The sequence below is a fragment of the Mixophyes fleayi genome, chromosome 11 (assembly GCF_038048845.1).
Source record: "Mixophyes fleayi isolate aMixFle1 chromosome 11, aMixFle1.hap1, whole genome shotgun sequence".
In the NCBI taxonomy this organism is placed as follows: Eukaryota; Metazoa; Chordata; class Amphibia; order Anura; family Limnodynastidae; genus Mixophyes; species Mixophyes fleayi.
The window spans coordinates 14,665,832-14,737,920 of NC_134412.1; positions in this window are offsets into that span (position 1 = coordinate 14,665,832).

The following is a 72,089-nucleotide window of genomic DNA, read 5'->3' on the forward strand; positions in this document are numbered from 1 at the left end:
GTTTGCGGTAGGAAGGCACTGCGTTCAGTGGCTGATTAGTGGGCGCACAGGTAGTTGGTCACAGGTCACTGTCTCCTTAGAGGCACCAGTAACTCCTTTTTTGGTCCTTCGGTGAGGAGGGTCCCTGTCCGGCTCGGTGAGGGAGGGCAGAGTAAGTTTGAAAGGGGCAGTCACTCTGACGCCAACTCAGCGCAAGTTGTGATGGGATTTGTACCCTTTGGTTTGTGGACTTACGGCGGTTTGCGCCAGTCCCCATGTGAACTAGTGTTATCAGCCTGAGAGCTGTTTCGCAGTGCCCTTTCTCCGCCACCATAGGTTTAGTTTAATACAATATCATAATAAAAGTTCTGGCACTTTTAATAACTTATACATGTCTCCGTGTGTTTATTTGCATGCAAATGTTTAGAGTTTAAGGTTGATGTGAAGTTTATGGGAACATACATGGTGAGCCCTTTAACCTTGCTTGGAATCCTTGCCATCCTAAACATCTCCCATGTTTATATTACCTTGCACAGGATAGATCAGGATAGACCTTCACATGTTTTAAGATTATATCTATGTAAGTGGAGTTGTTTTATTTCCCTCCAGCGTCCGCCTTATCATGTATCGTTTGCGCATCTCAGACATCAGCGACATGTACAGCTGTGGCTACAAAGTGTCCTCTCCTGACTGATGTCTGTATATCTGTATTAATCAATCAATACACAGGTAAGACCATTCCACACCTAGTGATAGAAAACCATACTCATACCTGCATATATAACAAGTGGCTAAACAGGCCAAATAGTTGTTACCACTGCAACTATATACAATGCATAGACATAGGTTTATTTACTAGATCTTAATGTTCTAAATGCATAATATGACATTGATAACAAATATCATTATTTGTTGGCATAATATTCACAGTTCCATAGTGTGCAAGCACATTAAAAGTGTGTCCGTAGCTTGATTTTTGCATATCGTAGACTTACGCCTATAGGGGTATATTTACTAAACTGCGGGTTTGAAAAAGTGGAGATGTTGCCTATAGCAACCAATCAGATTCTAGCTGTCATTTTGTAGAATGTACTAAATAAATGACAGCTAGAATCTGATTGGTTGCTATGGGCAACATCTCCACTTTTTCAAACCCGCAGTTTAGTAAATATACCCCTTAATGTTGGATTGGGGGAGGTGCAAGTGTAAACTATGTACATAAGTACATAAGTAGGTGGGTCTTTTAAGAGGCATATCTTTTGCAGGTACTGGGAGGCTGGTGCAAATACACACAATGCTGACCATCAGCAGCACTATCTAACTGCTTCTGATTGGCTGATTGCATATTGACCTCTTCCAGCTGATAGTCATTAGCGTCATGGCTATATATCAAGTTGTGGCCATCTATTTGCATTACTTATCTGTCATTTCCATTCGGAACTACTGAAGGAAAGGGGTAAACAATTAATGGTGTTGGTTTTTTATTATATTTTAAGATGAAAAATGCGACTTTCGCATTTATTAATAACAGCCTCTATTCTCTCTTGTTTCTATGCCACGGTGTTACATTATTATATTGTGCGCAAATAGGGTAAGGAGACTTTCGCATTTGTTACTAACACTATCAAGCCTCACCTCTACGCTATCATCTGGCATAAAGTATATACACTTGTATGCCCGACATATTCCTAGTGCAAATATTACTGTTTTTAAGCTGGAGACATATTGAGATACATCCGACTCAACATAAACATGTAAGCATGCTAATTTTTACATACGGCTGCGTCCAACTCTAAATGAGCCCCACTGTATAAAATAATGTGAATATTAGACACATGAAGAGTTCAATGTTTTTGGATGTTGAATCAGTGAAGTCATATGCTTAAATGTTGCTTGTATGTTAAGGTGGCAACACATGGAGCGATTCTATCCTTGGCCAGACCACATCTATCAGACCAGACAGACAGAACAATAGTGGTCATTTGTGGTCACCTTCCAATGGCATTTCCCAACATGCCCAATAATAAGCCAATCAATTTCAATTCGATTATTATCAGACCTCGAGGTTTTCTTGGTACACATAGGACATAATATACGACCAATTGTCACATATCATATTCATAATTCGCAATGTGTGTGTTAATAATACTCATGAGACAATGGGAAGGGTCATGAGTAAGAGTGAATAATTTTCCATATAAAATGGGTGGCATCACATGAAAATGGATTGAGTATTCAGATAACGTTTAGAAAACTTATCTTCCAGTTACTCAGTAGCAGATTGATCTCTGATTAAACCACTAATCAGTTGTAGCCAAAGTTCTTCTACTGGAGTCTAAAACAGTGGTGGAAGTGGGGGTGTATATATGGTACACCATACCGCCACTTCTCCTACTGCCTTCATTGTAACACTATCAAACTCCATTCGTTTACATTCCCATTACATTTTTCAAACCGCCACGTCTAAATTTCCACTTCAACCACTGATCTAAAATGAAATGCTACATAGTTAGCACATTTGCTTTTGAGAAAAAAAAACCCACTATGATATATATTGTCTCCTTACTTTAGACAGTGGATATCCTACAACGTTTCTGTTTAAAAGAGTGTGCGGGTCGATTAGCGAATGCATCTCCGGGATCTCAATGACGGATTTGTTTTTCCAAACGGTTGTGGCTACTTCCTGTTGTTCAATAAGCAAATGCACCCCTGCAGCTCCAGTCTGTAAGTAGCTAAATTAAATTGTTATCTTTAATCTAGTTCATTTTATGTGATCTGAATGCCGAAGACCTATTCACCTCCTGTGCTGCTGTCTGACACCTTCACCACACTACAAGCCCACGTTAAAATATTCCTCATCTGTCCAGTGCCTATCTGTGCTCTTCACTGTAATTAAAGAAGGAATTTCATGACAAGTACAGACCACAAATTGCTTATTTACCACATCAATATATCAGGAAGTGGTAAAGAGAGAAAAAGAAAAAAAAGATAGTTGTGAGAGGGACACCTACCTATGTTATCATAGATAATTGAATGCGATAAGTTCTGTCATTTGAGGATAGAGAAAGACGGGAAATTGTATATTGAATACCCTGGCAGTGAGTCAAGAAAGAAACACTCAGACACTCATAAAAAGTAACTTTTATTAGACATCATGAAAAACTAAAAGCTAAATATGATTAAAATACGTGCGTTGACTAGTGGAAGCAGAATTGATGATCTCCTAAATAATTTATCTAGATAATTGATTGAGTTAAAAGATGAAAGGGGGTTTGCTAAAGCAGTTAAAAGATGGGAAGGGGAGATTAGAGTCACAAGTATGATGATGATATGAAGGCAATAATAATTATGAGCAGTAAAGGAGGAAATATTTTTTATTATTATTATTAATTTTTATTTATAGGGCGCCACAAAGTGTCCGTAGTGCCGTACAGGGACAAACAAGTACAATACAAGGTGGGACAGCCTGGTACAATAAACAATAAGCACAGTAACTCTGTCAGCTCAAAGCACAACTAGAGAGAGGGGGAGGGAAGACCAGCAAGCGCTGGAGCCCAAGAGGGAGGGCACGGATGACGGGGAGACCCCCAGAGGGGTGGGGGAAAGGTAGCTGGAGAGCAGAGTTAGAAGTGAAGGAAACAGGAGGAGAGATGGCCCTGCTCAAGGGAGCGTACAATCTAAGGGGAGGGGTAGACAGACAGAGAGACACAGGGATGAGAGGGAGAGAAGGGGGAACGGGGGCAGAGTCAGGGGAGGGGGAAATATATTTGCATCCTCCTTTAAGTAATGTATAAGGACTTCCTAAAGATGGTGAGGGACTTTACTTATCTTGGAACATAAGTTCTGAGTGAACTGTTAAGGTCTCCCTAACTTCAATAACTGGGTTAAGAACTTTAGGCAAAAGTAGCACCATAAAAATGTGCAGCTACCCATAGTAACAAATCAAGCATTTGCTTTTATTGTTTAATAAATGTTGCATCTGTACTCTGTTAGTAAATAGCCCCATCTGATTTCCATTCATGGTATGACCAACATTGCAGAATACCATTGATTACCCATTGCAACTAAGTAGATTATACATTTAAATATAAAAAAAACTATCCAATTACCCATCCTGAATATCTAGAATTATTGATTAGATATGTGGTGGCCGAGTACTTGATGGGATTCGGCCCTCAATCTCGGGGTGTCGGAGTTTATTAATAATGCGGTAAAGATAATTTTGGTAAGCAACCGCACCACTGACCCCTTCAACTCAATGGCAATGACAAAACACTCATTTGATCAACATAGAGCACAATAGCACTTAACATATAAAAATAATAAATCAATTTTCAGGTAAATCACTTAATATTAATATTCCACTAAAACATTTGGTAACGTTACCATATTTTACACTCAGTCCTGGGTTGAACTGTGCACAGGAATTTAGCAGAAGTGCTGCACGTGTTTGGGGCCCATAAATTACTTTTTCACGCCAAATAAGCTGATGATCTTTAGTATTACACAGTCTCTTGTGTGTATTCACAGACCTCTCTATTCTCTCTCCTCTCACACTGTTCTCAGTACATAGCTCAGTCTGTTTAGTGTGATGTCACAGATCTCTATACTGCTTATTTGTTTTCAGTACTTTCCTTTTTACTCACACCTCTCTTTGGCTCACTTCTTATCTTCTTCTCTTCTTACACTTACTTCACTTTTAATCTGCTTATATATCACTTTGTCTGATTTTCATTCTGTCCCTATTTTTCTCTCTCAGTCTATGTAGACACAGGGATCTCTCTCCCTCAGAAGTCTAGAACTTTCCTCTTCCCACTGCCTTCTGGGAGTTCAGTTATTACCAAAGTTAGTGGACTTGTTGCTATGCCACACACTCCTCCTTCCTGTTACCCCCGGCAACCACCAACCACTCCCAACTGTCACTTCTCCCTCAGGAAAATATATATATTTTTTTTTAAATCTTTATAAACACTTTTAACAATTAACAAATAGAATTAACAAATTAAAAACATATAGATACACCCCAGGGTACTCAGATTTTGGGGCACCACAGATACTCTCTAGATGTGGGTATCTAACATTGTCTGAAAACATCAACAACCTCCCATTCTGCTGGTTTAGAGGACAGGTGCTATATTGGGGATGTAAAGAAGGATTGTGATAGCCATGGCACTTCATTTTAATGGCAATGCTTTTTTGTTCCCACACATCAAACTTACAGGATAGGAAGATTTTTGCTAATTTATGGTAATGCTAGGCACATGCCACTAGATTGCATTTAACAAAATGTCAATACAGTCTAACATTTCCTTTAATTGTAGACAAGTAGGTCTACTACCTTTTCTAGGACAAATATATTGTTCTTCCTATCTCTGTTATGTTTTTACTCTATTAATAACATTGGTACAATTGGCGGTGAAATATCAAACAAGCGACAACTGCAATATTGTCCACACATCACTCATACATGTTTTGCTCAATAGATTTATTTTGTCTGTAAATTGTTTTTTTCATCTTCTTGACCTTCTTCAGTACCTTCAATAAACACTGTACCAAATGGACTACTCTGTCCCACCTGCTTCCAGTCTAATACTTTCGACTGCCCAATGGTATACAACAGAAAATGTACCGGGATTGAGACAATGTGCATCCAATATGTGGAGTCCGACATTTGTAAGTGCAAATAAGTGCAATGTAATAATGAAAGTATATATGTATTTATCTATCCATTCCTTAATACATTCATTTATATATTCCAAATTTAATTCATTGGGGAATATTCAATTAGCTGCCAATGTGCCGTTTTTGTAAATATTTTATTCTCAAAAACGTATTTATATTTTTTGCCTTTGCGTGATGCAGTCGCTCACATTGTATGGGCATTTGGGATGGAGAAACGCTAACCTCCCGACCGTATTTTTTATAATAGAAAAGCAGAGGCCACCATGAAAAATGCTGAAACTATCACTCGTCACCGTACATGAAAATGTGCTAAATTCACTAATTTTAACTTGCATCTCAGAACGTGGTGAAAAGGTTTTTACATTTTAATTTTTTAATCGGCTAAGAATATAATACAGAACATCAAATAAACACCTCCTTAAAAATGTTAGTGCATAAAAGTGTTTTTATATCAAATTAAAGCATCGGTTAGCACTTCTGCTTCTCAGCACTGGGGTCATGAGTTCAATTCCCAACCATGGCCTTATCTGTGAGGAGTTTGTATGTTCTCCCCGTATTTGCATGGGTTCCCTCCGGGTGCTCCGGTTTCCTCCCACACTCCAAAAACATACTGGTAGGTTAATTGGCTGCTAACAAATTGACCCTAATCTGTCTCTCTCTCTCTCTGTGTGTGTGTGTGTGTGTGTGTGTGTGTGTGTGTGTGTGTGTGTATGTTAGGGAATTTAGACTGTAAGCTCCAATGGGACAGGGACTGATGTGAGTGAGTGCGCTGTGGAATTAGTGGCGCTATATAAATAAATGGTGATGATGATGATGATAAAGTAAATGAGTTGTCCTATCTTAACCCCTCAATAATCATAATAATACAGAGTGAGACATGTCTATTATCATTATGACTACAATGTTATTACAGGAGGAGATTTGCATAGGAATGCTTCTGGATTGGGTAATCGCGCTAACAAACATTTGTGACAGACGCATTTTAATAAATCCACGTCTCTTACTTAGATTTCACCCATTCCTGTGGACAAATGGGAACAGGTTCTAGAAACATTGTCTTATTCTGAACCTCTTTGTATACAGAAATAACGAGAGGGTCCAATGGAAGGTACTACCTAACCTACTGAAGAGAATAGACATTAAGGGGCCAACGTATCATTTTCCCCCTTCCAAGACATCCTATATTTTGAGTGAGAGTGTTGATACAACCCATCCTACTGGAGTGGTTGCTGCTCCTCGAACTTCATCCATTTGTAAGATACAGAACCCATGAACCCATTTTACTAGACATATTTGCTCTGAATTCCTCTTACTTCAATGTACCTTCGGGAAATGCAAACAAGATCAGCGCCTTTTTGATGGGCCAATATTGATTGTGAAAGGTACCACATTTCCTAGAAGAATATGAATTGTAGTAAAGTCGGTGTCTGTGATGGTGACCGGCTAATTATTATTATCACAGATTTGTAAGGCGCCACAGTGCTCCGCGGCGCAGTACAGTAGGGAAAACAGGACATACAAAAGACAGGGACATTCAAGGTAGACAAAATAAACGAAGACATGAAAACAAAGGGTATGGAGGACCCTGCTCATTAGAGAGCTTACATTCTAAATGGAAGAGGGCACAGCAGAAACAAGAGGAGCAAATGTGGCTTTGAGTGGAGATTGGGACAGTTATGAGGGTGCATTAGTGTGAATAGTGTTATCGAGGATAAGGTCGCCTCTAAAAAGAGATGGGTTTTCAAAGAGCATCTAAAGATTTGACGGCTGTGGGAAAGTCTGATTGAGCGTGGTAGGGAATTCCATAAGTGGGGAGCAGCACAGGAGAAGTCTTGCAGGCGGGAGTGAGAGGTGGTTACCAGAGACGAAACGAGACGCAGGTCAGAGGTAGATCTAAGAGGGCGGGAGGGAGAGTATTTTGATATCAGATTTCAGATGTACGAGGTAGTGTTGCTGAGGGCTTTGTAGGTAAAGGTGACTAATTTGAATTTAATTCTGGAAGACACAGGGAACAAGTGTAGTGATATGCAAAGTGGTGCAGCAGATGTGGAGCCGTTAGAGAGGAAGATCATTCTTGCAGCAGCATTTAGGATTGATTGAAGTGTGGATATCTGGGTGTCAGGAATGCCAGATAACAGGAGGTTCATCATCATCATCTATTTATTTATATAGCGCCACTAATCCAGCAGCGCTGTACAGAGAGCTCACTCACATCAGTCCCTGCCCCATTGGAGCCTACAGTCTAAATTCCCTAACATACATACAAACAGACAGAGAGAGATTAAGGGCAATTTTATAGCAGCCAATTAACCTACTAGTATGTTTTTGGAGTGTGGGAGGAAATCAGAACACCCAGAGGAAACCCATCTTACAGACTTTTGATAATCCTCAGAATTTGTTATATGTGAATATGAAAAATGAAGTACAAATAAATTATATGCAATAGTAATATTTTGTTACTAACTGAAACATTTAGCCACCCATTGACAAGAGAATTCATCAAGATAAAACATTTATTTAATTGCAGGTCCCTTGATGGTATTTGTACTTACTAATACATGTATGTTGGCTGTACTATTAATTTAGCCACACTGGGTCTGATACTACCATTTAGCATGTGCACTGAACTGCAGGTAACCAGAGCACCCAGAAGAAACCCAGGCAAACACAGGGAGAACATACAAACTCCATACAGATAAGGCCATGGTCGGGAATCGTACTCATGACCCCAGTGCAGTGAGGCAGAGGCGCTAACCACTAAACCACCGTGCTGCCCAGGAGGTTGCAATAGTCAAGACGGGAGATGATGAGAGAATGGATAAGAGTTTTGGATAAGATTAGGTTGGTACTGTCAAACTCCTGGGGGGAAAATATATGGGTTTGACATCTGTAAATTAGCTTACAGCTCGGAGGAACTTAGTGTTTCAAAGGCTTCATTTTCTTGTGGACGGAGAGACCAATGTTAGAGAAGCTGACTAGCTCAATAGATAGATGAACTGTGTTAGATTAGTGCTACGGACACCCTAGGGGAGATTGGATGTTTATGTGAATCTTGTTTGCCATCCTGGTAATAAAACAGAAAGTTGTTATGCCAGAAATACTTTGTGAGCATCAGCTTGGATATGTCAGTATTTACAATACTTAAATATATATTTATTTCTATATTGCAGATGGGAATTATGTGAACATGACAGGTTGTGCCTCCACCTCCTTCTGTAACAGCCAACTTGCATTGTTTTCTACTATTTCTTTCGCGGTCAGAACATACTCAAATGCTACACCTTTATTAAAACCAAGTAAGTATCTTTCATCTCTATTTTGATTCATTGAGCCACTTATCATGACGTGTATGAATGAAAAAAGTTACGGTAAGTAGCTCAATTCAATTTGTACACTCTCATACACAAATGTAGTAGCTGTGCAAAGCAATTGTAGTTGAGCCACAAAGTCAATTTTATAACACAATATTGATTCTATAGAACAAAGTCAATTTATATAGAACTACTGAAAGAAACACACTGGTAGTTACACTTGGAGCCCCTGGGACACAAAGATCAGAGCACATAGCTGTATTTGAATATGGTTTATTACCATATTTGTTTCTCAGATTGGTCTCAAGCAGTAAGCGCATTTACCTAAGGTTACCTAAATTCTCTACACATCAGCATAATAGGTTCAGCGCTAGTTTCGAAACTCACTAGAGGCTGGATACCTCCTCAATTTAGCAGCTCCTGCCAAAACTAGTCACTAGCCCAAGCTGGACATAGAGCACAGATACATACACACCCTAAGCTGTCTTTATTACATGTGACAATTGTTTTGTTTTTTTTGTACATTGCTGGAGTTTGTATGAAAATGCACTACTCTGCTGAAGTCCAACAACAATGAACAAGCGAGTTTTGTTAAAAGTATAAGACTCAAAGGTTTCAGTTTTCCTATTAGCTACCTGTTGCATTCAGATGTGGTTCACAATTTTCCTAATTCAACTCCGCTTAGACTACTATAAATCTATTACCCTGTCCCCCTTCACTCTACCCTTCCCCAATGCCTTTTCCTTTTAACTTGTTTTACTTACTTTTAAAACCACTCAGCTGAATAACATTTTGCTCTTGATTCATTAGTGAACTTATCTTGTGCAAAAGTTAAGATGCTTATTTTAAAAAGAAACAGGGAGATAAGAGTGAAGTAAAGATGGAGTTTCATCTTAACTTAAGACATTATTCACTTACGCAGTCTCCTGGACAAAACCATGTTACAATGCAAGGGGTGCAAACTAGTTTTCTGTTTTGCACATAAGTTAAATACTGATTGTTTTTTCATATAGCACACAAGTATCAACTTTAAATTTCAGTGTACAAATAAGCTTCAAGTATTTGTGTGCTACATGAAAAACAGTCAGTATTTAACTTATGTGCAAAACAGAAAACTAGCTTGCACCCCTTGCATTGTAACATGGTTTTGTCCAGGAAACTGAAATAAGATACCTCTTCATTTAAGATCCTTAATGAATCAGGCCCCAGATTTGAATTTCATGAATTTCAATATCTATTCGACAAAAAGATCAGGTTCATCGAACCAGACAATTTGGAATGAATTTCGAACTGACTGAAATAGTTTGAGCATCTCAACTAATAAGTTTTTGTCTCAGAAAAAAACACGTCTGCTTTGTTTTTCTCCAGGTTATGTCCTTTACTGTCAAAAGGACGTAAACTCGCTGAGTTTATCCCTGCTTTACAATCCTTATTTATGTTTACCCAGCGAGGATGTCTGCGTAGCAGAGACCACTCAGACTACAAATGGTAATTTCTTTTAATTTATTATCAATATCATGGTTCTCAACGTATTGGTCGTAGACCAGAAGTCTCCACCACTTTCCTTAAACATTCTCATAGGTTTGATTACGTAATGACATTTTTAACAGGATCCATAAACATGAACAGTATTTATATAAAATGTTATATGGTCCTCTCCAGGAAAAGGGCCTGGGTGACACAAGTTATTATACATTAGGGTGACTTACAAACATGAGTCCATCAAGTTCTGTTTGATGCAGTCAAAATGTATTGTTGTTATGTTTGCAATGTTTGGGGTTTAAATGTTTGTTTAGTTGTTTTGTTCCATGGGAAATCAGAAGGCAACATTTTTGCTTTATTAAAATAGCGCAGATAGTACAAATGCGTTCCATCTTACACCAGACTTAAAAATCAATTCTGATTGATTGCACTTTAATTTTTAAGAAAGATAATATAGAACTGAGGTAGGGTCAGAGGCACTCACTTTAAATATATATATATATATATTTTTAAGTTTCAGGTAGCGTGATATCCACGGTAAAAGTAAACAGATGCGGGACATCCAGTGAATGTGGTCAAAGCACTGTAATCAGCCAACTGACAAGAAACATTGTCATCAACACCACATGCTGTAATACAAGTGGTTGCAGTCCACCAACAGCCACAGGTATGAATTGTCATAATGTATAACAAGGATCGTAAATAATTATGCGTTAGGACTATTCCAAGTTTCTACATTTTCGGTGCTCTGTGGAAGATTTTATAAAAGAGCTATTATAGGGTTGTTTGAACAGAGCATTGTTCTACTACTCTCTAGAAGGATCAAGACTCTAAGCGACTCCTAGGGCCTGATTCATCAGTGATCTTATCTGCCGTTTTTTGCTTGTCTTAAGCAAATTCACTCTGTGCATGCTGAGATAAGAAGCAAAATCCACTGTGTAAGTGAAGAATTTCTTAAGTTAAGATGAAAATCCATCTTAACTTCACTCTTATCTCCCCGTTTCTTCTTAAAAATAAGCATGTTTTGCACAAGATAAGAATCACTAATGAATCAGGCCCCTAGTTATTACACCAAAAGTGTGACTACGAGATTCTATATTCTATGTACAGTAAACATTTCTAGGGTAATTATATTAAACAGCCATAAGAACAAGGACTACTGGTGAGCAATGACATCATACTATCCTTATCTTGGTGTGTTTCTTTGTAAATACTATCATCTGTGTACAATGTGCTCACCAGACACACGGTGATCTGGTCATTCACTGTTCTATGGCCTTGTATCTTTCCTGGATGTCAATGAGGGGTACACCAATAACAATTAGCGATGAGCAGAAAGAATGCAAATGGGGAGCAGTTTAAAGGTCAGGTAACATGGATTCAACCCAATTTAAAGATAAGCTTTCATTAATTTTTAACCAATTATATGTAAGCGATACGGTTTGCCAACTAATGCAAGGTACTCACCATGTCACATGATAGAAATGCCCCTGTATATTATCATACAAGCTGCTAGCTTGGCTAAGAAGCTCATTCAGTAATAAATGGATAATTCCACCCAAAAAAGAAAATTAGAAGCTTGGATAAGAAGCTCACTCAGTAAAAAAAGGATAATTCCACCCAAAAATGAAACTTAGAACCTCATAAACATGGAGACCCTACAGCTCTTGCAGACCTAGTATTATCTACGGCTGGCAAAGTATTGTCCGTCGATGATACAAGTCTAGTGGGAGCAAGTTGAGCAGCTACGGGGATATGCAATACTTCCACTGCCCACCAGGTTGCACAAACTACAGACTGCAAGTTTTCTGCGAGTAATCTTTTAGGACCGAGTTTTACATGGGAAGTACCCTTAAGAGTAGATAGACTAAGACAATAACAAAACAAGTTTAGGAATGTAAAATGCTAATCAAGCATCGGGCACTTAGGTAAAATATCCATAATAATATTAATCCTGAAAGAAATGTCAGTGTGTTTCCTTGGCATCCCATCCACTTCCCCATGGTGAGAATCGTATAATGGACACACCAGTTAACACTGGTCTTTCTAGGTTACACAATGTTCAAGGCTAGCACACCAGTGAGGTTAGCCGTAACTTTTCAGTGAACCTAGCAGTTTGTAATAACATAACTAAAGAATTGGGTTTTATAATTTCATGTCTCAAAAAGTTGGTATTTAGTAATACTCTGTTATTTTGGATATTAAGGTTAGAGATGGGCGGGTCCGGTTCTCCGAGAACCGAACCCACCCGAACTTTGGGTATCCGAGTACCGAGCTGAGCAGCTCGGTACTCTCCCGGCCGTTCCGAATCCAAATCGAGGCCGAACGTCATCATGACGTCGTCGGATCTCGGGGCTCGGTTCTCGCGATACTTCAACATTATAAATACACGCCTCCACAGCAATCCATCGCCATTTGACAGAGGGAGAGAGCAGGGTGTAGTCACAGGCTGATTCGAGCAGGGACAGAGAATACAATATTGTTCTTGCAATTGCTCTAACCAAAATCGCTAGAGAAGAGAGGAGGATAGAGGTTTATTATTTTTTGTTAATATTTAGCACTCCCCAGCGCTTTTGGGGTGTCCCCCATAATTGTGCATAAATATTTCTGGCTGTCAAAAGTCATATCTGTCAGCAGTATCTACCAAATAATTTTTAGCACTCCTCAGTGCTTTTGGGGTGTCCTCCCTAATTGTGCATTAATATTTCTGGCTGTCAAAAGTCATATCTGTCAGCAGTATCTACTAAATAATTTTTAGCACTCCTCAGTGCTTTTGGGGTGTCCCCCATAATTGTGCATAAATATTTCTGGCTGTCAAAAGTCATATCTGTCAGCAGTATCTACTAAATAATTTTTAGCACTCCTCAGTGCTTTTGGGGTGTCCTCCCTAATTGTGCATTAATATTTCTGGCTGTCAAAAGTCATTTCTGTCAGCAGCATCTACCAACTAATTTTTAGCACTCCTCGGTGCTTTTGGGGTTTCCCCCATAATCGTGCATAAATATTTCTGGCTGTCAAAAGTCATATCTGTCAGCAGTATCTACCAACTAATTTTTAGCACTCCTCAGTGCTTTGCGCTCAGAATGGATTCAAAGCAGTCCACATATGATTAGAATGAGCAACCAGGTTCTGTCACTAGTCCTGATGTTAGTGTTCCCAGTACGTCATCTGGCCAAGGCGATGTCAAACAACAGAGTGTTTCTAAATTAGTGCAAAAAACCAAAAACAAAAATAAATTTACTGTATTGAAGCGAAAAAGAAGTGTAACTGAGCAAAAGTTAAGTGACGGTAAAAAAAAAAATTGCAAGCATGCCATTCTACACACGCAGTGGCAAAGAGAGAATGAGGCCTTCACCTTTGGCTATAAGTGGCAGATCCCAAAAAGTTACCCAGCCTACAATTGGTGCACAACTACTGTTACGCGTCAAAGCCGAGCTGCAAGATAACAGTAAGGCATTAGAGGATAATGTTTGCTCTGATTCACAAATGACCCCGATCCCTGTGGAGAGTCCATCCAACAGTGGTATGTCTAATCGTGAGCATTCTGTTAGTGTACCCATAAAAAAGGGCCCTTTCAGCAGTTCTGCTGATGTGTACCTGAATAGCCCAAGTGTAGCCGCTGATACACAAATTGAGGATGCCACTTTGGAAATAGAAGAGGATGAGGGGGAGATTTGTGGAGGTGACGAGGGCGCTAATAAGGATGTTGATGATTATGATGCAGACAGATACCAAATTGCCTTTCTCAATTTCTATTTCTATTCTAGATTTTATAACGGCTGAATAGTTTTCTATTTTAATCCTAGTGGAGAGGGGATCTGATGCAGACAGATACCAAACTGCCTTTGTCCATTTCTTTGTATATTTGAATTTCTAGTTCTACAGTCTATGCAGGCTGTTTTTTTTTATATTTTACTACAAGTGGATTGGGGGGGGGGGTCCTGATGCAGACAGATACCAAACTGCCTTTGTCCATTTTTTTGTATATTCGAATTTCTAGTTCTACAGTCTATGCAGGCTGCTTTTTTTTCTCTTTTACTACAAGTGGATTGGGGGGGGTCTGATGCAGACAGATACCAAACTGCCTTTGTCCATTTCTTTGTATATTCAAATTTCTAGTTCTACGGTCTATGCAGGCTGTTTTTTTTCTATTTTACTACAAGTGGATGGGGGGGGGGAGCATAGATAGCCACCAAACTACCGTGGTCCATTTAATTTTACTTTCTAGTTCCACAGTCTGTGCAGGCTGCTTTTTTTAATATTCAACTACAAGTGTAGGGTGTAATATACACCCAAAGATGATGGCTACATTGCCAATAATCAAAGATGGAGGAGGTAGACAACCAGGTTTGTCTGTATAATTTGCAGACAAGTGTTCAAATTAAGGGCGGCCTACCACTGATTAAACAGTTTTTTTCATAATTTATTAGCTTTAGAACTACCCCACTTATCTAAGAAACTGGTGGAGCACTAAATTAGGTTATTTTAGGCCAAAAAAATGGTATTTTTTGCAAAAATAGCAAAACAAAACCAAACAAAACCAAAACCAAAACACGCAAGGGCGGTTTTGCAAAACCAAAACCAAAATCAAAGCACAAAGGTAATCCAGATCCAAAACCGAATACAAAACCAAAACACGGGGGTCAGTGACCATCTCTAATTAAGGTATACTGCGTGTGTGCTTGTTTTGTTAACTTTGTTTAGACTTATGAAGGTTGTTTTTATGCAGTGTTGTTTTTTTGTAGAGGGTTACTTTAATTTATATATCTAGGTAAGCCTGGGGCCCAATTTTATAGTGCTGGCTTACCTTAATTTTTAAAAAGCATATATTGAAATATTTAGAAAAGTGTATTTCCATAGAATTGTGGAATGGATATTTGTTATATTGTTAAGTTTGAGAATTTAATTAGTTACATTTAATGTTTGTTTCTTATCATTTTCTTACTTTTTCTCAATAAAAAAAAGTAAATATACCAGATGTTAAAGCAGCAATATTGCATGGAACATGTTTTTCTTGCTTTACTTAAAATAGTAAGTTAAATACCTTTTAAGTACACATCTGATATTCATTTTTCTTAGTTATCCTCACACATATCATTATCTGCTTTTTAAAATCTCTCTTGCTGGCAAACAAACATGGCTGCCAGACATAGACACTGTGAGTCTGCTACACAGACACAGGCACACGGCTCTCAGCATGTTACATAATGCCAGAGGAGGGAAAAGGAAAGTGACACAGTGTAGACAGAGCTCAGAAGGGTGTTTAAAAACTTCTCTGATCAGATTATATGTCATGTGACTGTGGTTGCTATGGGTATCCAGTATCATAAATCATTAATAGCAGCCAATAGTAAATACCATTTTTTTTTGTTATAGCCTGCCACAGTGATTTATGTAAAAAAAAAAAAACACCACCACATGATTTCATCAAGGGCTTTAAACTTCAATATAAATTGCGCTAAATTCTATACCAAAATTAACATTTTTATTCATGTAAAGAAAATATTTAAGTGTATTAAAAACACAATGACGTAAAGTACATTTATTCCATTCTCATTTTGTGTCAGTTTTGGTATTGACATTTGGCAAATCACTTTATTTTTGAACAATTTTCACTTATTTTGTTATGTAGTTGGGGAATTTATAGTCACAATCAATTTTTCAAAAATTTCTTTCAAAAAAACTCATTTATGATAGATAGCTATTTTTGTGTGATCAAATTTGGACACAATTTGTTGAAAATGTTATGGTTTTTTTGTTGGAGTTCTATCTGTTTTTTGTATGTTTGCTTTTTGCTTTTATTTTATTGTTGTTTTTTCTCTCTCATGGTATGAATCACCAAAAGGTACATATTTTACCCAAATTCCTTTAGATCTTGATTCGATTCCAACATCCAAACCATAGGCAACTATTTTTAAAGTTACCCTCTAAAGCGATTGAGCTTCAGAACAACAGATCCACTAAACTGGGCTAAGATTAAACACCTTTAGTAGATTTCCTCAGGGTCAATTGCCATGGCAGTTTTCACTGAGCTATAAACAAGGGCATATTTATCCTTGTGTGCCCAATTCTTGTATTAACATTAATTACTTAAGAGGTAGTTTCTTTATACAGCATAACTAACCTGAGCCAGACCACATGTGTGAATGAAGCAAAAGAGTGAATGAGCATAGCAAAATATTTTATATACTGAGACTTAGCTGCTATTGTATAAATATATTGGTCCTGCTTATACTCCAGTGGTTCCCAAATACCGTCCTCACGCCTCCTAACATTTCAGGTTATGAGGCTATCCTTGCTTGAATACAGATGATTTTGTAAGTGCCTCAATCATTTTGAATGAACCTCCTATGCAAAAGCATGGATATCCTCAATACCTTAAATGTTAGGAGGATGTGAAGACTGGATTTGGATACCAACTTGAAATTTTATTGATAAGAGTCAGAGCTCGAAGGGACCTGATTAACATTCTTTGCATATTTACCCCGTGAAGTATAATCTGTCATCGCAGTGATGACAGATGACTTAACGGAGCAATTAACCATTAAGGTCATGTTGGGAGAGTGCATCTGGTAAGAAGCTGTCTTGGTGATGACTCTGTTCTTTACTACGCACGCGCAAGGGACAATTCCATTAATCAATGCAGGGGAAACCAGGAAGGCTGCCAGAGAGAGCTCCGTGGAACCCTCTCCTGTGATGCTCTCCCCATGAGATTGAATGGCTAATGCCATTTTCAGATGGTATTAGTGATAAATTTGACCAGACCACAGTCCAATTGGGCAGCATGGTGGCCAAGTGGTTAGCACTTCTACCTCACAGTGCTGGGGTCATGAGTTCAATTCCCAACCATGGCCTTATCTGTGTAGAGTTTGTATGTTCTCCCCGTGTTTGCGTGGGTTTCCTCCGGGTGCTCCGATTTCCTCCCACACTCCAAAAACATAGTGGTAGGTCAATTGGCTGCTATCAAAATTATCCATTGTCTGTCTGTGTGTATGTGTGTGTGTATATTAGGGAATTTAGACTGTAAGCTCCAATGGGGCAGGGACTGATGTGAATGAGTTCTCTGTACAGCACTGCAGAATCAGTGGCGCTATATAAATAAATGGTGATGATGATGAAAATTATGGGGACTGCCGTATTATGCGGTGCTTTGCCAAATGCAGGAGATATCTGTGCTATCTCCTGTATTAGGAATTTGTTAAATTGCCACTATACTTAAAAATGTCTAAACCATGCAGAAACAGCCTTTTCCTTAAGGTTTAAGACTTGATAAATAGGGCCCTAAGATTGATAGGCCAACTATATATAGAAGAATGATAGCATTGCATTAATGGTATACATCAATTATACATCATTGTATACTTATTAAGATGTAAATATAAAAAATGGATACATATTATGATTAGTGACCTGTTGTTGGTGGATCTTTGTTTTATATCTTATATAATTGTCTTTTAACATTTAAGTTCCGACAGTAAGCAAAACTATGGGCAATCTGACCTGCAGATCTTGCTATGCAAAAAGCTCGGACACCTGTTTTGCTAATGACACCATGCGCTGCCTTCAAAATCAGAACAAGTGCATCAAATATACCTTCAACGAAAATGGCAAGTATAATGTATACATCTCAGATAGTTCAGATAGGTCTGAGACTATGTGAGTAGTTGAGGATTAATTTTTTTCCATGCATACCAGGTTTTTTCTGTAAGACTATTGCAGCAGAGATCATAAAGGTCACCTGCCCATACCAATATTTTTTGCATTCTTATACCCCAGGATCCAGTTATTTAAATTATCCTATATTAATTTCTTGCAATAAATGTGATCCCAATTTTTACTATAAATACGTGTTTAATTCACTAATTTCATTGCAGGAAGTACAAACGTGATGGAAACACTGCAGGGCTGTGGAACTGAAAGCTCTTGTGCCTATGGGACTAAAGTTCTCAGTCTTCCAACAGATTATGTTGGAATTAACATAACTTGTGTTGATAGTAATATTGTAAATGTTATTGCAGACAACAGTACTTCTGCTGGTAATGTTCCCTCAACCCTTACTCAAACTACCCCTACTGTAAGCAGATTGATGAGCATATTGGGAACGAGTGCTGGAAGTAACCAATCTCAAATCATCTCCACAAGCAGCACAACAACGAGCATTGCAAGCACTCCATGGGTTGTGTCTTCTGGTAATGTCACCAGCACCACAACAAGCAGTGTCCTCAACAGCTCTACAAGCAGTGCCAATACCACCACTAAAAGCAGTGTCACCAACACTACTGCAAGCAGTGCTCCCAGCACAACTACAAGCAGTGTCCCCAGCACCACTACAAGCAGTGTCCCTACCACCACTAAAAGCAGTGTCACCAACACTACTACAAGCACTGTCCCCAGCACCACTGCAAGCACTGTCCCCAGCACCACAACAACTAGTGTCCCCAGCACTTATACAAGCAGTGTTCCCAGCCCCACTACAAGCAGTGTACCTACCACCACTAAAAGCAGTGTCACCAACACTACTGCAAGCAGTGCTCCCAGCGTCACTACAAGCAGTGCCCCCAGCACCACTACAAGCAGTGCCCCCAGCACCACTACAAGCACTGTCCCCAGCACCACAACAACTAGTGTCCCCAGCACTACTACAAGCAGTGCCCCCAGCACCACTACAAGCAGTGCCCCCAGCACCACTACAAGCACTGTCCCCAGCACCACAACAACTAGTGTCCCCAGCACTACTACAAGCAGTGTCCCTACCACCACTAAAAGCAGTGTCACCAACACTACTACAAGCACTGTCCCCAGCACCACTGCAAGCACTGTCCCCAGCACCACTGCAAGCACTGTCCCCAGCACCACAACAACTAGTGTCCCCAGCACCACAACAACTAGTGTCCCCAGCAGTTATACAAGCAGTGTTCCCAGCACCACTACAAGCAGTGTTCCCAGCACCACTACAAGCAGTGTACCTACCACCACTAAAAGCAGTGTCACCAACACTACTGCAAGCAGTGCTCCCAACGTCACTACAAGCAGTGCCCCCAGCACCACTACAAGCAGTTCCTCCAGCATCACTACAAGCAGTGCCCCCAGCACCACTACAAGCAGTGTCCCCAGCACCACAACAACTAGTGTCCCCAGCACCACAACAACTAGTGTCCCCAGCACTTATACAAGCAGTGTTCCCAGCACCACTACAAGCAGTGTTCCCAGCACCACTACAAGCAGTGTACCTACCACCACTAAAAGCAGTGTCACCAACACTACTGCAAGCAGTGCTCCCAACGTCACTACAAGCAGTGCCCCCAGCACCACTACAAGCAGTTCCTCCAGCATCACTACAAGCAGTTCCTCCAGCATCACTACAAGCAGTGCCCCCAGCACCACTACAAGCAGTGTCCCCAGCACCACAACAACTAGTGTCCCCAGCACTACTACAAGCAATGTCCCCAGCACCACTACAAGCAGTGTTCCCAGCACCACTACAAGCAGTGTTCCCAGCACCAGTACAAGCACTGTCCCCAGCACCACTACAAGCACTGTCCCCAGCACCACTACAAACACTGTCCCCAGCACCACAACAACTCGTGTCCCCAGTACTACTACAAGCAGTGTCCCTACCACCACTACAAGCAGTGTCTCCAGCACCACAACAACTAGTGTCCCCAGCACCACAACAACTAGTGTCTCCATCACCACTACAAGCAGTTTCCCCATCACCACTAAAAGCAGTTTCTCCAGCACCACTACAAGCCTTGTCCCCAGCACCACTACAAGCAGTGTCCCCAACACCACTACAAGCAGTGTCTCCAGCACCACAACAAGTAGTGTCCCCAGCACCACTACAAGCAATGTCCCCATCACCACTACAAGCAGTGTCCCTAGCACTACTACAAGCAGTGTCCCCAGCACCACTACAAGCAGTGTCCCCAACAGCACCACTACAAGCAGTTTCCCCAGCACCACTACAAGTAGTGTCCCCAGCACCACTACAAGCAGTGTCTCCAGCACCACTACAAGCAGTGTCCCCAACATCAGCACTACAAGCAGTGTCCCCAGCACTACTACAAGCAGTGTCCCCAGCACCAATACAAGCAGTGTCTCCAGCACCACTACAAGCAGTGTCCCCAACATCAGCACTACAAGCAGTGTCCCCAGCACTACTACAAGCAGTGTCCCCAGCACTACTACAAGCAGTGTCCCCAGCACCACTACAAGCAGTGTCCCCAACACTACCACTGCAAGCAATGTCCCCAGCACCACTACAAGCAGAATTCCCAACACTACCTCTACAAGCAGTGTCCCGAGCACTACTAGAAGCAGTGTCTCCAACACCACCACTGAAAGCAGTGTCCCCAGCACCACTACAAGCAGAGTTCCCAACACAACCACTGCAAGCAGTGTCCCCAGCACCACTACAAGCAGTGTCCCCAGCACCATAACAAGCACCATTCCTAAAGGAACAAGCATTAACACCAAAAACACTGGAAGCATTGCTACAACCAGTACTCCAAGGACAGACTATTACAGCACTAAAAGCAATATTTCAATTGCCTCTACAGTAAGTACACAAAGCACCTCTCAAAGGAAAACTTCTACTGATAGTAGTACCAGCAATGTTAAAATTACTAATATACAAAGTAGCTCTGCAAAGAGCACCACAAGTAAACCAAGTTCCATTAGAAATGATAGTGATCGTGGCAACTACAATTTCACTATTATCTTCCTGTATTTTCTAATTACAGCCTTCACTGGCCTTTATTCATGATTTTCCCCAAAGCTACATTATATGTACAAGATATTTTTACAACAGATGAAATGGGCATCACATAGAGGCAGAGGTGAAACTAGTGAGCTGTGGACCCTTGGGCAGAGAGGTGGGGAGGAGGGAACCGGGGCCCCTGACTCTCTGCATCTTCCAAGCAGTGGACCCCATTATCTCCATGGGCCCCGGTGCACTGAACTTGCCGCACCAATTCTAGTTCCGCCACTGCATAGAGGATCATTTATAGTAAGCAAACACAAAACCGGGAGGCTCTTGTGACTTGTTGTATGTCAAAAGCAAGCCTGAATGTGGACGATTTTATGGCTAGTACAAGGTGGACAACCTGTGGCTCTTCAGTTGTTGTGAAACTATCGATAGCTGGCAGAGTATACTGAGAGTTGAAGTTTCACTACGCATGGAGAGCCACAGGTTGCCCAAGCCAAGTTCATACCCTACCGGTGAGCCGCCTCCGTTCTCTAGATGAAATCACCAAGTCATATCTAAGTATTGTTCCCCTGTGTTTTTATAAACCAACCTTTACTAATACAATTTAAAACATTAAGAAGACTTTTTATTATTCATGTATTTGGGGTACTTATTTTAATATTTTCACTACATAGTCTTCCTGTACATATATCTAGCCACCAATGAGTTTTTGGCAGCTGAAGCCACATACGTCTACCTCGCCATAGTCGTCCTCCCAGAAGTTGTACAACTCCTGACTTTTTCATGGCCACCTGCAAGAGCAGATCTCCAAGATGGTCCAGTAAACGCCTGTTTAGCTACCAGAAATATCAGGCTACGAAACTCACAGCACCGAAAGCAGGAAATGCCTATCTGGTTATACTTATAGTCCATCTTTAGCTATGCTGTCTAGTTGAATCTTGCAGTTCTTCCAGCTGCATATGTAAATTTCCTTGTGCAAGTATACACAAGTTTTATAAAGCTGGTACTTTCACTCCAATGTGTAACAAAGTTGTAGATCTAAAAAAAAATCAGTTGTACAATATATCATATGTCAGTGATAATGCAGCATGACAGCAATATATGTTTATTTGTAATAACATGTCATAAATTGAAAAACTAACATAGGCAATATAATCAAATAAATCAATATGCCAATATTATGCTTTATAATTTTTAGAATTATTATAATTATGCACAGAATGTAGCTTAATTAAATTTAATGTCGCTATTAAAGTGGACCTCCCCAGAAAGCTGTAGTATGTGTCATTTTCTTCATTCATTCCATGAAAAACAATGCTGGCAGCCTTTGATTAATTTTTATAAATTGCTAAAATATCTGATAAATGTTTCTCCACTTTGTGAGCTACTGGGAGGGGTTTACTAGAGAAGGAAGAAACAGAAGGAGAAGATGAATGTAGAGTTTTTTAGTTTCTATAGTGGGTACTTTTTGAAACAGAAGAGGGACAGGTGGAGGTTTATTAAAGCTTTTAAAATCGAAAAATGGAGGTGTTGCCCATTGCAACCAATCAGAGTCTAGCTATCATTTGTCTAGTACATGTTAGTAAACGAGCACCAAGCTTGAATCTGATTGGTTGATATGTTCAACACCTCTCCTATACCTTTTTAGAAGTTTTAATAATTCTACCCCATAGTGAGAATTTTAAAAATAATAAGGTTATTCCTTTACTGTATATAATACAAACATCTTCATTATCCTCTTGTCCGTACACGTTGTTCAATTATAGTAAACTACATACATTGCTCTTCTGTATTACACAGCACTCTGAATAATGAAGATGTTAGAGAAAACGTGTCTGCCTTTATGGACAGGTTTTTGTCCTCAAAATTAGATGAAATAGACTCATTGGGTCTATTTTTCCAATACAAGTCCTTACATAATTTCCATAATTGATTAGATACACTCACCAACAGTATGTATCTAACAATACCCTGCATAAATTGAAGAGCCTTTTTTCTATATGGGCATTGCATCCAGCCCTGTATACATCCCACACCGAATGGATGCATATGCTGCCAACTTATGTCTTTTTCAAATTCCCACCGAGAAAATACATTTTTTAAATGTTTTGTAATTAATTACTATGGGCCTGATTCATTAGTGATCTTATCTTGTGCAAAAGTTAAGATGCTTATTTTTAAGAAGAAACGGGGAGATAAGAGTGAAGTTAAGATGGATTTTCATCTTAACTCAAGAAATTCTTCACTTACGCAGTGGATTTTGCTTCTTGTCTCCCTTTTCTGAGCATGCACAGAGTGGATTTGCTTAAGATAAGCAAAAAACAGCAGATAAGATCACTGATGATTCAGGCCCTATATTATTAATAGGTGACATTAATTGATTTTTTTTTTCTCCTGTACGTTCTTTTTGGACTTTATATTCCACATATATATTGGATGTATCCTGAACTGTATTGTCTGTTAGAGCAGAGCGGACCTAGACCCGTATTCATCTACAGACCTATCTATACATCCTCCATATGCCCAAATTATAATATAAATAAGTTTATTTTGTATGCCTTAATGAATCAGGCCCCATAATGTATTACAGGACAACTTCTCAGTGAACATTTTGTGTTGCATCATTAATCCCTTTAATCTATTTGTCTCTGCTAGTCATCAGCACCCTGCAATTAGGAAGAGACTGACTGGCACATAGCTGGCATTGTTTCATGTATCGGAAGAAATATAATTTGTGCCAGTACATGTCAATAACATCACCTGGGGCCCATTACGTTTCTGGGTAAACAGTTCATGATTCTGCTTTGTTCTATATTGTTGTTGACAAGTAAATAAAAGAGCACTCATTTTACTTACCAATCAATTATATAGACTTAGGTTTTATAATATATTATCCAAACATTTGCACAGTAGAGTTTATGTGAATATAAAGTAGTATTGGTCCGTAAAAAATAATTTCTCCGCTGTTTGTTAATTAGGGAGAGCTCAGCTCTATTGATTATGTATCAAGCTGAGAGTTTTCTGGCGGGTTTGAAAAACCAATCAGATTCTAGTTATCATTTATTTTAGTACATTCTACAAAATGAGAGCTAGAATCTGATTGGTTGCTATAGGCAACATCTCCACTTTTCAAACCCGCCGGAAAACTCTCGGCTTGATACATTTACCCCCAGATGGCTATTTTACAACATGTGCTATAATGTGACCCAACCTTTAGCATTAATCTGTAAACATTTTAACAGAGCCTGTCAATGTGTTTTTCAATGTACCGGTGACATAATAAATATTAGATGCATACATTACAGTGTAGAATAATTTAGAATTAATAATAATGTAGAATTATTTCTGCAAGATTAAATGGAAAAAAGAATTGTGTGTATGTGATATTTAAAGATCGCAATTGTTGTAATTTTTATTACATCTCTAGCCCTGCAAAACATAATAAAGAATTATGCTGGCCAGCATCCTTTGTACATTTTTATTATGTAGAACATGCCAGCATACTACGCAGTACTGTACATTGATGGGATTATGATACAAATAAGGAACTTAAAATGCCATGAAACAGAAGGGAAACAGGGCCCTGATATAAAAATCAGTTTACAATCTAAAGCTGGGTATACACTACAAGTTTCTCACCTGACTATCAATCACACGATAAATGACTGATAGGTATGATATTGATTAGTGTGTACGCTCCAACGATCATGTTTTATCATATCAAACCACATTGTATCGTTTCATTTGATTTTATAACCGGACAAAAAATCTCTATAAATAATGGAACAATACTGGTGGTGAAGTACACTCACGGCCAAAAGTTTTGAGATGACACAAGTGTTGGTTTTCACAAAGTTCGCTGCTTCAGTGTTTTGAGACCTTTTTGTCAGATGTTGCTGTGCTATACTGAAGTAAAATTACAAGCATTTTATAATTGTCAAAGGCTTTTCTTGACAATTACATTAAGTTTATGCAAAGAGTCCATATTTGCAGTGTTGACCCTTCTTTTTGAAGACCTCTGCAATTCTCCCTGGCATGTTGTCAATCAACTTCTGGGCCACATACTGACTGATGGCCGCCCATTCTTGCCTAATCAATGCTTGGAGTTTGTCAGAATTTGTGGGATTTTGTTTGTCAATCCGCCTCTTGAGGATTGACCACAAGTTCTCAATGGTATTAAGGAGTTTCCTAGCGATGGACCCTAAATTTTGATATTTTGATCCCCTAGCCACTTAGTTATCACTTTTGCCGTATGGCAAGGTGCTCCATCATGCTGGAAAATGCATTGTTCGTCACCAAACTGTTCTTGGATGGTTGGGAGAAGTTGCTCTTGGAGGATGTTTTGGTACCATTCTTTATTCATGGCTGTGTTCTTAGGCAAAATTGTGAGTGAGCCCACTCCCTTGGCTGACACACAACCCCACACATGAATGGTCTCAGGATGCTTTACTGTTGGCATGACACAGGACTGATGGTAGCGCTCACCTTTCCTTCTCTGGACAAGCATTTTTCCAGATACCCCAAACAATCTGAAAGGGATTCATCAGAGAAACTGACTTTATCCCAGTCCTCAGCAGTCCAATCCCTGTACCTTTTGCAGAATATCAGTCTGTCCCTGATGTTTTTCCTGGAGAGAAGTGGCTTCTTTGCTGCCCTTCTTGACACCAGGCCATCCTTCAAACGTCTTCGCTTCACAGTGCATGCAGATGCACTTACTCCTGCCTGCTGCCATTCCTGAGCAAGCTCTGCACTGGTGGTGCCCAGATTCTACAGCTAAATCAACTTTAAGAGATGGTCCTGGCACTTGCTGGACATTATTTGGCGACCTGAAGCCTTCTTCACAACTATTGAACCTCTCTCCTTGAAGTTCTTGATGATCCGATAAATGGTTGATTTAGGTGCAATCTTACTAGCAGCAATATTCTTGCATGTGAAGCCCTTTCTGTGCAAAGCAATGATGACTGCACTAGTTTCCTTGCAGTTAACCATGGTTAACAGAGGAAGAACAATGATTTCACCTGTGTTAACGAGAGAATCACTGACCTGATGTCACCTGGTCCTATTGTGGCAGGGCTGAATGTTGTTTTGAGATAAAGTTCATTTTCATGGCAAAGAGGGACTTTGAAATTAATTGCGATTCATCTGATCTCTCTTCATGACATTCTGGAGTATATACAAATTGCCATAATAAAAACTGAGGTATCAGACTTTGTAAAAAATAATATTTGTGTCATTCTCAAAACTTTTGGCCATGACTGTATGTTTGGAATGAGTGGAGACATGAAGACAGCTGGAAACATGAAAGGTCACTGTAGTGATGCCATGACATTGAGTTTATAGTTACAGAATTATAATATATCTGTTATATTGCTTTTCTTAAGAACCACATTAATATGATTGTTATATAGCAATGAGCAGAACGGTGCAACTATGAACTTTATGTATAATATAGCAGGGGAAACTCACAGGACTTACTCATTTGCAAGTATGCAAGCATGCCTTGGTTTTGCCCTGGTGTGCTTAGGTGGTCCACCCCCAGGTGAATATTTACTCTTGGAAGTCCTAGGTGTGAGGAGAGATGGGAAAATCTGAAGAGCCACACTAATAAAAGTGTAATCCAAAAATTCCACCTAATCTCCTATCCCTTTAGAACGGCCCTTGTGTTATACAGAACATCAACATTTTTCTCCTACAATACTGCTAGGTCTAGCCTCATTTAAGGCTTAAAGTAATGAATTAATGAGCGAGAGGGGTTTTATTAACACTTTTGAGTGTGTGGAGATTTGTTTTACATTTGGTTAAAATGTGTCCTCTCAAGTTCTTTATCTCATTATAACAGTTCTACACAGCATTAGTCTGCAAGACTAGGCGAACTGGTGCACTTACTCCGTACTTTACAAGGAATACTCTCTCTACACCCAATTGCTCCAGTCTCGCAGTGCAAACTTCTGTTTCTCCATAAATGCCGCCATATTGGTCTACAAACCTATGCAAATCTAAGGCATGCAACACCCCTACAGAAGATATGGCACTTAATTGAAGAAGCCCTCAGTAACTATACAATAACCAAATAAAATCAAACTTGTTGACCTTTACAACCTCCCCTCTAGGAGATTCTGAAGGAGTGGTCAGGTGGCAAGTGCGAAAGACGGTGGGAAGACGCAATGAAGTCACCGTGGCCACTACCCCTGCTGTGCAATGCCGCAATTCACTGCATCTCACTGGGATAGGGCAGAGCCTATGACTCAAATTGCTTCGATAAGCCCCACCTCCACCAGGATCCGGGAGGACTCCCCGAAATTCGAAAGTCTACCGTGCATTCTGGGAGAGTATGCAAATATGGGTAAAATTGCCATTTTTTGGAATGCTTACAACAGCTTTTACAAGAGAGGGGTTTGCTGATTTTATAGCAGGCAGTGACCTGTCCACTTCTGCAGCTGTGTTAGTGAGGACAGGGCTGCATGTGACAGGGGCAGTGACATGATGTGAGGAGGGGAATGGAGCCAGCAGGAAGCCACAGACAGAGAGTTATATAGTGGAAGGAGCAGGGTCCCCGGTAGCACAGAGTATATCAGGAGATGAGTGATGTGTTAGTGAGGACAGGGCTACATGTGACAGGGGCAGTGACATGATGTGAGGAGGGGAATGGAGGCAGCAGGAAGCCACAGACTGAGAATTATATAGTGGAAGGTGCAGGGTCCTCCAGCAACACAGAGTATATCAAGAGATGAATGATGTATTGGTGAGGACAGGGCTGCATGTGACAGGGGCAGTAACATGATGTGAGGAGGGGAATGGAGGCAGCTGGAAGCCACAGACTGAGAGTTATATAGATGAAGGAGCAGGTTCTCCCAGCAGCTCACTCTCTCTCTCTCGCTGAGAAAATGGGCATTATATGACTTAGTTACTTAATTATAAGTAATTTCTGGGAATGTCAAGGGAAGTTCGGCAAATGCGGGAGCTTTTCCTACTCTTCTGGGAGTCATTGAGGACTCCCCGAAATTCGGGAGCCTCCAGGGAATTCCGGGAGAGTAGGCAAGTAGGTATTAAGGTTGTAAATTAACTCTGGTCATGCAGGGGTTAATGCAACTGAAATTTGTAAGAAAGAGACGCAGAAAGAAACAGATTTCTTTGGTATTCAGTTTTCCCAGCTGAACATACTGTAATGTGATCCTTATCAGTATTTATGTCACTTGATGCATGTACCAAATGTTTTAAATTACAGGCTAGGGTCCTGTGACTCCAAATTAATGATATGTTTCAAAAAACGTCAGTCACAGTCTTCTCATTGGTTGACACAACATTTTGATGAGGAGCTTTTTTTGTAACAAAAAATGTCGTTATTTTTCTTATCTTTACAGATGAACCAGCAATAATAACATTTTTGCCATTATACGAATAATAGAAAATAATATAAACATAAGAAATCCGCATAGTGACATATACATATACTACTGTATTTTGACAGGAATTCTCACAATCTGTCAGAATAGAAATTGATGCTTCTCCCGTGGTTTGATTTTGTGAAGCATCCATAACATTAAACCCATAGTAGAATAAATCCACAAACATTTGATTCTTCGCTCAAACAGAAATTAGTGTTTACAAAGATAGTTTGAGGGTAAAAATAAAAATCGTGTTAATGTAAATTTGTTCAATTTCTTATTTTTTAAAATATTTTTTATACAATTTATTGCTTCAAAGCAACATTTTAATTATTTTTATACAATTTATTATTTCAAAGCAACATTTCATTTACAACATTAATCCATTCCGGGCGTCAAATAATGAAATAACCAAATAATCACCAAGGAGTAAACTTTAAGCAAGATGGTTTGCAAATTAATTTGAAATCCCTGAAATTAAGAGATTCTATGACTTCCAAAGCAATGCAAATTGTATAGCTCATCTCTGTACAGAAATAACTAGCCACAAACTGTTTGAACTTTGTATTCCATGTCCTGGATGTCTCATTGTCATTTAACTATGATTTTATTAACTATGACTAATACCCTGCTGTAAAAAAAATAACAACACATATAAGGGGACTAATTAAAGCATGTAATTTGCTGCAGTCATTGCACTATACTAGACCCTATTTGTCTATTTACCAAACAGGGAATTATATCACTGTGATTTCATAGGAATATTAGTTTTGATGCATGCTTTCTTTTTTGTGAAAAAGTTTAATTTGAAACAAAGGAGACTCAGGGCTAGATTTACTAAACTGCGGGTTTGAAAAAGTGGAGATGTTGCCTATGGCAACCAATCACATTCTAGCTGTCATTTTGTAGAATGTGCTAAATAAATGTCAGCTAGAATCTGATTGGTTGCTATAGGCAACATCTCCAGTTTTTTAAACCCGCAGTTTAGTAAATCTAGCTCCTAGTTTTCTGATTTAAAATACAAATGGCAGCTCCCATTTTGTATTGTCTGGGCTCAGCGGTAATGTACTTACTGTACTGAGAGTTGTCTTGGATTCTTCAAGGAATTCCGTTCTAATCCTCAGACCTCCAGGACTCTCTGGCTTAGGACTTCATGTCTTTCCTGGTGTACTCGCTATGATTTTAGGCACACGTTGGTTTCACCTTACTTTCCATCTTTTGAACTTCTCCCTGTATTTTTAATGACAGGTTTGAGATGATAGGGTACAGTAAATATAGTGCTGGGATCTCACGCCAACAGAGTCTATAAGAATTGTTAAGATACAACATCTGAAAGATTGCAAATACCGTACAATACAGCCAGTGTTCTCAGTCTGTGATATGTGTATCACAAGGGGTACTTGGTCTGTGTAATGTGACTGTGTACAAATCAACTTTCTTTTTATTAGTAAAGAATAAAACATATACACAACTAGTCCATTGGGGTGTTTTTAAAACATTTAAATGCTCAATGAGTGACAGGTACTCAAATTAAGGGGTACTTTGAATATTTTTTTCAAATGGATTACAAAAAGGTTACGAATCCTTGCAATTTAAATTTAGTCATCCATCATAAATTAAGGATTTGCAATTGCACCATCAATGCTTGAATGCACAAAAGCAGAGATTTAATTCAGCATTATTGTATGACCTGTTAGACTTATCTTAAAGTGGGGGGGGGTTATTTTTCCAAAACGCAATTTAAAATGCATGATTTTGTACAATTTTCAAACCCTGCAATTTATCAACATAAGAAAACGCACATCGAGCAACATTTTTTTTGAAAATGGCAGATCGCAAACCACAATGCCAGTTTAGTGACCTGGATGCACATAAATGGAGCAATGCTTCAAGCAGCGGTTTGAAAACTACAGTTCTCATTGTTGAGAATGGTGAAATCATGAGTTTTGAGTATGATGCCTATAAAAAGGTATCTGCAGTTGCTCGCTAAAATGCTGCCAACACATAGCAGAAAAAAAAGTACATTTAGATACCTATCTTATGATATGTACAATTCTAAATGTAGCATACAGATCATCATCATCGCCATTTATTTATATAGCGCCACTAATTCCGCAGCGCTGTACAGAGAACTCATTCACATCAGTCCCTGCCCCATTGAAGCTTACAGTCTAAATTTGCTAACATACACACACACACACAGAGACTAGGGTCAATTTGATAGAAACCAATTAACCTACCATTATGTTTTTGGAGTGTGGGAGGAAACCGGAGCACCCGGAGGAAAACCACGCAAACACGGGGAGAACATACAAACTCCACACAGATAAGGCTATGGTCGGGAATTGAACTCATGACCCCAGTGCTGTGAGGCAGAAGTGCTAACCACTTAGCCACCGTGCTGCCCACAGATGCAGATGCATCCAGAGCACAAATGTGACAGTCATCATCATCAAAATGTCAACTTGCACCATTAATGTGGGACACACAAATACATATTTTAAACATTCATATAAGTCAAAATCCGTGTCATGTGTCCTGGCTCTGTTTCCTGCAGTGTACATGATGCTAAAGAAGAAAACAGGTTATAAAGGGCTGGTTCGAGCTGGCGGATAACTACAAGGGAGTCTATGCAGTATGAAAGCAAATGCCCGCTCAAGAACCAGATCTGCTGGAATTGTGTGTTAAATTTGGTGTGAGAGAGTGAAGAGTAGGGAATCAGTGACAGCTGGTAGTATAGTAATACTAGTATATTAGAATATTAGTATATTAGTAAACTAATATGGAGTGGACAAAAAAGAAAGTATGCTTGCTGTGAGAAAAGCTGAAACCATTCAAATTTGTAACAAATGAAGTTCAGACAGTGCCAGGCAAGTCATACCCATAATCAGATTAGTGGAAAAGCAGCTGGAGGAGATGAAACTTATTGATTCTGCAAAGTATGTTGGCCTTGAAGATCTTTATTCAGTTTGTCAGGACCCAAGGGTTTGTAGCATCTTGAAATTGGATCACTATTTTTTGACAACCATGCTTGATCCTAGGTTAAAGCCATATGTAATGCCTTTCTTTCCAGCACAAATCTTCTCAGATGCAAACAGTTCCTTGTGAGTAAGCTGTCAGCTCAAGTCGCACATGACACGTTCCCTGCTTCAGCTTCTCCTAAAAAGGCTACCACTAGAAAAAAACTTACCTTTCCTAACTGTCACACTGATGATAAGTCAACAAAGCACACCAATATGAAAGGTTGTTATTATACACCTTGTATTGGCAGAATGGTGGAGGATTACTTTAATGATAAAATAAAAATTAGCATCTCAGACAGTCTCTTTGAATTCTGGGAGCAAAAAATGGCAAGATGGAGCCTTTTGTACAAACTAGCTATGGTGTACTTAGGGTGCCCATCCTCCAGTGTGTACTTGGATAAGTGTTTTGGAAAGCCGGGAATATTGTGAGTGATCGTCAGAGGAGACTACTTCACAAAAATGTGGGAAAACTGGTGTACATCCAAATGACCTACAAATTGTATAAGGAAAGCCGTTGTTGCTGCCAATTACCAACAAAATGTGTAACACTAGTTTCCAGTTGGGATGAACTAACATTGTGTGATTATGATCTTGATATGGGGGATGAGGATGATGATGAGTGTGATGTCCTTGTCAGCGTAGAGGAAGATGACCACTGTTAGCCAAATGCCCACTGGTAATTTGCTAAAATCCCTATCAATTCTCCAGTTCATCAACCGATAACCAAAATGTTCTCTTTTGTGGGGGTCCCAAACAAATCAAGCACTTCAACCCAGACACAAAAGTGTCAGTCCCTATCACTGAAGTGCTTGGTTTGTTAAACTATGTACATGTCCTTTTTTAATATATGAGTGGGATGGTAAAGCAAAGGACTATTCCATCTTGTACTATTTAACATTATGACTTGGCCTATCATCATCTGCTAAATGTCTACTGATGCCGCTGTCCATCTAAAGACCTCTTATTCTTTCTGCCTCTTCACTTTACATGATGCATGCTGTCTAATGTTAAAAATATAGTGTAATGGTCTTTTTCTCACCATTTTTCTTCTGGGTGCAGCCCACCTTCATCTATCTCCTTGTCTGAAATGACCATCCTATCAGCCAGTGCTCATATGGATTGTAGCATGCTTTGCATGCAAAACTTGGTTGGTCAGAATATCTTAAAAAATGAGCGGTTAGTGCAGGAGATGCTGTTTGTGGCCCGTAAAATTTCTGGGCATTTTTAGCATTCAGCCACTGCATGTAGATCATTGCAGCAGTTACAAATAAAATGACCTGCCATTCCACCAACTGTAGCAAGAAGGTATATGGTTGACGGCTAGACATTCAATTGGTCGACTCTGAGAAAGTTTACATTAGGTCAACATTTCAAGTGTTGACAGTATTAGTAGGTCAACAATTCACATGGTTGACAGTATTCTTAGGTCGAAATTTGAAATGTAGACAGTATTATATGGTTAGTGTTAGGGTAGGGTTAGGGATAGGGTTATATATATATTATTGTCAAGCTAAAAATACTGACTACATTTCAATTGTCGACCAAATAATAATGATGAAGATGGTTTTATAACCAAAACGTGGGGGTCAGTGCACATCTCTAATTGAAAGTAGTGACTGGTGTATTTTTCATTCCAGCGACCCATTTACATGATTTGCATGTTTTTTTATTGCTTGAGTACATTTTGTGATTAGTAATATGTGAGCTCCCCTTTTGTATTTGTATAAATTATTTGTTGTGAATTACTCTTATATTAAACTTGTTTTACTTGTTTTTTTAAATTTATCCATGGATTTTTATAGTTCTTTGTGCTTCTAACGATAACTCCTGTGCGCTGTTTTATATCTTTCATCTCCAGATGCCTCTGTATATGGGCGTAAATACAATGTTTTGGCACGCAGGTCTAGAGCTTACTTTTTTGATGCCTATGGGGCTGATTCATTAAGGAAAGTAAAGTGAAAAAAAAGGAGTAACTTTGCACCTGGGCAAAACCATGTTGCATTAGAGGGGGAGGTAAATTTAAAATGTGGGGACAGATATATAGTTGGGGTAGTGCATGTCCTAGATCAACTTTTAAATTTTAGTGTAAAAATAAAGCTATCATGTATTTGTGTGCTACATGGAAAAACAGTCAGTATTTACCTTATGTGCAAAATAATAAACTAATTTGCACCCCTTGCATTGTAGCATGGATTGTCCAGGAGCAAATTTACTCCTTTTTTTGCTTTCCTTTCCTTAATGAATCAGTCCCTATGTGTTCAACTCAGCATGATTCCTTATGTATAACTGTTATATGGTCAAAAATTAGTCAAACATTGACCACTGACACAAACATAATATAATTTCAAAAATGTAAAAAAAGATACAAAAAAAACCAAGTGAAAATAAAAGTTAAATATGTGCTCCCTAATTGAACTGCTGTTGTCTTTATTTTTATTGTCAGATACTAATTTTCGGTGTAAAGGCTGCATCCTGTGCCTGGATCCTCTGTGTAACTTTTTACCCAAAGTCTTACCGTAGGGTCTGTCTCCTTTCACTTCCCATGTAAAGCGGTGGTGCTGTAAATACGCCCTCTGGGCTCCTCCATTTCACAATCATATATCCAATAATCATTGTGATATCAAGCAACACACCTCAAATATGACACATGTTTCAAAAGCTGATCAGAGTTGGTTTATTGTGATACAGGTGGGTGACAGGACACTCAATGTTTTGGAGGTGGGGGGCTCCACCCCCCCTTCTTCAGGTCAAGTCACTCAAAGCAAACAGGAAACAGATGGATAAAAGAAGCAACTGTTTATAATATCCATATATCTATCATTTACACACAGGGTTTTTTCTACCTTTTTTTGCACCACATATCTCTTGATTGTATTAGTTCTTATGATTTCTCTTTCGGTTGAGCATTTATCCGCCTTTAGAGCGGATGGTGCTTCCCATATTTCCATCTGTAAATGGAAGAGACACACTAGGGTGAGACCTGCTACATGAGAAGAAGCAATGCCTGTACACTAGGGTTTTTATTGTTAACAAACACCAAGAGGTATATTTACTAAACTGCAGGATTGAAAAAGTGGAGATGTTACCTATAGCAACCAATCAGATTATGGGGCCTGATTCATTAAGGATCTTAACTTAAGAAACTTCTTATTTAAGTCTCCTGGACAAAACCATGTTACAATGCAAGGGGTGCAAATTAGTATTCTATTTTGCACATAAGTTAAATACTGGCTGTTTTTTCATGTAGCACACAAATACCAACTTTATATTTCAGTGTACAAATAAGCTATCAAGTATTTGTGAAGATTTTCAATGAAAAGGGCAGAAATGTATTTGGAGTTTGTCAATTTTATTGTTCGGAGTGTCTTGTTAATATATCACATAGAAGCAGTATTACAATAGCTGGCTGTGTTGGTCATACATGTTGTGGATGCTGCATATAAGTATGGTTTTGCCCATGCAGACTCTATAATTTGGACTTTTAAGGATTTCTTTTGGTAACAAATTACAATAGGTAGCTTTATATTTTACATCCGTTAACCAGAGAAAAAAATACAAAAAAATATAGAATTCTATAAAAATTTCCTACTTGTCCATATTTAGAAAAATACCAGAAAATCCCGAAATCCCAGAAAACGATCCTGACATTTATTTGTTGAATCCCCCCGAGTATGATGATATCAATCGCGAATGGAACAGGTTTTGTTTGGATGAATGGCGCGATTGAGTGCCAATTTCATAGGCCCACTGTATTAGAATTCATAGAAGGGTGTCATTGTGGTACAATCCATATAGTCGCTGGGATAAGCTTTGACAAAACAGAAGCGCTCTGGTGGTTTTATAATGTACTAATGGGCAGCATGGTAGCTTAGTGGTTAGCACTTCTGCCATACAGCACTGGGGTCATGAGTTCGATTCCCGACCATCTGTGAGGAGCTTGTATGTTCTCCCTGTGTTTGCGTGGGATTCCTCCAGGTGCTCCGGTTTCCTCCCACACTCCAAAAACATACTGGTAGGTTAATTGGCTGCTAAAAAATTGACCCTAGTCTGTCTGTCTGTGTCTGTCTCTGCCTGTGTGTGTGTTAGTTAGGGAACTTAGACTGTAAGCCCCAATAGGGCAGGGACTGATGTGAGTGAGTTCTCTGTGCAGCGCTACGGAATTAGTGCCGCTATATATAAATAAATGGTAATAATAATAATAATACTAATAGTATTCTCATCCCTAGGCAGTAGGAAGAGCCTATATATCCCTAGATGATTATATATCATGATCTTGCAGAGTCACCTGTTCCTACTAGTAGCAAATGTCTGAATGTTTGGGTGCAGAAAAAGTTACAAAAAAAAGATTAGGCCTGCAAATGAATAAAAATACAAGATAGAGCCAGGTGTGATCTTGTTGGCACTTCCCGTTGTGCAGGTGATGTTCACTGTTTTGCTTTTTGACGCATGGCTCACAAAACTCTTCCCGTAGGCACAGCTATCTGTAGTACCGCATCCAGCCAGCAATTCAACATTTACTGTGTGTTCTGGAATAAGAACAAATCTTATGTCATCATCATCATCATTTATTTACACTTTACAATTGGGAACAAACACAGTAAACTAATAAACAAACTGGGTAAAACAGACAAAGAGGTGAGAAGGCCCTACTGCAAGCTTACAATATATGGGACAATGGGAGTTTGATACATGAGGTTAAGTTTACATTTTGCTTTTCGGTCCAGCCAGACTGTAAAAGTAAAAATGATTTGTAAGCTAAATGATCCCGTCACACAACAATGTTGGTCAGGGGGTTGTTGTCTTGTGTGAAATTATGTAACTGGTGGTAATATGGTAATCTAGTGAGTTTAAGAGGGTGGTTGAGGAATATTATAAGCTTGTCTGAAGAGGTGGGTTTAAAGAGAACAATGTCAAACATCTGTACGCGGGCAAAGAAAATATTTTGCGTAATAAAATGCTGAAAGGGTTAAAAGTGGGCCACAGAGCTTTTTTCTCCCCAGAAAAGGAAATCATTTGCACATTTCAACCGATACAATAGAAACACTCACATGCACAAAAGTTACATATGTGAAAAGACATGCTTCATTCTCTGGGTGTGTTCCTTGCTATGTGTGACCTGCTACTTTTGCACATGGAAATGTATGGTAGCTGCATATTGTGTGGTTAAGGCCCATAAACAAGGCTGTTCGTATTTTTGCATTCTTTACACGGTTGAAACACATCTCAGCGTGCTTGTCTGAAAAGTACAAAGCCATATATTGGGACATTTTACATGCTCTCCTATTTCCTTGTGCTGAGTTGCATTTTTTTTTTAAACATGTCCTATCCCTTGATGTTCAATGTGCAGTTACAGTTCCACTAATTCCTTATAAATACAGGTCAACATTTGACATATGTATAGGCTTCATTTAAATCAAACATTCAATGTGCGTCTTGAGTATGAACCGTTAATTAAATGCATCCAACAAATTTGATTCAAAGTACAGTAAGTGCACCGAAATACTGGCTGAATGCATTGCAAATTAGGCATAAATGCATGGGTTTGAATTCCGCAGATGCCAGCCAAGGTGGGTATGGGTCATTCCTCTAGATAGGTTCCAACCCCATACCCATTTGCATGTTTTTTAATTAAAGGGAATAATAGCCATATGTCTTAAATTGGTCACAAGAGGAAGGGGAGAACAGAACTGCCTTTATTACATGTCACTTTTGTGTGCTTAAATGTTCAGTATTTGTTAGAACGTAAATGCACATACCTGCATACTGTGCAGGTGATTGTTACAAAAGCCCACCTACTGATACTATCAAACTACTTCAATTTACAGGCTCTAGCTAAGCACCCTATAGTGGTGAGAAATAGGCTCTTAACCTACCGCTAAAAGAGAACACACTGGGCAGCACGGTGGCTAAGTGGTTCATGAGTTCAATTCCCGACCATGGTCTTATCTGTGTGGAGTTTGTATGTTCTCCCCGTGTTTGCGTGGGTTTCCTTCGGGTACTCCGGGTTTCCTCCCACACTCCAAAAACATACTGGTAGGTAAATTGGATGCTAATAAATTGACCCTGGTCTCTCTGTCTCTCTGTCTGTGTTAGGGAACTTAGACTGTAAGCCCCAATGGGGCAGGGACTGATGTGAGTGAGTTCTCTCTACAGCGCTGCTGAATCAGTGGCGCTATATAAATAAATGATGATGATGGTAAATACATGCTCTCTCTTCTCATGTAAATGTCTTATCTCTCAAAATGAAATCTCATTTTAGCATTTGGTTTTTTGCGCATTTTGATACAATTTGAGGTCAGTAAGTCTCATAATAAAGTACAGTGGACAGAGCATAAAATGAAGACTATATTATTTGCAGTGAAATATAAATATATTTAATTATACTGAACAAAATAAAACTGAATCACACTGAATTTTGTGATCACACAAGATGTACACAGGATTCTGTCACGTTATAATTTGCAAACATGTACAGAAAAATAATTACTTGTCTTCTCCTCCATGGTATATAACACACATCGGTTCTGGATCCCTGTGCAGTACATGGTGTCATTGGATATGCACTGGCCGGGGTCCGTTGAGCAACTCGCGTTGCAGATCAATCCATTTTTTTTGGGCTTGGTGTCCTTCATTGATTGCACTAAAAACAAACAGGAAGGTGATAGATATATACAGTATTAGCACAATGTATCATGCAGGCCGCAAGCACAGAATTTGGCTTTGAAGGCCAATCATGATAAAGAAAAATAAACGTAAATCATTAGATCATGGGGCTTGGTATGGCTGCAATTATAGACAGACCTACGATGTGACAGACGCTCTCTTGCCAGTAAATCCTACGGGAGAAATTTTCATTAAATTGTGGCACCTTACTGTTTGTTAATGGCCTTTAGCTTGGGGGAGCCCATGTCAGCATTGTGGTGTGCTTAAGTCCTTTGAACAACCATGTGCAGATTTTCCAAATCCAAGAATTTCGTTTTATATATATGTTCAGATTCACAATGCTCTTAGAGCACAATTTCCTGGTGCATCTCTGAGAATTCCCAGTAATAGGTTCCACCTATAATGGCCATACCAAGATATTAATTGGTGATGATAATGATGATGGTTTATACTCCCTCTTAATATAATGAATGGTAGTGAGGTCCCATGGAGGTTTCCAACTTGGAAGATGCCCTAGCTGTTCCCTTGGTGGTCTTTCCTTGATTAAGAGATAGATTAACGAAATGGTATTGGTCGTAGGTCATAAATGATGCGGAGACCAAATGCCATAGTTTAAAAAGAACTTTCTATATGTTAGAATTGAACGTTACCGTTCTTTACATAATATGGTGGGAAATCTGTATATACACAGTGGTGGGAATAAAAAAATATGTTTAATGAAAAAAAAAAAAAGGTAATTTGGAAACATAACAAACCATTTAAGTGATATGAAAGAATATTTCTCTTTAATGATATCAAGGTAGGTATAAGGCGTGTTTAAGTAAGTGTTTCTAATGAATATCTGATACAAAATAATGAATCTAACCCTTCCCGGATCTACATATCTAATTGTAAATACCTACATTGAGAGCAACCTTACCTTTGAAGGTGGGACTAAAAAGCACACATGTTGTAGACAAGCGACAATATCATCACTGTGCATGTCTACTTTCACATTAGGCTACTCTTTCTCATTTCATGGGCAGCATGGTGACTCAGTGGTTAGCACTTCTGCCTCATAGTACTGAGGTCATGAGTTCAATTTCCAACCATGGCCTTATCTGTGGAGACTTTGTATGTTCTTCCCGTGTTTGCGTGGGTTTCCTCCGGGTGCTCTGACTTCCTCCCAAACACACACCTTAGTCTCTCTCGGTGTATATGTGTTAGGGAATTTAGACTCTAAGCTCCAATTTAGACTCTAAGCTCCAATGACAGGGACTGATGTGAGTGAGCACTGCGGAATTAGTGGCACTATATATAAATAGCTGATATATTCCATTATACTGTAATTTCATCTTCATTTATGTTAGATATAGCTCTTTAAAAAGATGTCTGTTCTTTTCTTGTGGTATAAGCTTAGGGTTTATTGGTATAGTTAAAAAGATTTGGCTAGTCATCCACCCACCATCCATTTCTATTGGAGTTTGAAAACCCAGCTTTATGGCCAAGATTTTGACTGATTTAATTGACTACTATTAAAGGACCACTACAGGTCACTGATAATCTTATCTTACCACTTGTTGTAGGTGGAAGGCAGTTGTTTGAAGTACAGCAAGTTGTCATGATGACAACAGTTTTGTTGGGGTGAGAGAGGACGATGTTCAAGTTACACTCACTGGATTTCCCACATCGCATGACACGTTCTGTGCTCACGTTCCTATCCACTGGAAGAGAAAATAAAGGAGAATGAACGTCTTAGCCGCAACATCGCTTATGTAGTAGACATTATATATAGGATAATGTAATCTTTGAGGACGCCTTTGTGGGACCATAACTGGGTAGAATATAAAAATACTAAGAGGTAGGTAATTTATCAGGTACTATAAATGTTTACATTTGATTAAGTATATTGTATGTAAATCAGCCATTCATTTTTCTACACCAAAGCAAAACAAAGTATTAAAATATAAACTTTGCTATTAATCCATTAAAAGATTTATTCATCAATATCGGTAAAAGAAATCAGCGAATCATTTAAAATGTGTGTTTGTGTTTCAAAAATCATACGCCGATTGGATAGATTTGCCTTCCCATATATCCAGCTTATGATAAATAGTCCACTAAACTTAATATAATTCCAGTTAAGGTGTTTTTGTATGCCTACTAATAATCACAGAATATATACTGATTGTGTTAGTTCTATTCTTTGGTATTTATTCTCCTTCTGTGTAATATCAGGGAATGAAGTAATTAACCTCACTCTGGAGAAATGGAGATCATTATTCTGTGCGCATTTAAAAACAAGTGCAGTATAATAGTGGACCTTATAATTATATTATCCATATCATGTTTTGTTAATACATTTTAACTTTTGACACCTTGTTTGTGTCTCGAGATTGATAATACTCTATTATTTATGCCGTTATTACACCAAAAAAATGCAACCTGCACAATTATGTGGGGATCATGAGCTGGGATTTACACAAGGAATAATCAAAAGTACTGATTATTCTATCAGTATGATTAGTTTAGATTGTCAATCTATTTGGCAGTACCCATATTATCCATTGCAAACACACTGATAATTCCAATAGAATCATGTGACAGCTATCCTTGTCTTAATATTGAGCCTAATAAAAGTTACTGTATTAATCCATCAAAATTAATTAATTGTAACTGGTAATTTGTTAACGTTACACTGTTTAGATGGATTGCTTCATGCTCATTCCTATCCATGTATATACATGTGTTATGAGGCCTCTCTCTCCCGATCTTACATAGAGCTGGCTAATAGGTGCAGTTATGGCAAAGATAGCTGACTCTTCCAACCCTCGCAGTCACAGTACCATATTCTAGGTCTGCACAGTCTAATCTAAAATGAAATTGCAATTGTAAAGCGCTACGGAATATGCTGGCGCTATATAAATAAATGTTGATGATGATGATCTAAAATGTGGGATGATTAAAAACCACATATTGGTTTACATATGTACTGGGACAAGGTAGAATATTCAGCATACATGCCAACACGCGTTTCGCTGAAAAGTTCTTTCTCAATGCTTGCCTAAGATATCTTTAGAGCCTTTTCTAAGATTAATTGGTGACCAGCACAGCATGGTCTTTACCAATACCTTCCTTGGTGCAAACCAGTGCTCACTTGTTCCCAGGACTTATGCTCGAGTAAAAAGTGTCAGAGGTGTTTATCGGCAAGCAAAATGTTTGGAGAAAACACACATGAAGTTCAAAGACACTAAAGTCAAGGTCACCCAGGACAGATTCAGCAACAGACTGGTAGGTGCAGCATCAAATTAAAATTCGGCATGGTTATGGTCTAGAAAAGGTCAAGAACAATACCAAAATAACATTAAAAAAGAGCAGTCCAAAGCCATGTTCGTGGCAGGTAGAACCAAACTCTAATGCAACTATAAGAATCAGTGCCCTGGAAGTATATTTACAAGCAATATGGCAGGAGGCACCACCATTCATTCATGGCCACCGACCAAAACGTCAGTCACTATCGTCAAGTTGATAATGATGACTGGCATCTACAGCCTAAAGTGAAAATTGTGCTGTGGGGTTTTCACAATTTGAGCAGTAAATAGAGACTTTAGGGAGTAAGAAATAAATATATTTTACCATATGTGGTGTGAATATACTCTGATAAGCAGACATCCTCATCTGGCAAACAGAAATATTCATATTTTTCTTCTTCCATCCAGCTTGTATATTTGTAACATGTATGTTGATTGCCTAATAACATACAGTAAAAAGACAATTTAAAAATCGAATACTATAAGAACTATATAGATGGGACTACTACTAGGAATAATTTTATGAATGGTAAGTTTTATTTAAAGGTTAGTGTCCCTCTACATTCTTGTATTTACTATCACTATTCTTGAATATTAGTGATAGTATTAGTGAATACACCTTTTGATCATATAGAATAGTTCTCTATTTCCATAACTCAAAATTTACACACATTTATGGGCATAGAAATGGAGAACAGGTGCTTAAATTACTGCTTTAACCAAAAAACAGGGGGGGTAGATATATCAAAACTTCTAAAAAGGAAAAGATGAGTGCTGTCAATATCAAACAGCAATCAGGTTCTAGCTGTCATTTTCTAGAATGTACTAAATAAATGGTAGAATGTGATTGGTTGCTATGGGCAACATCTCCACTTTTACTGTTTAGAAGTTTTGTTAAAAAAATACCCCCAGAACTGAAGAATGAATAATTAAATGAAGAGGGAGGCAAGTTTTAGAGGCATTCCCACAGAGACGAGACATTTTATGTAAAGGTGAAATGTTCTCTAGTGTTTTAGCCAGAGATAGGTATTTTTTTGTGAATGGGGAAGCCTAGTTTTCCTGTTTTGCAGTCTTACTTGTATTGATAGAATACTTGTTCTGCTATCACCATCTCTGAATGGTGATAGATGAAAATCAATTTTTAAAATATGTAAACTGAAAGCCCAAATCTCGGTTTTCAGATCCACTGCACATGTGCAATTGGGCAATCCGGCTTCTGCATGCGTTGTTAAAGTTGTATATATAATAATAATAACATTTATTGTCAGCAACCTGATTTGCAATATTATTATATATTATTGTTATAAGACATATTATTATTTTGAGGAATTGCTGGTACAATACTGTGAAAAGGCTAGGAACTATATCTTGTGCAAATATCTCTTCTAAGAAAGTAGATCCGTGAAGTTAATGCTGATTCATTGTAAACCATCCATGTGACCTCTGTGATGACATCATTTTGTAAACACACCCACCATTGTAAAAGTTTTTAAATTGATCTGCAGCCAATTGAGCGCACACACTATCTTTCAACAAATCGTGGGTCTCCTGTATGAGAAATGAACTCTGTCTTTGGTAACTATGTAACTTAAGATCTAAAAATGAAGTAAATCTCTTTTTATTGCAAAATCTACAATTGGACTGGACAATCTTGATTTATTCTGGAAATGAATTCAACAAGATGGGGGTTTGTCCGGGATTTTTGAAAAACTACAATAGCATATATCTACAGCATCAATGGACAACAGGTGGCCCTCTGAGTCTTGCATCTGGCTGGCTGTCAGCTGGCACTCCAGCATGCTGTTTCCAATACAATTAAACAGCTCATATTTCTATACAGCGCTCTGGTATATAAGTCATGTCTATGGGGTCAGGGAGACAAGCTGTAATTCTAGCTGAACCTAGATGTGCTTGCTTCTCTTTAGCTTGACGCAGGAAGACCACAGCAGCATGCATTAGAAAAAAGTTAATAAGTATATGAGAACAGAAGCAAAACTCAGGAACGGGTAATATGCTAGCAAGAGGACAAAGTAGTAAAGGACATATTACTTTTGGGTTTTGTACAAGTTGTAGATCCTTTTCTGCTGAAATTCATAAAGTGAAAAACTCCTTTTATGTCGCAGAAATTTTCAGTCCCACAGCCTGTCCATACATGTCCTTTGGAAAATAAAAAATAATGTCAATAAGCAACATTATGGGGCATATTCAATTGCTAACTTTTTCCGCCGCGGAAAAAGTATTACCGTTATTACGGTAATTCCTAGTCAGATTTCAGCTCGCAGCTCCCTAAGCCGCGAGCTGAAATCCAGCGAGAAAACTACCATAATAACGGTATTTATGCACACTATTACCGTAATGACAATAATAGTGCGTGTGCCACAAGAATTTTGGCTACACGCCAACAATTGAATATGCCCCTATAAATCAAAGTAATGTAATTAAGCAAAAATAGCATGTTTACATTTCAAAAACAATATTACACAGCACTGACAAAGCTCATTTTCCACTGGAGTTTGCGATTGTGTTAAAAAAATACATATGCCAAATGTGAAAATGCATATAAACACCTAGCATATGTACATGCATTCTTTACATGTTTGGTATGCTGTTCATATGCATTTGATATGACTTTGAAATGTTGACCGCATTTGCAAATTAATCTAAGAACTCAAGTCTTATCAAGAGGTGCAGAGCTATTCCACTTCATTTCAATGGCCCATTCATTGGTTTAGTGTGCTATATGTAGAAACCCCATTGAAATTAATGGGGTAGCTCTGTTATTATTATGATGATGATGATGATGATTATCGTAGACTTGCAAAGTGCCATAGTGCTCCACAGTGCCGGACAGTGGGGAAAACAGCGGAAATACAAGTTAGACAAAAAAAATAGTGACATGAAAACAAATTGTGGGAAGGGCCTTCCTCATGAGAGAGCTTACAGTCTAATTGGAAGATGACACAGCTGAGACAAGAGGAGTCAGTAGAGATCAGGACAGTTGTGAGGGTGCATTACTGTGGGTAGTTAAGGTGGAAACAGTGTAAGCTCTAAGAGGTTTTCAGACCATTTACAGATTTGAAGGCTGTTGGAGAGTCTGATTGGGTGTGATGGTGATTCCATAACTGGGTAGAGAAATAGGATCATACTTTTAGGTGGGACTCTTAGGTGGTCACCAGAGATGAGGTGAGAAGAAGAAGGTCAGAGGTAGATCTAAGAAGGCTTGATTATGATAATTTTGAGTTGAGATTTGAGATGCATGAAGGGGTGGAGATGTTGAGGGCTTTCTAGGTGAGCGTAAGTAATATAAATAGGGTTATGGAGGACAGGGGTAGCCTGTGTAGGAATGTATAGATTGGTGTAGCGGACATGGAGATTAGTCTTGCAGAATAATTTAAAATGGACTGAAGTGGGGATAGATGGGTCAGGAGAATGCTAGATATGAGGAGATTGCTGTAGTGAAGGTGGGAGATGATGAGGGAATGGATAAGAGATTTGGTTATATCTTTGGTAAGAAAGGGGTGTTTTCTGGCATTATTTTGAAGGTGGAGGCAATGACTGGGAGAAAGACTTGATGTGAGGAATATAGCAGAAGGCTGAAAATTTCTGATGATCTTCCTTAACCCTCTCGACTGTGGGAAAATAGAGGAACACCTGGAATGGCGAGTATTATGGAAAACAATCCCAATGATTCCTGTCCATTAAACTACCATTTTAAAGAATAGATAAATAAACACACAGACAAATACAAAGTGTATTGAATAAAACAATCCCTAACACCTCATTTAAAATGTTAGTATATATGGAGAGAAAAAAAAATTCTAAACCTGCATTAGTCCAATGGAAAATAAAACATTTTCATCTATCTTTGTCGTAGTCCAATGGGTTGAAAGAGAAAAGAAAAAAGTGAGAAAAAAATTGTGTATTAACTAGTGTTACATGAATGCTATAAACAGAAACTAAGGGCTAGATTTACTAAGCTGCGGGTTTGCAAAAGTGGGGATGTTGCCAATAGCAACCAATCAGATTCTAGCTATCATTTTGTAGAAGGTACTTAACAAATGAAAGCTAGAATCTGATTGGTTGCTATAGGCAACATCCCCACTTTTTCAAACCCGCAGCTTAGTAAATCTGGCCCTAACCATTGACATGAGTCAATCACAAGGATTTTCCCACACTGTCGACTTGTGTTTGGCTGGTGATGGAGGTAGTCTCAGAAACTCGCTATTTTGATCCCACATCCATAGAAACTAATGAAATTTCTATAGATGTGAGGAAAAAAAACAATTAATAAAGTGGAGCTCAATTCACTCCAATGGCTCATTCCTACCAATGTGGTCTCTACCCATAGCGTACAACCCAATATAAATGAATGGGCCATTCATATGAAAAGTCGCATTGAAATGATTGGGAATATTCAGGCACAAACTTGATGTAACTGCTCTTCTCAGCCTAGTGGGTAGCTAGTTCTGACATTTAAGTAAATAAAAAAGAATATTCTCTTAATTTCACTGCTTAAATGTATATTTACTTCTTTGATTGTTCTCGACAAGTTCCACACAGTATGTTTCCACCCCAGTGCACTCCATGCTCTGTACATCTTCACATTCTTTGTAACCAATAGTGTAACAGGATGGGCAGAAAAGTCCATTTTTACGTTCATCATCAGGAGGATCTAAGTAAGAAAGAAAACTATTCACCCTGGTAGATTTATCATTGACTTTCTATAAAGAAGACTCCACCAAGGAACTATATTGGTAAAATCACAACTTTAGTGGAGTTATTTTGTTGAACCCAATTGGTCAAAAGAGGCAAAGGTATTTGCTAGTGGACCTTGTGGAAGACAGCATCTGGAGAAGTAAGAGCTCAGCTTTGCACAGGCTAAAAAAATCTTGCTCTAGTGTCCATTGTTGAGCATAGCGACTGGATGTCCTCTGTGTGCCAGAAAATTGTTCTCATAAGCTCACGAAACTTTTACATATATTTGTAAATTAAAGATATCTCTGCTTTGTGTGCTGCTATATGAAGTCTCATTTAATATGCCTGTCACTGACATGGCTTGCTCTTCATATTCTCTAGGTCTGCCATATTTCTCATTAACCACTCATTACGAAGCCGGTTTCTGACCATACCTCTCTGCTCTACCACCTGAGCTCTGACCCTCGGTTTATCTCTGACTTTGTGCATTGCACTATTTTCTCCTGGGCACCTGCTGCCTAGTGGGTTTAGCCTGGGAGCCATGAACTCTGGGTGTGTCAATTCAAGCCCATTACTGCTTTGTGGGAGGTTGCTGGCAAAAAATGGAAATCATTAAACTCTATGTCCTAAGTGAGTAAGGGCTAGCTGCTAGAAGATAGTATGTTAAATTAATTGTGCATGTGAAAGTTGATAGTAACTCTTTTATATAAACTAGCTTGTATTTTATGTTTAGTGGTATTTTAAATTTACCTGATCAAAGGCAAGAGCATAACAGCCCACCTTCTTAATTATAAATGCAAACATATAAAGAATTTTTACTACAGATGAGCGGTTCAGATTCACAGAAATCCAACAGAACAAAATTTGGGGGTTTCGAGTCAAACTGAGTCGCCGCACCAAATTCGGTTTTAAAATCGAGGCAAAACATAATTTCCGGTAAAATGTTGGATCTTGCAAGTTTTGGATTGATATCTTCTCTATATAGCCCTCCCCCTGTTCTCCTATGTCATTTTACAATTGATAGCATTTGGGTAGAAGGTTGACTGCAAATCTGTGCTAAGAAAATCGTTTGTAGTGGGGTTGAGCCGGGTGAAAGAGGCAATTTATATTGCTATTAATAGCGATGATTTTACTGCAGTTTAATTACAGGTCAGTCTGCTAGAATTGTGTACTGATCAATTGGGTGTCAGAGAGTGAAAAGGAGACAAGCAGAGGCTACTGGTTGTTGTAATAGTATATTATAGTGTGTAGAGTAAAGACTATGTAGTGGAGAAAAATCAGGGTAATGTATGACTCTGAGCAGCGCACCCCAAAAAACAAATAGATTTCTTGCCTTGAAAATACCAAGTGTTTCAATCTGAAACCAATAAACCCCATAGTGTTGATGTTCTCTGTTCATGCACCCAACCTCCTTGTAGCGTATACTTATTACTGTAATTGTACCATCAAATAAGCACGCTGACACCAGATTAATTTTGGAAAAAAGGTCACAGTTTATTAATTATACATTTCTGAAATGGTGGCGGTGAGAGCAGGGCAGTCAGACACTTAAATGCAAAGCCGATACAGGTGGAAGGTCAGACCATTTCACCACCGACCCAGGATATAATTCTTAACTATCAGCCGGTGTTAAATTCTGGCAACAGTGTGACTACACCCCTTCTGGACTCAACAGTGACGTGCCCATACAAAGCCGGTCAAGAGGTACTCCTCACAAAAGGTTGCTTTGAAGAGGGCAATGACCCATGGCCAGTCCATGTAAGCACCATATGCTTACTAGCTGCTGACTGCAATGCTCTCCTGCCACCTTTCATTCGTCTGTGTGGAGAAAAAGTGGGCTCGTACTATCACGGAAATACATGACAGTAGCAGGGTGGGAGGGAGGTATCCGGCAGAGGAGCAAAAAACCAAGAAGCCACTGGTGTAACAATATATGGAGAAGCCTGGACACTTCCAGTTGATGTTATTGGCTGGGTATGCTGGAGACTTTACCCTGAATGGGTAAGTGCTATGACAGACACAAACACGTGATTTTACGTGCATTTGGATTATGGTCTCTTTCGTCATTGTGTGAGGGGCAGAATCAGTGACAACTCTAGTGCTCAGCGGCCAAAAAAGGGGGCTCACACCCAAAAAAAACATATATATTTCTTCCTTTAAAAACTCCCAAGTATTTGAAGTCGAATGCAATTGTGTGAGGGGCAGCATGAGTGACATCTTAGTAAGCGGCCAAGAAACAGCTTGAGTTATTAAGGCACATATCTGTGTTTATTGAGTGTATCCTTCAAAAATGTATTCTGCACATGCGCAGAACAGGTTAAAAAAAGTCTTACTATAGCCTACGATTTAGTGGACTGAACGGGATGCAGAAGGGATGGATTAACGTAGCATTGTACAGTAAGGACGTCCCCGTGCAGGGAACATCTAAGTCAACTTCCTCAAATGTGGAACAGTGAGACCAAGCAGGTTACGTTTTCTCTGAGTGGCTTTAAGTGTCTTCGGCTCCTCTGTAGCCGAATGAAACTGAAACAGCTGGTTTACCAAATCAAGTTCCTAAAATTTTGTTATCAGGTGGTTATACCAAAGCATTTTTGTTCCATTTACTGGCTATTCCTGGCTGCATGAGGACAACCTCATACCCACTGACCAGTATGACCAAGCCAAGGAGATGGTGACCTTGCAGCTGTTGACGGAGTAGCGGTCCTTTGTTTACTAGTCTACTCTTATGACGAAGAACAGCAGCTGGCTGGGCTGGGAAGCAGGGGGACATTTGCACCCTGGGTCGATTCTATAGTGAGCTACCTTGGACTGGGTCACTGGACTGCATGCATTTCCTTTTAAATGTCCCTAATAGGCTACTGAGCTGAGTATAAATTTTGCCAGCCAGCCCCTGATGAAGAACCCATATGGTTTTTATGTTGTTTTTAATAAAACGAAGAGTATTTGGAGTCACAGAGAAGGTGACTACGTCATGGCATCCAGAGATGAATGCCTTTGTGCAATTGCCATGAAAATGAGACATTTACTGGTCTTAAATTAATACCATCAGGGCACAATTACTTTTCACCTCTGACCTCTGCCCCAGAGCTGCATGTAGTGTTCATGGTTTGTTGAACATTAGTTTGAAGTAATATGTAACTGAGACATCGTTGATTCCAAAGTCTGCTTTATTTTCAGGGCACTCAACATACACTGTACACTTTGAGCACTCATATATATGGAAGAGCCCTAAACCTTTCAATACACAATTTGGACCGATGTGAAAAGTTTGGCCCATATTATTAGATATGTTCACTGAACCCGTGTTCTGGTTTTGGTTTTGGTTTTGGATCTGGATTAACTTGACTGCAGATTTAGAAGACCATGGGGTATATTTACTAAACGGCAGGTTTGAGAAAGTGGAGATGTTACCTATAGCAACCAATCATATTCTAGCTGTCATGTATTTAGTGCATTCTTCAAAATGAAAGCTAGAATCTGATTGGTTGCTATAGGCAACATCTTCACTTCTTCAAACCAGCAGTTTAGTAAATCTAGCCCCAAGCCTGCCAGGCCTATTATTTGTATTTCAGCAATGACAATTAGCAATGGAGCTCTCCTGAATGTCACTGGAGACATTGAAGAACACTGCTACCCCTCCTCTTTCTTTTCTACCTATGATGCTGCCCAACTGCATTAGAGACTGCCAAGAACTGTGCTACCCCTTCTTTGTCCCTCTGTGAAATGGTGCTGGATCGCCGTGGAGGGCTGTACTTATAGAGTTCAAGTATCGCGAGATCCGAGACCCGACGTCCTAACAATGACGTTTCGCCACGTTTTCAATTCTGAGGGTGCGCGATAGTACCGAGCCAGCCCGGATTGGTACTCAGATCTGCTAAGTTTGGGTGTGCTTGGTTCTCAGGGAACCGAGCCTGAGCATCTCTACAAATTATGGATTGAATGGCCTTAATGATAAGACACTTTATTGGAGTTTATTTTGTGTTGTATATTTTTGTCTTTTTAGTTTTGTATTTTGTTATGATTGTTCTGTAATGTTCGCCATGCAACAAAGTTTATCACTAGCTATGAATAAGTTTTGAGCACTGTAGAGTTCTGAAATTTGTAGGCATTCTGTTTAATGAGGTTTTATATTTTTAAGGAAATGTTTCATATTTGACATGTCGGTTGAATACATAGCGAAAAAATTAACAACAAAAATTGTGTGCTTAGACTTTCTCTCACCATTTTTCTATGGGGTGCTGCCCTCCATTGTCTATCTACTTGTCTAAAATGATCATCCTATCAGTCAGTGCTCTACCACTATATTTCATAGGGATTTTAGCTGGCTTTGCACGCAAAGCTTAGCTGTTCAGAATTTCTTAATAAATAAGAGGTCGGTGCAGGAGATGTTGTCTGTGGCCCAAAAAAATCCTGGGAATTTTCCACAGCAACTAAAAAAATGAACTGTCATGCTACCACACTTTATACACACTGCTGTGCCACTATGTTTCATAGGGATTGTATCATTTATTAAACAACCATCTATTTGCACTGCTGCTCTGTAACTAATTTTAGCAGGCAGCTCACTATAGCCATAGTAATTGGTGAATATGTTAACAATTGTGAAGAGATCATTAGAAAACAGACTCTAAACACTGTAAATGAATGTTAATACTATAAATGGTAATGTAGGAACAAAAACAGCTCAAAATCACATAATTTTATCTATACTTCACAATTTTTAATGAAATCCAGATCCAAAACCAAGACCAAAACAAACAAACAAAACTTGAAAATTTTTGGCCAAATGCAAAACCAAAACCAAAACACGAAGATAGTTTTAGAACCAAAACCAAAACACAGGGATCTATGTACAACATTAGTTTACAAATCTGTGACAAAGAATTTTGGCACAATGCTCCCATATGGTATTGAACATTTTTATGTGCACAATTTTTTTTTTATTGCATCTCCTGCCTAGCACTAAGCTTGCAGGAAATAATAAAATAAAGAAGAAAGGATGTTGCTTACATTCGGGGAGGTTTGGTTTGCAGTTGTCGGTGTCACAGCAGGAAGTGGCAAATTTGAATTTCCTGTTAGACTGCGTCATTGAGCCCTGTTGCCCACAGTCACTGGGTTGTCCACAGTTTAATATGTGTACAGGATAGTAGTTGCTACCATCATCTAAAACACAGACAGATTTGTTTGCAAAGAAATAAGTTGCAAAGTTAGTAAGGCTGAAAAAACTCATCATAATCAGTCTTTCATAAATCCTAATTGTGTTGATCCAGAAGAAGGCCAAACAAAACCCCCAGAGTTATACTTATCTATCCATAGCCATGGATCACTGTAGTGGGTTGATCAGGTGTGATAATGGTTCTATGATCGTTAGAGGTAGGGTGTTGGGATGCGGGCGTGGTGTGTGGGATTGAATAGGTCTGTGGTGGGGAACCTGAGAATAGCATGGAGGTGGATAGATAACTTAGTGAAACATTAGATTTGGGAGTAAATTACTGGATAAATATGTGCAGCAGTCTGATAGTATGATTTTTCTGTCAGATAAGCGGAGTAGATTCTGGGCTGGCAGGGGGGAAAGGGGGGTTTCACTGTAAAGGTTGAACCTGCCTGAGTAGGTTCTTTAACCTGGCGCATTGTGGAGCATATACAGCTGTCTATTTTTCCACAGTGGCAGAGCAGGTACCTACCCTCCTCTGCTCCCTCAGTGGGAGCTTGAGAAGAGATCCTGCCTTTTCAGCAATGCACGGCTAGGGGTCTTCAGGCTTCTCTGCTGCATCACAAGAAGAGGCAACTTGGGCAGAAGGCCTGACGAGATTGGAACAGGGACTTGTTCAAGACTCATGTTTCCTGAAAAGAATGATGGAATCTGCCTCCACAAATTAACAGTCGAAGTGCCACGCTCCTGCTGCTCTTCAGTCTTGGCAGGGCTCAGATTGCAAAGAGTTCTCCCAAGAGGAAGATAAGGTGATTAAGAAATCTCACCTGGGGTTTTTCCTCGTGCCCTGCTGAGAACTCCAACAGGAAGTAGGGAGTAGAATACTTAGTGCAAGCTCTCTGCCAAACACTGAATATTCAGGACAGCAAGGAATTGGGAATTCATGTCTATTCACTGTTTAAGGGGTAGTAAACAGACTGTTTCCTTCCTCTCTTCCTCTCAGTTGGAAGACTTTTTATGCAAAGCATGATTCTAACCTATTTGTAGGTTCAGGTTCCCACAGGTTGCAGTCCCTTTTTTATTCTATCCCTAGTGAAGGTACTGTCAGATGTTAACATCTGCCTTTGGTAGATGCTCTGATAGCTCATTTCTTTCAGACCACCACAATTTTGTTTTTTCTACCTTTATGGATATTATGGATAGGAATATTGAGGCCACCCAAAAGTTTGTTACACAGCAGCAGGGGGTTCCCTTAGACCCATCTTAGCTTTGACTTGGGTCATTTAGCTAGTAGAGAGGTGGTCCGAGCAATTGGCAGAGGGTCTGTAGTTTAGCAAAGCCTGAGCAGATTTGCTTACTCTAGAGGAGCATGTGAGGCTGCTGATTTGCTGGAGAAAGCAAAACCAGGGTCCCCAACCCTCAGTATCTGCCATGCAGCGGGCCCCATTATCTCCATGGGTCCCGGTGCACGGCATCTGTACCATAAATCGTAGTTCCGTCACTGACCTCAATAGGAGTTGCCCCTTTGCATTAGAAAATAAACAGTTTGACTACAGATGCCAGGCTGGGGGGCTTTCACCCTTCAGTACCACTTTATGGGACTTTCAGAGAGCAGTTTTTCAATTTTGTAGTCAGAGCATGCCTGTTCTTATAACAAAGGTCCATTTTGAAGCAGCCAGACTATAACATGACGGTGATATCTCTCTATCATCAGGAAGACATGAAGATTGCCCTTGCCATGAGAAGAACCTGCAGGATCTTGCAAACCCTGGAACCTCTATCTGATTTAGTTGTTTTTTCTGGTAGCAATGCTTCTATAGGTACTCTAGAAGGTAATAAGTAAAGGGCATTCAGGTGTGACTGGTGGCACCAGACTGGCCAAGAAGGTCGTGGTACATATTTTCAACATGGCAGATGGCCTGTTGGGACATCTACCTCTAATATCAGACCTGCTAGTTCAGTTTCTTCTGCACAAAAGATACCGTGGCTGTTTTTCTCAGCATGGCACTTAAAGCTACGAACCTTAAGACCAAGGGATTCCCAGTCAGTACTGATCAGACAATTCTCAGCACTAGGAACCCAGATTTGGCCAGAAATTATCTTAGGGTCTGGAAGAACGTCATTTCCTGGTGGGGACAGAAGGGGTCTAGTATGTTTTTTCACATTTTGACATTCACGCTATTAGTGCAACCCCATTAAGAGACCTAAAAATGACATTATTTACTTCTGAATATTTGAACATTTTAACTACATATTTCTAAACTACTTGAATTCTGCACTTGATCACAACATGAGTTGTGTTCCATCTGTATTATTAACATCTCCTGGTGTTTGGATTAACAAGGGCATCATGGCACAGATTGAAGCACCATCCTGTGCCATAAGTGCTTGATCTATGCCATTTGTCTAGCTGTAAAGTGCTCAATCTATACATGTTAATGGTGGAAAGGACAGATAAAATAATGTATGTAGCACTTAATACATACCTTTACTGGATTTGGAAAACACACTTATACACTTGGCATCCATGTAAGGACACATGTTATAAAGATCTCCACATTGTGCTGGGTCAATTAGGGGTTCACAAAAAGGGCAATAAAGAGAATGGGCTAAAATAAAATACAGGTAAAATTAATAATATTTCTAAAATATTAGGAATAAAATGTTGTACAGATACAACTAAATACAGCAAAGACAGTCATCAAAGCCAGATTAAGGGTGGGACACCGGGGGCACGTGGACAAACAAAAACCCACAAATTGTGACAAACTCCAAGCATTGTTTAGGCAAGAATGGGCGACCATCAGTCAGTATGTGTCCCAGAAGTTGATTGACAGCATGCCAGGGCGAATTGCAGAGGTCTCCAAAAAGAAGGGTCAACACTGCATGTATTGACTCTTTGCATAAACTTAATGTAATTGTCAATTAAAGCCTTTGACACTTATGAAATGCTTGCAATTTTACTTCAGTATACCGTAGCAACATCTGACAATAAAGTCTAAAAACACCAGAGCAGCAAACCTTGCGAAAAACAATACTTGTGTAATTCTTAAAACTTTTGTCCATGACTGTAGGCTATTAATTTAATGGTAGGGGTGCTATTTTATTTGTAGGGGGATGTGGGGCTAATTGAACTTAATAGCGGGGGCCTATTAATTTAAGGTGGGGGGATGAGACCTATCATTTAATGCTTGGGTGGTTATGGAGTTATTCATTAAATGTGGGGCAGAGTTTGGGGGGAATGAGCACTATTTTTTAAATGTGAATATGAATTATTTATTGTTGGGGATGGTAGTGGGAAATACGTGTATTTATTAAATGTAAATGCTATTAATTTATTGCTGGGGTGTAGATTGGAGGTGGGCTATTAATTTAATGGGGGTGTGTGGGTGGCATCCACTTATTATTAACTTATTTGTTGGATGATTGATTGTAAGGTTATTTAATTTAATAGTAGGGCCTATAAATTTAAGGTGAGGTGATTAAATATATTTATTAAATGTAAATGTTATTAAAAGGTCTATTATCAAATGTGAAAACTATTAATTTAATGTTGGGGCTTGTTGCAGAGAGAGAGGCCTAATTTGTAAACTCGGGTGCAATTGATTTCATGCTGGGCCTGGATGGGGCTTTTCTAAATTTCATGTACCTATTGTCACGGCTATCTAGGAATCACGGACCCTAATCTTGCCAAATAACTGTTACTCACAAAAGGCGCGGAGTCTAACGCAGCGGCTGGTCTTCTCCAGGAACCCCGGTAAGAGAGTATGATTTAAGGGTTTCCACTACGCAGGTCGCCGCACTCTGGAGAGAATGACGGGATCAGCAGAATTCCACAACACTGGAATGGTGGAGTGATGATTTGCGGACAGCAGGACTGAATACAAGAAGGATGAAGCGATGGTCTGCGGGCTGCAGACTATTACCACTGAAAGGGTGGAGTGATGATCTGCGGACAGCAGGACTGATTACAAGGAGGATGAAGCGATGGTCTGCGGACTGCAGGCTATTACCACTGAATGGTGGAGTGATGATCTGCAGACAGCAGAACAGAACACTAGGAGGATGAGGATCCACAGCTTGTTCCCAGGACAATGATCACCAAGAACATGCACTGAAGGTGGGAGGAAGGTGCCTTAAATAGTGGGAGGCAATCTGAGGACCAATGAGAGGAAAGAGGAGGTTTTAAGAAGAATTTGGGTCCGCGCATGTGCAGACCCAAACCTAAGATGGCGCTCGGCTGTGGGGAAGCGAGGACACCGGCGGAGGGGTAAGTGAGCCGGGTCTCAATTTAGAAGGACCGAAGACCCGGAGTGTGACACCTATCTTTTTTCCAAACAGGCCCAACATTACAGGATACAGACAAGCAGCAACAGATCTAAAGACACCAGCAGTTGTAGTGAAAGCTGCAAGAACAGGTAGGAGAGAGCAAGACAGTCTGTCAACCATCCTGAATCTGGTGTGGCAGTGCCGAATTTGGGTGACTGTCTCACTTAGTCAGGATTTGGTCTGACTGCAAGGACAGTTGGGAGGTAGGACCTGCGTGCACCTAACAGTAGTGCCCACAGTATTGATTGTGTATCTGTCTAAAATGAAGACATATTAGACGATAGGGGGCCCCCTGTCTTAAGTGCCCCGGGCTCCTCAATTATATTGACTGAATCATTGTTCATGAGAAAGCAAGAAAACAAATATGGAAGTGTGAATCAAAAGACCATATAAAATAGTGCACTTATGCCTAATTAATACACACAACTTCTTAAAAATACAGATGAAAAGAACTATTCACAAATACATCAAACATGTACCAAACAAGTACTAAAGAACAAAATAAGTAGACCACTTCAAGCACAAGGAACTAACACTGAGGGGTAGAATTATTAAAGGCCTGGGTTTTTTGGAGATTTGCAAATCACCACGCATTCGATGCATTTTTTTCTAACTACCTTCTATTGCAGTGCCACACCTGCTGATTTACTAAGTTGTGAGCTGAGTGTGGTCCAGAAACCTGTGCAAAAAACTTGTCTATTTGCCTGTGGAAAGTGCTGGATGTATGTAAAAATCAAGATTTGTTGTTTAAAGGCTTCAATAAAACAAAGAGTAGTTGTTGCCGGTTCCAATTATCTTTACTTCAGCTAAGATGGGCAATAAAAAGAATAATTCGCAGGCGGGTGTGTCTGAAGTCCCGGCAAGAAGATTTGGAAAACCTGCACTGGAGTTTGCAGGTGGGAGATAAAGCTGACAAGCCTCTTACTCTATGCAAAAACCTGCTAGTACCTAGAGCAGATTATGTGGCCAGGGAAAAGTTTGATTGCATGGACAATAGTTTTGTTGAATCTAGAGAAGAAAACCACTGGCTTGAAAAATAAATATGGCACTTAAAGTAACAGTGTGATAAAATTATACAAGATGGGAAAGTTCATAAAGGAACTGCAAAATAGATTGTAGCAGAGAAAGAGCAAGAAATTGTTGTTTTTGAATCCATGAAAGATGAATTGCATGAATTGCAAAAGTCATATAAGGAAAGAGGATAAGAAGTTAGAGCTCTTAAAGAGACTGCAAAACATTGCAGCAGAGAAAGAGCAAGATGTTGCTGTTTTAAAACAAAAACATGTCATGCTTCTGAAAGAGATGCACACAATAAGAGAGTTTGTAAAGGAACCTGTGGAGTGGACGTTAGAGATGCTTCATCTGACTGTAAAGCTTGAATATCCATGAGGAAATATACATTGGAAACTAACGAGGGGTTAGAAAAACTCAAAAATCAAAAAAACCTCAAAAAATCAACTGCATGAGGAGATAAGGGACTTAATGAACACTTAGGGCTAGATTTATTAAGCTGCGGGTTTGAAAAAGTGGGGATGTTGCCCATAGCAACCAATCAGATTCTAGATTTCATTTATTTAGTACCTTCTACAAAATGAAAGCTAGAATCTGATATGTAAACCCAAGTCCAAGTCCTCAAAGAGAACATTGTTGTTAGTCTTGTTCCAGTTGTAAGGTGGTCTGATTTGTCGCCTTTAAAACTGAGTGCATAAGACTCCAAAAGCTTATTGACTGCTCACTTGCCCAGGTTGGGCCTGTTTTTCTAAGTTGTTGCTCCTGATGTGCTGCAATCAGAGGTCTTTGTTTAATTAAAGTGACTGTACGAGTGAACAACAAGATTGTCATGACGGTCATAGACTCTGGGAGTGAGCTTACACTGGTCTGCAGTTCTGTCCTACCTAGAGCCCAGGTCTTGCAGTTGCCCAGGATCAAAGTGCTCTGCTAACATCGGGTAACCAAGAGTTTTCAAAGGACTCTTTTGGCCAAGACACTTAAAGGCCAAACCATGAAAGTGAAGTTTACTTTTCCGCTTCTTCTAGGACAATACCTCCCACTATTCCATGAGGTTCTCTGTGGGCAAGCCCAGATGGACATATCGGTAACTGATTCACTGGTCAAAAGTCCGATCCTAAAGAGCCTGACTAAAGATACAGTTAATGGACCTCAGACTGGTTTGACTTTCCAGAATTGTTAACTTTGCACATGATCAGTTAAATGATGTGACTTTACATGTCTTTAAATTGGCTAATAATGTTGGTGATATTGGAAAACCTGTCATCTCGGCAGTCTTGTCAAAAATCAAAAGAAATCACCAGGCTAAAATAAATCACAGTTATGAGCCTTCTTAGGCTTAGACGGCTATTATAGAAAGTCCATCAGCTCTTTCTTCATCTACAGTGCTGCAGACACCTGACTTTGATAGGGGATTCTTTAGTCAAGCTAATGCTTCTGGAGTCAGTGTAGGCACTGTGTTTTCACAGGAGAAAGATTGAGTAAAGAACCCGGTTTTGTATTTAAGCCATAACTTTTTAAAGGGGAGCCCCATTCTGTTTGCCCCCTCCCCAAATGACACAATGTAACATGCAATTGCTATATGATGGGCATTTGCCAAGATCATATAAGTAGGTGTAGAGGAGATTAAAGGGATTAAAATTGGGCAATGTAAAGACAAAACACTGCATAATTCATCCCAGTAAGATTTTCAGATTGCTATACAACTTTAAAACAATGTATCTCCCAACCAGGTGACATTTAAAAAATCTTTTAGGGACAGTGCTTCATTTATTGTCTTAGATTACAATAGGGAAATATATGACAAGTGATTTGAAGGTCTTTGGGGCAGGGACAATTAAGCTTTTTGTTATGTATTCTGAACATTTGTTGCATTCACCTGTATGTATCACTGACTCTTATTGTAAAGTTTGTTTTTTTATCCTTATTGTGTGCTATCAATTGTACCTTGACACAAACAGTACAATTGCAAAGTAACAATATTGATGACACATTATAACAATGGGAACTTTATTGATATTCTACAATAATGAGTAGACACTGATCATTGTTTCTACATTTTTGGGGTTTTTTTTGTTCCAGGCTATCAGTAGCTGTATTGTGAGTTGTAGTGTTGTTTGTGTACTGTATTGTACCGTTATACCATGTACTGTTGTTTGCCCTCTGTACGGTGCTGTGGACTTCATGTGGCGGTCTATAAATAAAGAATAATAATATTAAATAAGAAAACAGTGTTTTATTTAATTTAGAGAGTTCCCTTTCAAAGGCTTTGATTATAATTCTGTGGATGGTTTTAGTACATTATGCAAGCAAGTAGTTCTGCTTTTCTTTGTTTTTATACTTTTTGGTACATTTTATTTTTACTGAATTTATTTATTTAAATATTTTCAGTTATCTGGTATGCAAATCGATCAGAATATTTTACTAATTACATTACAGTATCCTTTTACAACACTTGTGTATAATGTTTTGACAAAATTATTATAGAATCATTAGTTTGTTACTTTTATAATATTTATAATACTGTATATCATATCAGCTGAGGATAATCATGATTCCAGTGTCATTTAATATTTGGTATTGAGTTTAGAATTTATATTTTAATCAGAACCCTTTCAAGTCATCAACAATTTATTTTATGCTTTAATTAATTGTAACGTTAATTTTTGAAACTTGGAATCTACTAATTATATACAGTAAATACAAATCTTTCTCTAATATGCTAATGGTTTCTATACATTTTCACCTATTAAATACAAGATTTTGGCAAAAGAGGATATTATTTGAATCTATATTACTTTTATGCTCTTTAACTGTCCATAAAATGCTGTAGATTTTTTTTGTTTCTAGAATTCTTTTGCAATGTTAAATTTGTGGTCTAATTATATATGTTTCTTTGCTGACCTCTATTTGCTTTTACATTGTCTGATACAGTTAGTGAAACAAGCTGCAATTAGCCCAGGCATTCAGGCAACAACTTACGCTTTCTACATCCCGGCAAATGAACATTATGTGATTTTGTAGGATTCCACTCACCTGGGATCAGGAACTCGCACAAGAAATAAAGGACAGAAATCAGATCCGCCATAACTTCTGACAGATGATCCGGCACTGAGGAACAGTGAGTGTGTATCTCATCAGCTACAGATGTGATTTACGTATCCCCAGCCTGATTCCTGGGGGAGCACAAATAGCAAGCTGGCTGAGCTAGGAGAAGAATGTACTGTATGCTGCAATTAGATGAGGGTCTTTACAAGTACGGAAAAGATCACAGAATTTTCCAGAATTGTCAGATATGGGGCACTAACCTTGCATGATGAATAAATATGCAGGGGCGCTGGGGATGATAGAAATTTCCTGGACATTCCTTGGTGGTCCGGCAGTGACGATTATGGTGGGGATGGATAGGACTCCCATCTGACCAGGGGCTGGCTGGGTTAGTGGGCAGGGGGGCATCTGCCCCCCCCTTCCCCAGGGTCGGTCCCATATGGGGTTTCCTTAGACTGGGTCAACGGACTACCTGAATTTATTTTCCTAATAGGTTGCTGAGCCGAGTCACTGTGACCTGTAAGGATACAACTAAAATTAGCTCTGTCCCAGCTACCCTCCTGGAGGGAGACGTGGCAGTCACCTCTGCAGACGACAGCTGCTTTTAATCTTGCCTCGCACCGGGAAATGCCGACCTCCGTACAGAAACGCTTCTGCCAGAGGTCGCTACTCACCTTAGAGGGCCGCAGGGAAATGTCCGTTTACTCATCCGCGCGAAGATCATCCGTCCTTCCACTTTTCTGGCAACACCTGTGGATTAGATCACAGAGGGCAGTCATCTACCCTCAATTTCTCTCTTTCACTAGCCTGCTGAAGTAGGCCACCCTACTGGCACACACAAGACTTAAGAAACAAACTGTCCTACGGACGCAAACTGTCCTGTATATGACTGTAGTGCACTACACTAGCAAGCTAGCTATATCTCTATACAATCCTGCCTCCTTGAGTACCATACCTCCAGGCACCACACTACCCCTACTCACCAGTGGGTTAAGTCACAAATCCCTGGGGGCTGCTTTGGAGACTAACTCCCCACCGACTGCGAGGCACAAACTTAGTACTCAGACCCAAATGCGCTCACACCTGGTCAGGGCCCGTTCGACCAGCACACTACAAAGTGAGGCACCTCAACCTGGAACCGTCAGTGACCACTGCCGGAACTCATGCTGGACACTCACGGCGCTCTGTAGAACACTGCCTAAACTGGAACTATCAGGAAAACCTGCCACAACTCAGAACCAGACACCCAGTTGGAACCAGTAGCTTGCACTACTGGAACTCAAAGGGGTGATGCAACACTGCCAGTGGAGGGAATTTCTGTTCTGAACCTGAACCACCATTCATGGTACCTAAGGGACCAGGCTGTCAGCCACCACCAGGGGGAAGAAAACCAGGGCGCTTAAGATTACTTAACTGTACTGAAAGACTCTACCCTATTCTATTCTGCCCTCGACAGTAGGGACATGGATTTGGTACGCCAAAAACCTACCTTTAATGGGGCTTGACTTCTGAATTCTATAGGGGTGACAGACGACCATGAACAGGGTATACACAATACCGACTATGCAGCTTGTGAACACAATTCCAGTATACACTGAATCAGAGTCACACAAGGGCTACTTACTTTTACTTGAACTGTACCTAACTAGGCTTGGTCTCCAGGAGCCCTTACCCCCTAAACTGACTACGGACTGGCCCTGTATTTGCTGTCTGCAAGCTTAGGCCTGGACTAAATATACGTGACCCACAGGCTTATAGTCTGGACTAACTGCACCCAAAAGAATGACACTTGAAACTTTGACTTTGAGCCAAATAGCTCCTTTTAATTATCCCTATGGGGTCAGGTCCTTGTGGCTTTCTGGTGACAAACGGGCCTTGTGCCCAAGTGTATTGGAGAAGAGAAGATGGACTGCAGGCGTGGGCTTCAGGGGTCTGCAGCTGGTTCCGAAGTCTGGCTTTCCACCGAAGCCGTCTTCAAGGCTCGGCCTCAGAGGTGACTTGATCCCAGTGTCCTCTTTATCCCGGTGTTCTCTTTATTCCAGTGTCTACCAGGCAGGGTTGCTGCCAGCACTTACAAGGGCTCCCTGCCGCTGATCTCCACTACTCTGTCCTCTGGCTGATTGCGCTGAACGTCCCAGGATGTCCTTCTCTGCTGCTTACCGCCGTCAAACAAACCCTAACTGCTGGGCATAATGGCTGACATGGCAAACCCTCACTCGCCCATTGTCGCCGAGAAGGGGACCTGGAGGGAAAATGGACCCTAGTCTGTGTGTGTGTGTGTGTGTGTGTGTGTGTGTGGTTGGGAATTTAGATTGTAAGTGTTTATGGTGTAGGGACTGATTATGGTGTAGGGACTGATGTGAATGACTACATATCTTCTGTACAGCGCTGCGTAACATGAAAAATAATAATAAAAATAGAAGCACTTCTTGGCATTAGGTTTGACGTTCATGGCACTGGCAAAGGATTTGAAGCTCTGTCTTAAATTTGCTTTGGGTTTTGTTGTTGTTAAATGACAATGTTCCTGTTTTATTGATCAACCGCACTATATCACTTCTCATAATCTAGCGCTAAATCTGTTCTCATGCTCTTTTCTAAAATGAGATATAATTGATGCTAGATATTTAAAATAAATCAGATTTGCTAATTAGACAACCAGACATGGTAATAAAACAATGAATTAGCCAGTTTTCTACAACTAGTCAAAGCTATGTAACATTAGCGGTATTAACCTTTTAGTAGTTTCTACCTTTACATCTGTAGCTAATTTATGTTTATTTTAGGTCTTCTAAAATTAAATAAAAGTATACACATCAAAATAAATAAATCATTAAAACTTGCATAAATATTATACAGAATTAAATTATTATTATTATTTAAGAGGACAGGAGATGTTAGACAGTTGTGGGTTTTTTTTTTTATAAATTACTGATTATACTCTGGCATTTGCTGCACATGATTAAAAATAGCAACATAAAACAATGGGAAGAAGTGTAAGGAAGCAATAAATATAAAAAATGATATACAAAAGCAATATATTATTACTAATAAAAATACTCATTCATCACGCAATGATCTACAACTTTAAACTAAGCAAACAATTTATCTTAGCAAACCCCAAGTGAATTTATTTAACATTTATTTCATAGCAAGAGCCAGGTGTTTTGCCTTGATATCATCTTTAAACATCTGTCAGCGATGCATAATTGCATGTTGCCAGCTAAATGTTAACAAGACAAGGCTTTTGGAATTATTTCTGATGTAATATTGAAAGAGGGTGCATCCACATTTTAAGGCATTTCGATGTAGATGGGTAATGCTGCATTGAAAACTTATTAAAGAAACAGCAAACACTTGCTCTTTCATTAGGGTGCAGTACAACCTATTAACCTGCAGATGGAGCGTTGCACATTGAAAGCATTTTGTGAGCAGTGAAACCTCACAGCAGAAGAAAGCTTTTCCTTCCCTGTGACCTCTGTGTGACTAGCATTACCCCATAGTCTTTGTCTATCTACAGACAAAGTTAAGTGTCTACAAGTGTTTGTGTTGCATGGCAACATTACAAGTATCACTAAGTCTGTCATATTTACTGGGATGGTACCAGCAGGTAAATGTAATGTAACCCATATCAACCAATCAGAGATTTGCTTTCATGAGATCAACATCCACACTACAGACTGAAGCTAAATGCTGACTTGATACTATTGGTTACTGTGCAGTCTCCTTACCTGAACCCCCAACTGTCCTAATGTAGACAGGACAGTCGTGATTTAAGAGGACTAGTTGTCACATTTGTCCCCACATCCAGGAAGTTGGGGGGTATGCCACCGCCTACCACGGTGTACCTTCCACAGGTCTGCGCAGCAATTCAAAGTTTTTGGGGAGTGGAGGTTGTCTGGACATGCCTCCAATGTGAAATGACCATGCCCCTATTTTGTGTGTGAACTCGCTATTACCTCCAAGACAATGTTGTAAAATACTCCATAACTAATGTCCTCTTTCTGGGCAGTGCTTTCTAGGCCAGTGTTGGCTAACCCGTGACACTCCAGGTGTTGTGAAATTACAAGACCCAGCATACCCTTCCAGCAATAAGCTGCCATATATTGGCAAAGAATGCTGGGACTTGTAGTTTCACAACACCTGGAGTGTCACAGGTTAGCCAACACTGTTCTAGGCAATGCTGGCTGGATGGTAAGTCAGGCTGTCTGGTACTACATACCTCACAACTGTCCCGATTTTGGTGGGACAGTCCCAAATGGCAGACCTCTAAAGGGGTGTGGCTTGTGCAGAAATGGGTGTGGTTTCACCTAAAAGTGGGCGCCTACTGGGATGTGGGCGGGATTTGGGCAAGTCAGGAGACGGGGCTTACTGTGTCCCGATTCTCAATGTCTCATTGTTGGGAGGTATAGTACAGTATGGATCTGTCTTCATAATCTCCACACCGACCAAGGTAAAATCGCACACATGCAAAATAGATAACATAACTTCATTTGATAATAAACAGATGGCAACAGGACTTGAATAAAAAACACAGCACAGAAATTTATCCGGGAAATCTACTTTGCTCACTTCACTTACTTTACGTACAGGTGGTGCCTTTGCTATTACTGTCTATGTTATCATTTTCATGCTTTTTGCTCAAGTTCTATTCTAAAGAAAGCAAATGCAACAGCACCGCTTGTACACTGTTATACCGCAACACCGCTACTGTATAAAATTATTTACAGCGATTGGGAGACGGACACGGAGGGGCTTGGTCCCAAATTAGATCTGGTATCTTCTATCTCTTGGTCTGGCAGGGAAATCTTTTAACAATGTCACTATTAAAAAAAGTGCCCATGTTAAATAAGAAATGATCTCATACCTTTCTGACTCTATTCCCAAATTCTTTTCATACTATGGGACCAGAGCTGAGATCACACCAGATTTGTCCTGTAGTTTAACGATTATTAAGCTCACTGTTGGAACACTGGTAGATAATGTTCAATCTTCAGTTCAGAGGCTGCTCATGGTCAGTTGTAAAAATATCAAAAATGTTACTTAACACTTAAATACCACAACTTAATATTATTTTATCGCCATGGCAGCTTTGCAATATTTAGCTGCCATAGATGAAAACTATGCAGAGCAATAAGGGGTTCAGAACCAAAAGCCTAACCGGGGCTTCATTGCCCAATGCCGAAGACCAGAGAAAGGGCCTATAGGGGTACGGAAACACATAACAGAGTGTCCCCTCAAATTTTGGTAGGGGGCACAAGAACTGTATGTTATGACCCTGTTCTCACGTATTTACGGGACCTGTGGGTTCAATCCTGCAAGACATCCTCAAATGTTGTGTGGGCTATATAATTGTGCTAGACCCCGCTTATATAATTCTTTCTTAGACATGTATAGCCCGTTAAGAAGAATGTGCTGCTCCCCTGATGGGGTTGTTGGTGGGGGGCATGTCTGTGTTGTAATTGTTAATGTTGGTTTGTTTGACCCTTGTGACCCTTCAAACCCTCTTATATAAAAAGTAGCTTTGTAGTGTATAGTGTTGTTATGCACATCTAGTTGTTATCCAATAACGATTGTCGATTACCGTAATGTGGTTCCAAAGCACAATGTGATTTAATAGCCAAAAGTAGCAGAATAACAAATCAGAATAAAATAAGTACAGCCGTTACTTATCGCAGGCACTCTAGATCCAGTGTACAGTCATTCAGGTCTGAAGGCTGTGGTCAAGTAGACTGTCCACTAGGTCCAGAGCCCCTGCTTATATACAGTCAGTGAATACAGTAAAACAATGCAGATGATGTGGCTTGCTTCTATAGGTCCAGGCTTCAGGAAGGTCCAGTGTACTGCAGGTCATAGGCCAGTTCAAACAAAAATATCCAAAGGTGGGGGCAGCTATCCAGGGGATGCACTCCGTTTTTCCCGCCAAGAATCCAGTTTCAACTAGTCTATTTACATTACACAGACAGTATCATTTTAAACATTTATTTTCTATCATCGCTAACTAGAGTATGCAATGTGCGATCCCTTTGGCGAATGAATCGGACAACTGCGGATAAATCAGGGATTAAAATGATACTAAACATGACATATTTTCTGTAACCTGAACCTTTGATTTCACTAACATGTATATAACTTATAATATTAACCTTAAACATTGCTACATTTTGACAGAAATAACTATGTGTTGTAACTACAATTAGTGTGTACTAATTACAAATGTGTATGTTCGTGTGAATGCGTGTAAATGTGTAAAACCTGTTAATGCCACGTGTAACGGCTGGATACGCTTCTCCGCGCTGTAGCGTGCTCTACGCATAATTTTCAGACAAAGACGATCAGGTTTGCTAGATATTAATTGAAATGACTTTATCCAACTATCTGACTTCGACAGTGTAAAAAGGCTTCGTTAGAGGGGATGGAATATAATTAATAAACAGACTTTCCCATTGATAAACCAGGCAGCGTTATTCCTGCTCTGTACATTCTACTGAATATTGAGCTTCACATCGTTTTTTGATGTCCAAATAAAAGGACGGGCACAAAACTCTCTCTGCACTAAAAGTAATACCCTCCAAATAAATCGCTTGTTGCATAAAGGAGAAATAGAGTGGGATACAGAGTAACAGAGCAATTCCTTCCAAGGAAGAATAGCAAAAAAAACTCCACTAAAGAGGCTGACAATGATTAGCAATCGCAGAGGCATGATAAATATTATATATCACAAGACATGACTGACACATATTTGGTAACTTGGCAAGTTTCTAAAATAAGATAACATTTGCAGTTTCTCATATATTTATTAGTAAGTGATGTATTAATATATAAATATATATGTAGGAATACATTTTATGATAGCAGCGTCACACAGTGCAGTAACAGTAGGTTCAGGTTGGGTATAATTTTGGATTACTATATATATGATATACTTTTCATATTGTTTTTCTCGTGATGTCAGTTTGTTCTGGTAGAATGGGGACACCTATTGGTTGCATTTTGCATTGCATTAAGAGAATGGCATGCTTGCAATATGCAGCAACACCTAGGGGGTATTTTTACTAAACTGTGGGTTTGAAAAAGTGGAGATGTTGCCTATAACATTCAATCAGACTCTAGTTAGCATTTATTTAGTATATTCTACAAAATGACAGCTAGAATCTGATTGGTTGCTATAGGCAACATCTCCACTTTTTCAAACCATCAGTTTAGTAAATATACCCCCTAATGTGAGTGTGGCTGGGTGAATTAGGGTAGAGCTTGGATTGGAGTGGAGATTGGGAGGAATGATCAACTATAGAGAGAGAGAGAGAGAGAGAGAGAGAGATTTGGAGTGCTGCCTGGGAACGGGAATTATTCTAATGTATTGAACTGTTTTTTATTAACACAGCTGGAAAGATACAATACAAGACATTTCTGAAAACTGGTGCATAGTAAACGGTCTAAAAGGTGCTATAATACATAGTACCCAATCAGATACTTGCTTTAATTTTCTAAATTCTAAATAGCAATTGTGATTGGTTGTCAATACAGATAGGTGTTGCAACCAACCCTCAAGGGAACAGGGGGCCTGTGTTTTGACCCCATTGGTAGGGCTTGTCATTGGGAATACCGGACATACTTTCACCAAACACAGTACCACCAGTACCTGGGCCCTTCTCCCCTACCGTGACTGCTGCCATGTAGGGGAGTGGTGGGTAGAGTCCTAGGGGTATATTTATTATTGCAAAATCCAATGGGTTTTGGCTCTAATAAAATTGCTGTTTTAAAAAAAAATATGGATATCTTACTGCGCTTTAGTAAGTGGATACACTTGCTAAAGTTTCTAAAAGGAAAAGTGGAGGTGTTGCCCATAGCAGCCACTCAGATTCCAGCTATCGTTTTCTACAATGTGCTAGATATCTGATTGGTTGCTGTGGGCAACACCTCCACTTTGATTTTACAGGCTTTAGTAAATTTATCCCTGGGTGTGCACTGGGGCAATAGCTACAGGTGCCGATAATCCCACTTGTAGCAGTTGTTTTTGCTATCTTGGTTAATCTAGAAATTTAAACAAACAAGATGGTCTATAAAAAGAAGATATTTGAGAAGTCAAATAACTATAAAAGCAGTTTCAAACTTTATTTTTGAAAACAAGTTCTATATTTAAAAAAAATATATAAATGCCATTTTAAACCCACAAAAAAAGTTTTTTTTGTTTGAACTAGAAAGAGCAGTTTTGCATATTGATTACATTATTTGATATCAATTGGCTTGTTATTGATTGGCTCAACATCAGTAATCACTTTCAGACTGAAATAATTAGTGATCTGTGTCACAGCAACTAGTACTAATGTGTCAAATCCTGGGAGTATATTTACTAAACTGTGGGTTTAAAAAAGTGGAGATGTTGCCTATAGCAACCAATCAGATTCTAGCTGTCATTTTGTAGAATGTACTAAATAAATGATAACTAGAATCTGATTGGTTGCTATAGGCAACATCTCTACTTTTTCAAACCTGCAGTTTAGTAAATACACCCCCTGGGGGTAAATGTATCAAGCTGAGAGTCTCCGGCGGATTTGAAAAGTGGAGATGTTGCCTATAGCAACCAATCAAATTCTAGCTGTCATTTTGTAGAATGTACTAAATAAATAACTAGTATCTGATTGGTTGCTATAGGCAACATCTCCACTTTTCAAACCCGCCAGAAACTCGCAGCTTGATACATTTACCCCCCGGTGTTGAGATACTCTCACTTATTTTGCAGATTTGTGGTTTCAAACAGTTCTTCCTGATAAAGGTGTATTTCCACCGACTATCTCTAAAAAAATAATTTAAAAAAAATGCAATGTTTGAATGGGCTATTTTTATACCAACTAACCAAAATAAGTTAATCTACAATTATAATATTTTGCTACTAACTGAAACATTTAGCCACCCATTGGCAAGTGAATTCATCAAGATAAAACATTTATTTAATTGCAGGTCTCTTTATGAACCTTAATGGTGATTTGTACTTTCTTATACTTTTATGTTGGCTGTACTATTAATTGAGCCACACAGGGTGTGATGCTGCCACTCAGCACTAAATTACAGGGTGACTGCTCATTTGGACCACACACGTAGCTGGCCAAAGGTCTGGTAATCCACCCCAGAATCTCTTGGTTACCAGATCCCTTCTGTCCCGTCTGGTCATCACGAATGGACTATCTGGCGCTGCAGTTGTTTCTTGCATGCAACAATGTTTGAGTTAGTAGTCAGTGTTAAAGTGACATCATCAGCACTGTGCAAAGAATATTTGTCTTTCAAATCAGTCCCTGCCACATTAGGGTTTATAGTCTAAATTCCCTAACACACAGACAAGGGTCGATTTTGTTAGCAGCCAATTAACCTACCTGTATGTTTTTGGAGTGTGGGAGGAAACCGGAGCACTTGGAGGAAACCCACACAAACATGGGGAGAACATACAAACTTTTCACAGATGAGGCCATGGTCGGGAATCAAACTCATACTTGCCTACTTTCCCGATTTCTGTATCGCTTTCTTGCCTAGTGGGCAGGACCGGGCCTTCATGACGCAACTGGCATTACCAGGCCCCGCCTCTGCTGCTCGAGGGCAAAATTCTCACCACTGCACGGGTAAATCGCATCATCACGCCCCCAACAGTTGCCCCAGGACCTCTCCTTCAGGATCTTCCAGGGGGGGTTTCCAAAAACTAGCCAACTCCAGAGCTGTAACTTAGAATTTTAGCGCCCGGGGCAAGAAAGACAAATGCCGCCCCCCTGGCACTCAATTTTAACCAAATGAACCTAAAATATTCCTAAATTGCGCCCCCTTCAGCGTTGCGCCCTGGGCGATCGCCCCTGTCGCACAGCCCTAGATACGGCCCTGCTCTGCACTAGTATAGTCAGAGGACTGGATATGTCTGACTCACTGCAGAGCATAAATTTGCTCTAAACTGTACTAGTTAGAAACACTCTCTAAAGATTGTATCTAACCAACAGTTAAATATAGAATAGAGATTATATTTGCAAAATATATCTTTTGCATCAATTTTGCACACCGCAAGCAAAAATAAAGTCCACAAGGGTCAGCTTAATCTACAATCAGGTCAATGTTCTTTCACCTGACAACTGTGGGTTCAGCCTGAGATCTTTCGGCTCTCGGTGGATGGACATAATGAAAGAAGTTGTTGATTACAGTCTGCGAGCTTCTGAACGGCCCACATATCCCCAGCGACAGGGATAATAACCTTCCCCAGGGCTCACTCATCAGCACACAGCTATGTTACAGCTGCTTTCCATGTGTTTGTCGACTGTGCAGTGACAACAGTACAGATGGAGCGAGGTTAATTGAAAACAACGGCACAAGCCGGTTCTTGCCCCGTGGGACCGGTACGCAACATTCGAGCTGTCAGTTGGTAGAGCCAATATGGTACAATCCAGATTATATTCTCCACGCTGTCATGCATTGTACCACTCTGTTCTCCATGACCCCTCTGCATATACAGAGAAAAAAATGTGTGACAGGCAATAGATTGAATAAATTACACAACTGCCCTATGCAGGGGCAGGCGGGGCTAGGGGGGGCAAGGGGGACATCTGCCCCTCGGGCCGGTCCCATAGTGGGCTACCTTGGGTTGGGTCACTGGGCCACCTGCATTATCTTTCCTTTAAAATGTTCCATTTAGGTTGCTGAGTCGAGTCTTGCCCCCAGGGCTAAAATTTGCCAGCCCGCCCCTGTGCCTATGACTTGAATGGTGAAATGGGGGTGTTAAGGGGTTGGACGAACATAGACAATGTACAGTGAGGACGTGCCAATGCAGATACGGCTGATTCAAGTCCTTGGTACGTTCTTTTCAGCCGCAGTATTTGCATCAGCTACAGGGCAGGAGTAGGTGCCAACTGACTGAGATGACTGTCACAGCATAGTCTTTGTATTATAAAAATCCACACATATGTGTGTCACTAGATAGCAATGAACACAGGGGCGGGCTGGCCCGGGGGGCAGGGGGGCAGTCAGACCACTATTAGGGCCGAGGGGTAGGCCGGCCGGCCGGCCGCCCCCCGGATGCAATATACCCCATTTTCACCGGCGGCCGCACATCAATGACGCGGCCGCATCACATGACAGCCCGGGCCTGAATGAACATGTGTGTGGGGTTTTCTTTGAGACTATAAAAATGCATTGCGCATGTACAGTATGTATTAAGAACATCCTACTTTATATAAAGCTGGGAAAAAATGTAAAGCTCATATTTGTACAAATGATTATAGTATTATGTGTTGTTCATTTATTTGCTAAAATATTTTTTGCATAATTTGTGACTTTATATCACACATACACATGTGCGTATCCTGCATTCCGTTCTGCCTGGTAACATACAGCAAGTAACGTTTAGAGAGAACATACTTATACCCACATTCAGATCGAAGTGCATCTCGAGATCCTCATGGACTTAGATGTAGGGGGACTTAGGGGTATATTTACTAAGCTGCGGGTTTGAAAAAGTGGAGATGTTGCCTATGGCAACCAATCAGATTCTAGCTGTCATTTTGTAGAATGTACTAAATAAATGATAACTAGAATATGATTGGTTGCTATAGGCAACATCTCCACTTTTTCAAACCCGCAGTTTAGTAAATCTAGCCCTTAGGCTCAACTTTTGTGCTCTATTTTTAACTGCGTGAAAGTTGCATTCCGATATAAATCGGGTCCTAACTGAGTGAAATGATGTTTTAGGCAGTCCCGAAATGTTGGTCCTTTGGGGGTGACCTTAGTTTGACAGCTTTCATGATTATAAGGAATTTGCTGAAAATCATGTTATTTTTAACCTGCATAGTACAAGAGATGCTCAAATTATTTAAACCAGTACAAAATGCGATCAAAGCACTCTTGTTGAACAAACTCATACTTTGGTCAAACCAATGTCAAAAGAACCAAAGTATATTTTTGGGTCGATTAAAATGGTTTGTATCTTATAATTGTTAAGCTGTTCACTCAAATTGTAAGTTCTAGTTTGAAGTAGAGATGCTCAGGCTCGGCTCCCCGAGAACTGAACATACCCGAACTTAACAGATCCGAGTACCGAGCCGAGTCGGCTCAGTACTGTCACGCTTTTTTGGATTTGAAAATGAGGCAAAACGTCATCGTTATGTCGTCGGATCTCGCGACAATATAACGGTGGGTGGGAGGCAGGGTGGACCCCCATTTATCTTTTCTGCCACTGCTGTGTGCCAATGTGTCCTAGATGTGCTAGGAAAAATCCAAAACCAAGACACACGAGGGCGGTTTAGCCACAACCAAAACCAAAGCCAAAACACAAAGCTAATCCAGATCCAAATCCAAAACCAAAACCAGT